Source organism: Haemorhous mexicanus, chromosome 4, assembly GCF_027477595.1.
Source record: "Haemorhous mexicanus isolate bHaeMex1 chromosome 4, bHaeMex1.pri, whole genome shotgun sequence".
Classification (NCBI taxonomy): domain Eukaryota; kingdom Metazoa; phylum Chordata; class Aves; order Passeriformes; family Fringillidae; genus Haemorhous; species Haemorhous mexicanus.
The window spans coordinates 29,434,686-29,506,774 of record NC_082344.1 but is presented as its reverse complement, the minus strand read 5'-3'; the positions used below and the strand labels follow the sequence as shown (position 1 = coordinate 29,506,774).

General features: G+C 39.9%; 1 protein-coding gene across 1 annotated transcript; it reads left to right on the top strand.

The window, feature by feature from the left end:
• Nucleotides 1–28,635: 28,635 nt before the first annotated feature.
• DKK2 (dickkopf WNT signaling pathway inhibitor 2) lies at nt 28,636–67,783 on the top strand. The gene is made up of 4 exons (XM_059844230.1): nt 28,636–29,439; nt 63,888–64,038; nt 64,691–64,840; nt 65,371–67,783. The coding sequence occupies exons 1-4, from the start codon at nt 29,182–29,184 to the stop codon at nt 65,619–65,621; spliced, it is 810 nt and encodes a 269-aa protein (XP_059700213.1). The 5' UTR covers nt 28,636–29,181; the 3' UTR covers nt 65,622–67,783.
• The last annotated feature ends 4,306 nt before the right edge of the window (nt 67,784–72,089 follow it).

The window sequence follows — 72,089 nt, the reverse complement described above, 5'->3', positions numbered from 1 at the left end:
CATGAAAAAGGAGGATTTTTTTAACTAAGTGCAAATTTTATCTGCAACTAGTTTTGAATACTTTGGGAATATGTTGCTTCAGAGATCACCTCATTCTTTTGGTGGAGTGACTGTGTTTTTTAGGTATGCCTGAAAAGACCAAAAGCCCTTTTGGATGTAGAGAGCAGGAGTGCAGAGATCATCACACCCATCAGCACCAGGTTCTTCTTGTTTTATGTTACAGCTATGTAATGTTAAAATAAAAATAAATTAAGTGTTAAGTAGAAAGTCTTCCTGCCCTAGTGTGAATAACAACATACTCCTGGCATGACAATATAGCAGTTGTTAGCTCTGTGCTGGAGATGATCTCATAGTTGGTTTAATCAAAAATCTAATCTATGCTGTTGAGAGGGCCGTAGCTTTGGAAATTCAATCTTTTATCGTTTTGCCAAGAACTTTCCTTGGTGTCCTTTGGGTCACATTGGAAGGCTCATTTTGTTGTGCTAAGGTTTTCAGAGTGAGAAATCACACAGAGTTTTTGTTGTGGGGCCTCAGAAGGCTTTTCTCACATAGGCTAGGATGCATTAGGGAAATGAGTAAACTAGTGTCATATCATACATGCCTACTCTATCCACTGCTGTCTGTGTTTTGATAGATGAGATGAAAATTGTATTTATTTGCATTGAATACTATTAGTTTTCTTTTAAGAGTTAACAGATTTTTTTAAAATAATAGTAAACCACTTAGGAATCCACAAAGTCAAAAACTTGCTTGTAAAAATTTCTGGTTCCTTAACTCGAGTGCTTGTAAGTTGCAAATGCTGTTGTTTTTAGAACAACTGCTGTTAATGAGCAGGCTTTTCCAATCAGTTTTGAATGGAATATTGAAACATGAAAGATAAACTGTAGTTATGTCAGTTTTATTATTCTTATAATTTTCTGTTCCCTGTGTTTTTTAAGAGGCAGATTATAGTCTGTTAAGAAAAGGCTGTTAGTTCAGTCTAGAAGAAACCCCTTTTAGATGAGCAGGGAAAGATGCCTGAGGTGTTTGGTGTGGGAACTTCTGTCATACTGTTGTTATCTGGAAACAAGGATGGAAAGTCACTGAGATTCAGCAGTTACTACCAAAGAAACTAGAGAGGCAGGAAAGGAAGAATCCTGACCACTGCCAGATGCAGTCTTGGGTGTCGTAGAAAATCCCCTCATTTGAATCCAAATCCTATTTGCATTGTGTTCAATAGCAAAATTCCAACATAACAACAGATTTGGAAGGGACCTTATCAGAGCCTTATTTTGTAGGCTGTGATGATGAATCATCTTCCTTAAACCAGTTTTCATGCATTTCTGTATGACCTCAAACCTTCTCATATAACTATGAAACAGCAAAGAGATATTTATTGTGCAAAGGCTAATGCGAGGCAACTGTAAAAGTAATCTGCCTGAAATGTTTTATTTTGGTGGGCTGTGGAGCTCAGTTTAGTGTTTCAAGAGTCACACAGCAATTCTGCAGATTCATGGCTTCCCTGAGAGCTGTGATGGCAAACCCTTGCACTGCTCTGCTCTCATTGCAGTGGCTGGGCCTGTGTCAAATACTTGATAAGCAAGTTATCCCACAGAGTGATACAAAGCTCCTTTTGATTTAATGCAAGAGGACATTCTTCTGTCAGTCAGTAGAAGTTAAAGGTCCACAGGTTCTGGATCCAAGCAGACACTTAGGGGTTCTTTTATCTCTGAGCATGCAGCCTGGGCAAGTCACAGACTCTCACAGCCCCATTGACATCCCCGGGATTCAGCACTGGTGCATATCTCCAAGGTTTATTGGTGCTTTCAGGAGGTGTAAATTAAAACCAGCCATTCAAACAAGATATTCTCAATTCCACTTTCATGAGCCACACCTTGTCTTTATCACCTGTGAGTGTTTCTTCCTGTCTGTTGCGATGAACTGTAATTCACTTTGAGAGAGTTGGGAGTATGATTTCATCTCTTGGGCATACAATTTCCCCTGAATGCCATGCTAGGAATGTATTAATATCTCTTTTATATGCTAGAGGAATGTGGAATATGCATACTGGCAGTGTGTTTGGAGGCTAAGGGAGGGCAAGTGAGGAGAGAGGCTGGGCTGATGGAAACGCTGTTCCCTGCGGGTGGTAGGAGTGGTGGAATTTGCTGTGCCACTTTCATACTGAGCCTCTTCTCTGTTTTGCCAGTGGCATCCCTACACAATGTTATATCAGCTGTTTCCAGCCCTTCACTGACACCACCCTCTTTTGTGTGACCTTGGGTCACCCCTGGGCTAAATACAAGGAACTGGATGATGCAGTTTCTTCCTGAGCTTACAGGACATACTAGCAAGTGTGAAAACAAGGAGGCAAGAAGGACAGCACAGATCTGTTTCATGTATCTTTCTTTAATTTTAGCTGTCATTTATGCATTCACATTTGTGTTGGTCTGGTATTGCTTGAAGCCCCATGGGTTGTTACAAGTTCTCACTAATTAGGAAGATGATATATTTTCCTGGCAATTTTTTTAAGCTCCGTGTATCTCACTGAGAGTAGACTTTATCAGATGCATGCTCTTTCATGTGCTTTCTATTTCTGCTAATTAAATAAAGCACCTTTTCCACTCTTTGGTCACAACCCTGGATAGATGTTGTTTTTTTTTTTAACAGGAGTATTTCTCAACATTATCAGCATTGTTATGAAAACTAGTTGTTGTCTTCATTGTCCTTGTAGCCCTTTCCACTCACAGCATTTATTTTGTTGTCTTCATTATCCTTGTAGCCCTTTTCCACTCAGAGCATTTATTTAATTCACTTAATAAAGTTATAAATCAAGCCATTAGTAAAAATGCTGGAAATACCAAACTGAGGACAGGTTCCTTGGCTGCATCTGTTCACACACACACACACACACACACACACACACACACACACATACACACATATCATGTGTGTGCATATTTCCAGTCAGTGGGCCACTAACAAGAGCTCCTTGAATACAGTGCTTCCTCTAGTCTGTCTCCCCTGGTGGCTTATGAAAATGTCAAGGAAGGCAGTATTAAAAGACTTGCTCTGCTAAAAACTGTATGACATCTACTGCCTCTCCACTAGGCATGTATCCTGTTACAAGAGAGAAGATTGGTTAATGTAACATGGATTCATGTCTGATAAATCTATATCTGCATTTGCATTTAGTAGGATTGCATCCTTCCTTTTTGGAGCTTAAGCCTTCTGCTTCAAACTTCCTGTCTCATAGCAGTTCTCAGTGCTAGCTTTTCATTCCTGTTCAAGTATTGTGATGAGGTAATACCTTTCATGTTTCTGGGTTGTGGTGTTTGTTTGTTTGTTAATTTGTTTTGGTAGGAATTGGATTTGTCATGTTAAATTTAAAGCTATACTTGTGATAACTTGATCTTGCTGGAGAGTATCCCTGTTATTTTTTGAGTGTTTTTATCAGTAATAATCAGTAATAATTCAGAGGCTGAATCCTATGATAACAAAGGCATAATCCCACTGGGGTCCTTGGGAATTTTCTCTTCAAAAATGACCATGCAATTACTGTCAGGATTTCTGTCTTCAGACAGTAGCTGAATGGGCATTTGGACAGAGTACTATTCCGGTTGCCAATCCCAAGTTCTCTCCCCACCCAAGTCAGAGAACTGTGTGCAATTACTGCTCCATAAAGGGCTTAGCCAGCTGTGGGATGCTGAACACTCAAAAATCCCATTAATTTGAGAGGGAATTGTTGATCTTGCCCTTTCTCTGGATGGGGCTGTATATGTTTCTAGCTGGATTGCTCCAGAGACCTGGCAGTGAGTCTGGAGGGCATTTTCCTAGGCTGTTACTCAAATATCTGCTTGCAAATATGCAAAATATTCCCAAAGGACAAAGTGTTGTTGGTAACATGACACACCCTCCCACCACCCCAGAGAATAATGTCTATTAAACCCTTTTTAATTAGTTGTGGTATTATAGATCCTGAGCAGTGCATATTCACAAAACAGTTGTGAAGCCACTGTCCTGTCCCATTTCTCCCTAAGAGGCCTTTGATGCTCTTGGTCCTATTCCGTGGCTCACCAGTGCTATTCAAGTCATTATTTAGGCTTTTCAAAACCTGCCCTCAGGCTCTCAGCTTCTTTGAACATGCCTCAGCTTTTCCAGTCTCTGAGTCCTTTCTTCATGCTCTGTAGCATGGAAGATTGTTGTGAAACACATTTTCTGCATTCTTACCCCTTCGAGGGCTTCCATATTGAAATGTTCTCCAAACCACTGTATTTGAGGATAAAGCTCCAAAGTTCTGAAAGCTCTGATTTTATAGACTTGAGGGGAAAACCGAGTAGGACCTTAAAGGGGATCATCTGTAGAGTTTTTGAACAGCAGGCTTATGGAATGGTTTTGTAAAAAATAAGGTTTTCAGTTCAATATTTGTTTTAAATGAAGAGTAGGCCTCTTGCAACAATTGCAATAACTCAGTGACAAATAGTCTGTTTCCATTGTCATCTTATTTTGGGCTTTTAGAAAAATACATTGAAGTTATTTTTTTTTCTGGAAGACTGACATTCTGAACAGCTTCTACTTACTTGATTAGCCCCAGTATTGAGGTGTTGGCAAGAGTTGGAAGAGGAGAGTGGCATTTTAGAGATGAAAAAGGTTGGATAGCTGAACCTTTTGTTATCATTTTAGTGGGAAAGGAGTTGAGGCAATGGATGGTTAGAAGGAAGAGCTTGCAGTTTGGCTTGTGTCAGCCACAGAAGGTCGAAATGTGAGGGGGCTGTCTTCAACTGGAATGCTTGTTAGAAAGACAAGGATTTAGCTTAATTCGAACAAAGAATTGAGGACTGAGTTAGCTCTTCAGCAGTAAAATTAAAGTACGTTTTATGTGTGTATTTAGTGTTTATTTTCTTCTTGACATTCCCCTCCCTTCACAAAATGAAATTCAATACAGTGGATGAAAGCAGAATTTACCTTAAGGTTTGATTTGATGGATTTTTCTGAATGAAAAGCATTTAGGTTGCTGCTCCCTTCCTCTACATATGTAGCAGTACAGAATGCATGAGTATAAATGTCAGACAGCTGGGAGCTGTTTGTTTTTGGAGAACTGGAAGCTCTTTGAAAACTGCAGGAGTAGATATGTTTCTGAAGTTTTATTTCATTGTTTAGCTTTCTGTCATCCAGAAGTGCAGTGTTTACTTAAACGTTATACAAGCTCAGTGTTGTAAATTAACAAGTACTGTTGTAAATTAGGAGTCTTGGCTTTAAACTGCTGGACTCAATGTTATAATTGAAAACATCTCTACAAACACTCAGCTGTTGAGTCCTAACTTTATAGAAATACCTTGATTTCAGAATATGATATTCACAAGCAGGTCTGAAAATGTTATGCTGAACTAAACCTGAGGTGTACCTGAGGTGTACATTTGAATTTTTAATCAAGTGAAATCTGCCATGCAAATCTGAGAAACCCATGCAATCTAGAGTTTGATTCCCTCTTCCTGTGACAGAGCTCCTGTACAGCTCCTGTGTGTTTTATTGATAAACGTGTACACAGCCCCAAGCATTAGATTTTAATTTATGTGGTTTAAAGACTGTCTTTTTTTTCTGAAGGAAAGTTTGTCACATTGGCATTCATGTTTCATGTCAATTTCTCCATCATGCTGCATGTAAACACAGTCACATTGAGAGACGGAGATGGAAGCTCAGAGCAAGACAGAGGAAAATGTTGGAGGTAAGGTAGCTCTAGCCCTAAATAAGAGTTAACTGATCCCAGAGAGGTGTGTTTTGCAGTAGAAATGTGATGGAATAGAAAGAGCACAGACAAGTCAGGACATTAACATTGTTTCAAAGAGTACAACTGCAGGAAGAATCAAATAGGTAACAAAAGACAAAGCAAAGCTGGGAATGTCTTAATAAGTAGAAAAAACTTCAGTGTGCGCTCTTCATACTGTGATCTCTGTTCTGACTTCCCTTTAAAAAAGAATGTATACATTTTATCCATATATGATGGAACTATTTGTTTAAGAGGGTAGCAGAGTGTGAACAATGGGAGTGGAAATGATTGAGCAGTAACAGGATAAACATTTACCTTACTGAGAGGTCTTACTTCCAAATAGGCTGTGTGCTTTCTGTAAAAGAAAAAAGAGAGATTTCACACAATCACAGAATTTTTACGAAGGGACCTCTGAATATCATCTAGTCTAACCCCTGCCAATGCAGGGCCATCTAGAGCAGGTGGCACAGGAACATGACCAGGTGAGTTTTGAATGTCTCCAGAGAGGGACTGCACAACCTCCCAGTTGTGCAGTCCCTCTGCAGTGCTCTGCCATCCTGAATGTAAAGGAGTTTGTCCTCACATTCAGGTGAATTTCCTTGCCTTTTAGTTTATGGCCATTTCTCTTTGTCCTTTCAATGTGAACCACTGAAAAGAGTCTGGCAGCATCCTCTTGGCTCCTGCCTTTTATAAGCATTGATGAGATCCCCTCTCAATCTTCTCCAGACCACAAATCTGAGTCCCAAAAAAGGCCCAGCTCCCACAGTCTCTCCTCATAAGAGAGATGCTCCAGAGCCCAAATCCCTTTGTGGCCGTCCACTGGATGTGCTCAAGGATCTCCTTACCTCTCTTGTACTCAGGAGCCCAGAGCTGGACACAGCATTCCAGATGTGCCTCTCCAGGGCTGAGTAAAGGAGAAGGATCACCTCCCTTGACCTGCTGGCCACACTCTTCCTGATGCACCCCAGGATACCATCAGCCCTTCTGGCCACAAGGACACTGCTGGCTCATTTCAAGTGAGAGATGTAAGTGAGAGGTTTCTTTAAATGATGCTGCTTCAGTAATGGTTTTCCTTGTCTCAGGTATTAAACATGAGGTATCACTTGAAACCTAGGATGTTTCAGAGAGTAAAAACCAGTCTTGTTTCCCTCTCCATGATGATAAAGTAACTGAGTTTTGGGAAGTGATTGTAGGAAGGGAACATGTCATGTGTTGCTTTGTTTGGTTAAAATGATGGCTCAGGCATTTTACCTCCAGTTCCTCAAGGGATGAGCTCCCACAGCTGTGTATATCTCTGCATAAGCTCTGGGCAAAATTGCTGGTATTGCAAGTGTTGCAATTTCTCAAATCATGGGACAAATACTCAGTTTTGGTTGCTTTTCTGATATTTGAAATTACAGAGGCAGCTGCTGCCCTGTTTTTCTGTTTGTGTGTTAAAACCCCTCTAGTTTACCTACATGCAGGCTGGAACATGCCACGTGGTGTCCCTGCTGGTATTGTTCCTCGCTGTGAGAAAAGATGGTTTGTTCTCCAGCTGTCTCCTGCTTCCCTCCCTACAAGAGCACTCAGCTTCCCTCCTATACCTTGGAGCAGGATGTGGCTGAGGCCAAAACCACCAAGGGTGATTTTGCAGCTTGGAATTTCCCTGTGGCTGTTGTGTCCATCTTCTAAGTATAGCAGCAGAAAAACATTCAATTCAGCAATTGCTTTTGTTAAGAGTTGCTGTGAACTCAGCTTCGTGTCATTGCGATGATGTACCATGATTTGGTTGAGCACCAGGCCCGTCAGAGGTCACAAAGCATTTGGGGAAGCATGTCATGATTTTTGGGGCTGTGCTGTGCAGTGTTGGACTCTATGATCCTTGTGGGTCCCCTTCAACTCAGGAAATTCTGTGATTCTGTGATAACTGCTCATTTTGTTGGCTTTTGCGAGAGGATTTTTGCGTCTCATGTATCTTCAGGAGACTAAAACACTCTATGTGAACTGCCATACGCTATTTTTCAGTTTTTCATGGCAAATAAAATGCTTGTTAGACCTTAAGTGCCTCTGTTAGGATGAAGTTACATGTGAAGTTACTAGGCAGTATTTACATGACTTCCTCGCGTGAATGAATGTGTTGGTAACTTTATTCCAATAACAAATAAAGTCAAGACCTCTCAAGTGTTAGTCATAAACATAGAAACCAGACTCTTTTGAAAGAGGTTGCAGAGGTGTCAGAATTAAATTCTTGCAATTCAAAGGGAAAAGATTTTAAACAATATTAAAATAAACCTGAAGCATTTTTTCAAGCCTCTGCTTAAGTATGCTTCTTACTAAAAGAGGTTATATAATTCTTGGCCTCATTAGAAATCCAGTTAAGCAATATTAATTTAGTAGCCAAGTGAAAAAAAAATCAGTGTGCTTTCTGTTGGCAAATTGTAGCACTCAGGTATGGTCAGTTCTGGCAGTTCTAGTCTAACACACCTTAAGAAATGCATTTAAACCTTTTTTCCTGCCACTTTTTTTTTTTTTTTTTCTTTTTTTTTTTTCCTTTGTATATCCAGCTCTAGATGGCAGCTGACATAGCAAAGCATGTAATCAGGTGTAGTCAAAAATTGCTGCCAGGGTGAGGAACCATCATCTCCCAAAGCTAGAACTATGGATTTTCATCCTGAGGTTTTCCTTAGCAGTACTAAACATCTTCTCAGCACTCCCAGCTCAGCTTCCAGTGGTATTCATGGGACTTGATTTATCAATGGTAACAAGCATTAATCTGCCTGAGAGCCTGTGATCACAGCCAGCCTTCCCTGTACCACCCGTTGTTTGGCCTTCTGACTCCAGCAGTTTCTTCTACTCCCATGCTGTCCCCAGTACTTCTGATGGTGCTGTCATGCGGCAGGGCAGATGACATCACTGGCTGGCCCTGGCCTAAAATAGCCCTTTTTCTACTTTCATTTGTGTAAGATGAATTTTGTAAACGTTTGTGTTTGTGTAAAATTATTTTCTTTTCCTGGTTTTTCATATGGCCCTATGGAAAGCTGAACCAGCTCAGCTGGAAGATGGCATGGGAAGAAGGGAGAATGAGGAAGGAGTTGCCTGAACTGGCCCTGATGCTAAAAATTGAAAAGCTGTGACTGAAGCTTCAGTGTATAGGTCTATAGCATGGTGGCTTAGCTGGCAAATCCAGTTTCCTTGTTCCTTCTGTGCCCCGCCAGCATTCAGAGACTCACCCTATCTCACGTGCCACCCTATTTTCCTGGAGTTAGTAATTACCTTGCTACTGTGCTTGTGGACTTGAATACAGAGCATATAAAAACATGAAATTGGTCTGCTTTCCTATGAGTCTTTATGTGTGAATTCTTTGTCTTAAATGAGAATTTTCTAAGTATTGGTATTGAAGGGGAGAAGTACTAGAGCTCTCTGGATGTTATGTGTCTTGTGATCATCCTTCTAGCTTTGTTTATTTTACATATCAGTGATTTTATGTAAGAAACTACAAAACAAATGCATGCTTTGTGTGCACTGAGGAGAGCAGCAGACTGGACCTCAGCTATTGCTGCATGGAGCCCTCTGGGAACTCATTTACCCTGCAATGCAAATTTGCACATTTTTGCCTGCAGCCTGTCCTTTGCTTGTACTACAGGACTGAATATTGACTTTCTTAATTTCCTCTCTTTGTCACACTTTGTTTATGGCTCAGAAGCAGCACACGGAGGGTGGAGAAGCATGCGTTTTTTCCTGTTTGTATTAGCCATTGGGTCTAGATCAAGAAATATGTGATCAACGTTTATTGAACATGATCAATTGCAGACAAGTAAGTTCACGTCACTTCCACTAACATTTTCCCATTTAAACTCTTAATTCTCCCTCTTGTGACCTCAAAATGGGAATTTATCACAATCTGCTAGCATTTGGACATTTCTGATGTTATAGACAGAGATTTGTGGGTGTCCAGGGCCTAGAGGATCTCAAGCCAGACCGGCAGTTTGCAGATCTGTTAATGTAAACTTTGGGGACTGTTTTTTACAAAAAGAAACACTTATTTCAATGAAAGCTGACTCTATTTTCAGGGTTACAGGCTGAAATGTGTGCCTGTACTGAGCTGTGTAACAAGCAGAGCATGTGGAAACTTCCATTGAATAAGCCAGAGCAAAGGACCGGGGAGACTTCTCCTCCAGTGCTTTGATTGTTTTTTAAGAACCTGAATCATATTATGCCTGGTGATTTGTTAAATTTGCATTCAAATTTAAGTTCAAAGCTGAAACTGTGGCCAGCCTAAAGTCACCTGGAGTTTTGCCTTTGACTTCAAAGGGCCACACTTTTTATCCAGTTCTACAGTTGCTGAGTGATTTGAAGGAACTCTTTTACAGCTCCTCTGCACAGACAGGTCTATTTGATGTACAGCTCTCCACCATGGCAGCAAAATCCTTTCTCCATGAGGTTTCTGTGCTCCTCTCACTTATGCCTTCTCTTGAAGTTATAAATCTCTCTTTAGGGCACCAAAATCCTTCTCTGCAACAGCTGGTACTGATTTCAAGGATGCTTCAGGTAAAGAAAAAACATCAGCAGAGCAGTATAATTCCTGTTGGCAGGCATCTTCCCCTAGATATTAAAAAAAGAGAAATGGATCTTTTCTCTCTGTCGTGCTAGTTTGTTAGAAGAAAAAGCATGCAAGAAATATCACCTGCACCCCCAATGCAGTGACCAGAGACACTTGCCATCATCCTCCCTCCCGTCTCTCTGAGAAATGTAGGAAAGATAGGAGAACTGCAGAAAATGGTGGTGGGAAGGGATGCAGGACTTCCCTAAGGAGTGATAGGGTAGGTCCCTTTTCATGTGGGTTTTAAAAGTCACCTACAGTAACTTAGAACAATGCTGTCCCACTGCAGTCCTCATGGCTGAAATACCTAACTATGCAAATAGGCAGGATACTTAATAATCTTCCTTCTTCCTTCCTCCCCTCCCCAAAACTGTTACAAAGGCCCTGGCTGTTCTCTTAGCTCAAATAATGTTTGACAGTTCAGAAACAAGACAAAAGACAACCTTCTTTTTTTTTCTTTTTTTAAATCCAGATAATTTAATACAATAAAGAAGCAAAGACATCAAAGCAAGGAAACCGTATACATTGTACAAAGCGTTGGGAATCTGTTCTCTTTTCAAAATTTTGACATGTGCTATGTACTGTGGTTACAGCTATTAAGAAAATACAGACATCTTTCCGTGCAGTCCTCTTGCCATTTAAAACAATAATGTGAAATCTGTTTTGATGCTGCACAGAGACACACACACAGAGCTTTATTGCTGGCTTTAGTGAAGGTGGGTACAATACGTTGGCCTTGTGCTTCATTAGAGCAAGAGTGTGGCAGTTCATGAGAGGAATGAGAGACATGCATTAGATTTATGACACAGTGCAAGTTCTGTGTATGCAGACTGCTTTCTTGTCTTCAGAGCTCTGCTTAACTTCTTTTGAAGCACGTTTCATTATCCTTTATTGCCTGGGAGGGTGTTTTCAGAGATTTTCCTGCCCTACACTATAAGACTTAGGCAGGAATGCTATTGGGATGTAACAAGGAAATGCACAGGATCTGCTCTTATGATCTCTCCTGTCTAGAGGGCACCATGTAAGCCTGTGCCAGCATCATCTCTAATCAGGTCAACAGTTCTGAAACAGTTGGTGGAGGCAAGAAATGTTCTAACATTGCTCACAATTTTTCAGAAAATGTCTCTTTTATGGACCAGGTGATGTCCATAAGACCCCCAAGCTCCTTTTTACCTTAATGCAGTTAAATTATGTACACACTTGAACACAGGGAGTAACATAATTTAGTCCTCTTGGGAGGAGAGGATGAGCTGTAATTTGTGTCTTCTACTGGGATTCCAAATACAACTGCCTGGCTGGTTTATTTCAGAAGTTGAGACAGAGTTATCTCAGTTACCAAGTTGATTATGCTTAATAGGCTCAGGTTGTTTTAATTATCATCCCCATAAGTGTTTTACAACTGTGGGGAGATGGTTCTAGAAGATAACTAAATATTGAAATAATGAGAAGGGCTGGGATACAAGGTTTCAGATGGGGAGGGATGAATGGTAGTTGTTGGGCTGTATTATTTAGCAGTTTATAAATTAAATATTTTGCCATATTATGTTGCCTGTCTGCAGGTTTAGGTGAAATTTTAAGTGTGAAAATAACATTTTCACACAAATTTAATAGGCAGGCAGTGTCAAATTCCAAAATCCTGCTTCTTGCTTAGGTAGCAAGGTGAGATGATAAAACGGATATTAAAAATAAAAAGGTATTTGTGAAAATTATGTGTGAAAACACCAGGTCGGGGCTGTCTTGAGAAGATTTCCAAGTCCCTGGGTTATCTCAAGATCATGAACTTTCTAGTTTAGTAGTGATATATGGTAGATAGGAAAATTTAATAGACCATTTTAAATACAGGAGAGAAGCTTTTCTCTCCTATCAGGTGTAAGCATAGTTGTACTTTCCCCTGAACATATTCTAATCTCTGCTTCTGGGTGAAAGCTTTGGAAATAAACACTCATCTCTTCTGAAGGCTTCTAATATGAACAGTAAAACTTTGTGGGTTTTTATCCCTTTGGTTATGAACCATGATGGGCTACAAAAAGAAAGTAGACCATATTTGGTAAGGATCAGACTTTGTTGCTAGCAAATTTATTTATATAAATAATGTGTCTTATTGCTATAAAGTATTGGCTAAAGAGACAGGCTAGACATTGACTAAAGAGATAGGCATCCATCAACAACAAAACTGTGAACGAGACCAAGGGAATATAAGCAAAGGAATGGGGTTGTTTTCATCTTGAATCTTTAGATGGATTCCTGAGATTATTTAGTGCTCTTTTAGTTGCTTAAGTTCCCATTGAACTTGGATTTGTCTTGATCTAGTCCATTCCAGACATTGTTACTTAATCTTTTACATATCCCAAGATGTCACTTGGATTACTAACCAGACTTTTTTATGCTGTCAGCCATAATTTCCCCTGGAATAACTGCCTTGCTGCATCCAGATAAACATCTTCATATGAAGAACATTTATTGTTGCCCAACATGGAGAAATTCCAGCTCCTACTCCAGTTGGGATGACAAGATTTTCAGACAGCAGTAGTAACTTATAAGTAAACTCTTACATAAAGGATATAGAGGATATAGACTCATATTAAAATCATATTTATAATCTGCAGAAATTCCCTGTGGAAAGGGGATTTTAGGACTGATGCATCTCTGTGGGTTGGTGAGCCCATAATGTCAGGCTGAAATACATTCAAGCCACCTGCTAAGTGCACAGCTGAACCTAACACAGCTGAAGGAGGGCTTGGGGTAAATGTATGGGTCACAAGCTAATAGCTGGAAAATATGCCAAAGTCTAACAACTGGAAAAGGCATTTGCTATGCTGCTTTTTAGTATGAGGCTGGTAAAATGGCAAAGGAGGGAGTGACAGTTACTTGTGTTGCATAACTGGATGCAACAGTTCCTCATTTGTCACATGAAAAATTAAATTAACATTTCAAAAAGGCATTTTATACTTTTCAGATGAGACTGGGATTCCAAATGTCATATACAATCTATAAGCCAGAAGTTCATTTTTATGATATATTATGTCATTTTTGAGCATATCTAGAGAAATAGGATTAATTTGAAATTTCCCTCTATCTTTTTATTTGTTGTTGCTTTTGGTATAACTGCACTGCTTTTTTTTCTTAATTATGGAGAATGATGATCATTAAACAGGAATCCCATGTTCCATGCATCTCTAATTTGTATCATGGGAATAGGATACTCCATTATTACCATTGGCAGTAGCAACAGCAAGTCTTATTCTCTTTATATGAATCAGACTATATTAGAATCATGCCAAATATTATGAATAATGACAGAGTAAAACTCTTTAAGCATGTGGGTAATTGCAGGGGTACAAATTACAAGCAAAAAAGAAACTGCAGTAAACTTTGGGTAACCCTGTGTTTTAATGCAATCCTGTAAAATTTCCAGCACATCTTAAACTTTGCTCATGTTAGTGATGCAGCTGATGGCTAAAAGCTGAATTATCTATCTAGAACAAGAGCATGTCTTTAAGGGGGAACTGCCAGTCTGTGGCATAGGAGGCACATGTGACCTGTGAAACATCTCCACATATCTGAGAGCCCCCTGAAGAAGGTGACTGAGTATTCTCTGGCCAAGTGTTAGCATGGGACAAACATGCTTGCTGTAAGCACCATTTCCTCAACACCAGCAGGGCTCCATTTTCAAATGGCTACTGCCTAAAAGGGAACAGATGAGCCCTCCTAGAAGGACATGATACAGAAGATCCTTTCCCATGTCCTCATGTTGTAAAATATTCAGAGATGTGCCTCCATCCACTTCACTCAGTGGTGTGTAAGGAGGAGAGATTCTTTCCAAAACAGGGAAGAGCACGGCCAAGCCATGATGGTACTGTGTATATTAGTACATTTCTTGCAGCTTCTGGGCATTTATTTATTAGGTTAGAAATCTTTTTTTTTTCCCCCCCAAAGAAATCTGAAAACACTTAGGAAAATGTTCTTGATACACCGAGCCTTTGATACTTAGCTGAAGCAACAGGCTTTAGTAGTTTCCAAGTCTAGCTTTGCTTTAAATGCAGCTCACTGGACTACGTATTTCTGTTCCCTAATTCAGAATATTTCCTTTCCTGGACTCAAAAAAGGAACTCTCAGAAGGTGCAGAAGACTTAAGCATAAAGCACAAGACAGCATAAAACATAAGCATAAAACAAATTTCCTCACCTTTGTGAAGAAAAGAGCACATGGTAGTGTAAAGAAGCATCTATTAAACGAGGTGACCACTCTCCACCTACCGAGATGCAGTTGTTGTGTAGCTCACTAGAGGGCATGTGGCTGTGCTTTATAATCCTGAAGATAAAGAAATTCTTATTAAATGGGGTGGGGTGGGGGGGGGGGGGGGGGGGGGAATGTATGAACCAGATATTGCTTCATTGAAAGCAGAAAATGTTAAGAATTGAACTCATTTCAATTGCTCATTCGAGTCCATTGTTTGGAAAAGAAGTTTAGATTAGTCTTGCAGTATGCATACAATGGCTTTTCTTTACCAGGGAACGGAAGCAGAGGTATGTGCTGTAATTTACTCTGAATTCATTTTATCCTATTCTTTTTCCTTGCTGTTTTTTCCTGCTGTTTCTCTGGGAGAAAAAAATGTAGATACCATAATGATCCCTTCTTATGGAAGCTGCCAGAACAAGCAACTCAGATATTCACCATAAATATTTCAGAATATCTAGCATTTCTATTTGTAACCACTTAATCTTGTACACATGTTAAAGGAAATAAATTTTTAAAAACAATTATTTTAGATTTAAGTTTTCTTTAGGCAATAGAAACTAGAGGACCTGGTTATTTTTAATATGTCCCTACCTTGAGCTTTAAAATTTAGAGGCATTTGGGTCAGTTGTTTTCATTTGCTGTATAAACCACCCCTAAATCTCCCAAATTTCCTAAGTATTTCCAGTTGTTTTCAGTTTTGGGGGTAAAAAAAGGTATAATCCAAATAAGTCTAGCAAAACCAGTTTCCCCCTCATTTTTCTGTTGTGTCTCAAAGAGTGCAAAGCTCTTTGTCCTTTGCAAGGGTGGTGAGTTTGCATTTGCTGAAGTAAGAGGACACAGGTATAGCACCAATCAGTTAAGTATGGATGCAGAATGAAATATGGCAGAGGACATTGCTATGGGACCCTTGGGCCAAATTCTGGACTACTTCACTTAGCTTTTGTTTTAGCTCAAACTCTTACTAGTACAAACAGAATTTCATTGAGCAGTGGCCTGTGTTTTGCCAAAACATTGCTCCTCATCATCTCCCAACTCTTAAGACCTGGATCTAGAAAGGAACAAACAAAGAAAAAAAAGAAGTCCAGACATTCTATAGGACTAGGCAGTGAAGAGAGACTCTATTGTTTGCTGAGGTTTTTGTTGCATCTCCCATCCATGTATAAAGAGGCAAGTGGTGAAATGTTTGTGTGGTCCAGGAGTGGCCACTGGAACCTGTCAGCTCCCCTCTGAAATGCAGTTCAGTTGAAACAGAGCTGCTAATTTTTTCTCATTGACCCATGTCACTATCATGGCACTTCTCTCAGTTTTTTTCTGTGCTCTGGGTACCAGTGTCTGGTTAGCATCCAGCCCCACCTAAGCTTCCAAAGCTCTTTAATTTGCCTTCCACCCTGATGTATATGCTGTTATTTTTCTGAGCTCACTCCTCTGCTCAGCCACTGCGTCAACCCAGATCTGCCCTTGCAAAGCTCACATGGCTTTTGTCTCCTGCACTGTTAGTGTAGTCTTTGTGAAGTGATAGCTCTGAATTTCATGGGGGAAAACCATAGTGCATCTGAACAGAGAATGATAAAAGCAGAAGGGAGAGAAAAAACTAAAAATTAGAATGCCTTACCCTTCCTAATCATTTCTCAAGGTTCTCTATTTCAGCAGTGCCTACAGAAAACTCCCAAAAGATGCCATGGCTGAGTCAGAGGAGAGTACATCACACTGTGGCTTTAATTGTAGCATAAAAGGTGTAAAGCACAAACATATGAAAACCAAATATCAGTGGCTATATACTGTTCTTATACCCTTCATTTTGAATGGCCTCCTATTTGGGCCACAACCTGTGGTGGCCTTTGGACTGTAGGCTGGTGGATTTGAAAAAGCAAGGGTAAGGGTCACACTGGTGCTGCTGGCAACCAAGGTGGGGCTGCTGTTGGGGCAGGTCCCCCTGCTTTCTGCTGCAGCCAGCCTGCACACAAATAGCTCTTGTTGGTTAATGAGACATTGCCCTGTGCTCTCCTTGTCACATCTGCCACCTGGAGAAGGGATGTGAAGCTGGCGGGTGGCTTGGCAACAGCAATGTCCGATAAAAATCTGCTCTGGGAGATGGGACAGTGGTGGCAGAGCCTCTGCAGAGCATATTTGTCATGTAACAGAAGTCCCAGGGTATATTCTACATCTCCTCTGCATTAAGACAGAAAACAGCTGGGGTTAAGCTGAGGCACTTCAAAATTGTATATAAAATCGGCTAGTTACACTAATGAAGGGCTGGTACCAACCATCTCCCAACATTACCTTACAGTCTGACTCTGAGAACGCAACAAACCTGATGCTGTTCAGCCATAATTAAGAAAAAAGAGTAAACAAAAGCAGTCTCACTGCTGAAGAAAATTAATTTGATGTATCAAAGTAGCAACAAAACTTTTTTCCCCTCCTATATTGTTTCCCTTACTAAAGAACCCATTCTGCATCTGCCATGAAGATTTGGATGGTGGGTTGAGATCACACTGAAAGTCAGGGTGGCCTACATCAGAAAAGTTGCATTTCACAGAACATTTGCTATTGATATGTTGGGAAAGTGTCAGACTTGTGGGAGGACTGGAGAGTATTTGCATGATACATTAATAGGAAACAGTTTAGTTTTCTAGATTACTAAAGCATGGTTAATTTTGAAGCCAAAGCCCACACATTCTTAACTTTGTTTCCCAGCTGAAGAGCCAGTGTGCTCTCATGTATTGTACAGAAACTGGAGTGTTGTTCTTTGAAAGCAAACTCAGTGTTTAGAAAATGCAAAACTGAGCTAACAGCTCAGCATATAGGCATCACACAGGATGTTATTTTAAGCTGTAATGGAGAAATATAAGTACAGTCAGTAACTGTATTTGAAGCACGTGTGTTTTGAAAAAGTAGGTTACATACATTCTTGCTTTAGAAGTCTTGTGAAACTGAGATAGTTTCATTTGTCTTGGGAAGTTCAGTATCTGACGGGCTGATGGGAGGTCTGCTCAACAGTTCCTAGAGGCTTTAACATGCCAGTTTTGATGGGGAGCTGCTTTTTGAGACTGCATTCCTCCTCCCAGGATCATTTTGAAACAAATTTTCTGGATTTCAGAAATTAACTTTCTTTAACCAAGTTTGCTGCACCACATCCTCAGCTACTGTACTTGTCTTCTGGAAGCAGTACTCATCTTTCCCACCTTGAGAAAAGCACTGGGCCTATGGGAATATATGTTTTCTATTTGGTATTAAAATGTAGTCCTATTTCCTATGATCATATGAAGAATTAGAACTAGAGCAGATTAAGTTTCTTCTCATTTTAATCAATGCAATCAAAAAATAATACAACCTTTGAGTCAAAACTGGGGTGGCATTGTTGCTGGAGAATGAAAAAGCTATCAAAAGCTGCTGTGATTAGCTGGTCACCTGTAAATTCAGTGTTTAGGAGCTGAGAGGTAATAATGTTAAAGTCAGAGAGATGTTGCATGTGAGTAAGTTTTAATCATCTTGATTGATTTTTTTATTATTATTTTTTGAGAGGGATTTTTCTCTCTTTGATAATGAATGGATGGTAACTGTGGCTTTTATTGAAGCAGCAGAGTTCCACCCCCCAGATGCTTTGTGCTGAGCTTGTGCCTTACAGTTAATGTCACTGTTGCTCTTGAGTTGTAAATGGTGTCCCCTCAAAAGTGCCTCAATTCTCACTCCTTTAGTTTGTTAGATTTTTTACATTCCTGTCTGAAAAATACCTAACTCTGGGAATAACCATCTGGACTGCTTTGATGGTTTGTTGCTGACCATGTGTGTGTGGGTTGTGTGTGGTAGCAAATAAGAAAAATCAGTCTTTTAGGCACTAATTAATAAATAGTACCATGCAATTTGGAAGGGTATTTTTTTCCACAGAGAAGCTCCCAGCTCCTGCCCCAGAGATACTGAGTTGATGATCATCTATAAACTGGTGGGGACAGAGATAACAAAAAACCTCACATAATAAAACCATGTGAATATTAAAAAAACCTAATAAAACAGGTTCATCAGTTGAACCAAATTATTTTTTCTTTGATTATGCACAGAATCACTGTGAAGAACCTTCTCTTGTTCAGTTTTAGATAAAGTGGTTTTATCACAATAGTGTTCTTTTGATGTATGGAGGCATGGATGTAAAAGATTTTTTCAGTAAACATATACAGAATTTAAAAGTTTATGTCAGCTTTGCTTTAATAAGAACTATAAGTAGAAGTTAGCACTTTATTTTTTTTATTCATCGTTCCCCTTGTTTCTATGTTGTGGACTACTTACTGTTGTTTTGTGAAAAATTCCTAACCAAGGAAGACTTAGATTTAGCATGTCTCAGTACCATGTTGTTTTTCATTTGGTATTTAAAGTTGGGAAGACTGCATAGCCTGGACATAGAGTATGGGGTAGAAGTGAGACATTCTTTCTCACTAGCATTCAGAGCCAAGTCTAGGCAGACACATAGAAATAAAAAAATGGAGGTTTGGAAAATATAAGTTAAATGTCCAAAGTTGATCAGACTGGTGAAGAAAACCAGACTCAATGTATTCAGCTGCAGGTTTGAAACCTTGGGGACACCACCTGCAGTGCTGTGTCCATCTCTGGGGTCCCCACCACAGGAAGGACATAGACCTGTTGGAGCAAGTCCAAAGGAGGGGCCACCAAGTTCATTGGAGGGATGGAGCACCTCTCATATGAGAAAAGGATGAGGGAATTGGGATTGCTCAGCTCAAACCAGTCTGTGATTCTGTGATTCTATTTAAACTCTTCTCACCCCCCATAAGTCATACCTAGATTATTATCTGGTTCACTTTTTATGTTAAATCTCTTATGTTAAATCTCTGTTTCTTAGATTTTTCTCTCTTCATAATAATTTGAATTCCACTGTTTTAATAATGAATTTTTTCTCTACTGATACTTTATGCAAAATTGAGATGGCTAGTAGCACCTTTTGTTACAATCTTTTCATGGGGATTCCAAATCTACTATTATTACTATTATTATTATTACTATCATTATTATTATTATTATTATTACTACTACTACTAGCAGTAGTATGTGATATGAGTGATTTTAGTACCTTGTGTCAGGACACAAGTTTATATTTTAGACTGTGAACTAATGCTTCAAACCTCTAGGGAAGAATAAAGGATCAAGTGTGGGCTAAAAGAATCAGAAACTTGAAATGAGAATCATTCTAAAACTTAACATTTCCATGTTTCCACTAATTCGTTATGTTATGCTCTGAAGAAAAGGAAAGTCAAATTCAAAGGCCAAAGTCCACATAGTTTTCTACACACAAACTAGCATTTCATCTAGATTATACATGTAAATAAAGTTGCAGCTTGCTCCTAAGACATAAAAAGCAAAGGTCAGATGATGGAAATAAAGGGAAAAACATGTAAGTCTGTTTGTGCTGCATTTCTTGGCAGCTAATATATTCAGTATTCTGGTACTTGTTATGTAGAAAAATAGAGCTGCCTATTGTGGATAACAGCAAATAAGGCAAAGGACCAGTTTTGTTCCTCTTGTAACTCCATCAGTGTCAATGCACTTAAACCAGGAATTCATTTAGCAGGGGTCTCTGAGTCACCAGCTGAGGTTCAAGTGCTAACTTCTTCTAAGACCTAGAGAAGTTAAGCTGAGTAAGGCTGTCTAAAAGGTTCAATTAACCCTTTCAGCTGGAAAACTCTAGGACAGAGCAGGCTCTGGAGGACAGTGATAGATGGAGCCAAGCCTTGGGAAGGAGGCTGAGGCTGAGGTTTACATAGTCATTGTCTTTGAATTACCAAAGGCCAGAGTGAGGCTGGCTTACCAAATGCCAGAATGGAAGTAAATTTAGATGCTCCCAGGATTATTTGTGCTTTGAGCAGTGAAACAAGCTCCCTCCTCACTAGCAAACTGGGCTGCACACCAAAGAGGAGAGCCTTCCTTTTCTTCCCCTTCTCACCTTTATTTGTCATTTTCTTACACTGAGAGAAAAATGGGAAAATATCTACAGCCAGGGGGCTGAGTATAAATATACACTAGCAAGAGGAAATCTGCAGCACATTGTTCTGACATGTAACCATTGAGCTTCACAGTTGCTCTCCATCACCTGTGCATTAAGCCAGGAATGAAGCCTGCACAGTTCACTAAATGACTATCCCGATTTTACCTTCTTCAAAGATTTTAGGGAGTAAAATGTACCATAATCCTGCATTTTGCTCCTACTTATTTAGCAGCTATGTAGACAATGTCTTTAAAACAATATGGACTGAACTCCTTATTTTATTGCTGTCCACTTTCAGTGACAGATAGATCAAAGAGCTATGGTATCTTCAGTGCTGCCTTGAGGTTCTTTTTTCTCTGCTATGCAAGCTGAAAAATCAAATACAATTGTATTAACCTATTAGTAGGACAGATTTTCAATCTGTTTAATGAACTAATCATTAAGCATAAATTTTTATATTGTGGACAAGGAATTTTTGCCCTGCCATATTATCTCCTGATTCTAAAGTATGTTTTAAATATACTTGTGCTACAAAACGTAGGGGGGAGGGTGTGAGGGAGGTGTAAAGAAGTTTATTTTAAAATATTATCTCTTTATTTTTTAGGTATTTTTTAAAATAAAGACAGGGCAAAAATTGAACAGTCATACAGAGAAGGAAGCAACCTCAATTATTTTCAAAGCAGAAGGTCTGCTGTTACTCTGAAAGTGGGATATTTATTACAGCCTATATACACCATCCTAGCTCCAAAACCATATACAAGGTAGGTTTGAAACCCAAAGCGTATGAATGAAGGTATTTTTAGTTTTGGTCTTTTATACAGTCTTCAGTTGTGACTGCTGAAGTAAAACATGAAATCTGTTTATCAGACAACATGAAATAAATCAGTTTTTTCAGTCCTTATTATAGCTAAGGTTGCACAACGGTTTCCATTCTAACCCTTTTTAACCTCATAATTTTCTACTGCTTTCATTTCAGAGAAGGGAATTTTCCTTATGGTTATTTTTCTTTGGAAAGTTTGAGTAATTTGGCTCAATATTGCTAAAAATATTGCAAAGAAATTGCTAATTATAGATATTTGTCTTGTTTTAACAACTCTTCAACATATGCAGCTGGGGGAGGGAGAGAGGCTGAAATTTCAGCTATTTCCATATCAAGCCAGCCACTTTTCTGAGCTACCGCGAATTCATGTTTTGGTTTGTGAGTTGTGGTCCTCTGGAAAACCACGTGCTGAGCGTTCCCAGTGTCACTCACAGACATCCTCCCCTTGGCTCTGGGTGCTGGGGACAGCCCTGGTGGGGCCAGCAGCATTCCTGCTCACACATACACGGCAGGAACATGGGGAATACTGCCTGGCCATTGCTCTGCACATGTGGCTGGCCCCCAGGGAAATTGTGGGGGAGACTGAGGGGTTTAGCTTGTGATCTCCCAGGGGTGAGACCTGCCCCTTCATTGTGTTTGGCTGAAACTTTCCTTTTGGAAAGAACTTCTTTGTCTGATCTGTGCTAAAATATATGTGGCTTTGGAAGTGTGGTAAGGTGGCGTTTAGTTCACTGACATGGTGAAGGTGTTTCAGAGAAGAAAAATGAAATGGTTTGAAATAATTTAAGATTACCTATTATTGCATTGGCTTTTGAAGCAATGTTTATCAGTGGTTATTAATTTTGATGGGCTGGGAGTGCTTTGTCATCCTTCCAAGAAGTTGGTTATTCCTGCTCCAAAGGGTTAATTGTTGTCAGAGAGGCTGATTGAAATCCTGGACTGTGAGCAACCAAGCTAGTCACACTGTGTTGTGAATTAACTCTGACACCATCCTGGACTGTTTTAATCAGGAAAAGAAATAATTTATGAGGAAGAACTGTAACATTCAGTACTCATCTTTTTCAAAAAATATCAGCGGGAGAAAAAGTATAAATAAGAATTTCAAAACAGTTTTATTGCCTCATTTGCCTTCCTGCTCACGAGGAGCATGGTGTTAGGAATTAGACCCAAAAATATAGAAATCAAAGGACGTGATATTTCTCCTCTTTCCGTGCCCGGGGTTGCACGCTGTGAGCCTGCCTCTCTCCAGGCTGCGGTCGTGCCTCCTGCTCGGGCTGCAGCTGGAGCCTCCCGTCGCGACTCAGCCGGGTCAGGCGGCAATTACACCAGTGGCTGTGCTTGCTGACAGTTTTGGGGCGAGGGGAACCTTTGGAGAGGAAGAGGTGAGCTGGGGCTGCTTGATGTGGCCAGGCACGACGTCAGCGGGGGGATGCTCGCAGCCGGCATCGAGCTCCCGCCAGGGCTGGCAATGCCACCGCTGCCGGCACCTCCCTGCGCCACCCTGCAGGGCACCGACAGCGTGTCCCACCGCACTGAGTCTTAAAGGGATGAAGGCAGAGGAGGAGGAGTTTTACTCCTCTGGCCGTCTGTCCCAGCATCCGCAGCAGGGTCTCCGTGGCACTCTTGGCTCGCAGGGTTACGGCTGTGGCTTTCACACACCATCTGTCAAGAGGGAAAGAGGAGGAGGAGCAGGGCACAGTTCCTGGGGCAGGAGTCCCACCTATGGACTTCAGTGCAACGTGGCATAAGCTCTAATGAGGGGTTTCCTGGGTGGTAATATAGAAATGTTGCCCATGGAGAAGGGGTTTGTGGTGGCCATGGGTTGCATTACTGTGGATTTCTGGACACCCATGTCATGGCTTCAGGCCCCAGCTTTTCCTCCGGGGGCTTTGCTGTGGGGCCACAGTCCCAGGCCACGAGATATTGGCTGGAAGTGCTGGAGTGGGGGCATCCTGTTGCCCTTGGTCCCCATTCCATCGGCAGTGCCTGCACACTCTTTCCTGTCTACTGCTGTGCAAAGCCTTTTCTATTGAGAGGGTTTGGTTGTGAGCTAAATATAGAAATGGTGAAAAAAAGAAGAAGGAGATCCTTAAATATACTTTTTAAAAAAATAATATTGTTGAGGTATAGCCTTAGCAAAAGCCAGTTATTGTTTGATGGTCCTGATTGAATTTTTTAGTCAGAAATTGTATAAAAGACAGAGTAGGCCCCAGGAGCAGAGCTAGGAGAGATTTGGCCATATCCAAATTGTTAGAGTTTATGTGAAGGGCAATGGAAATTCAGTGCAGCTGGTAAACCTAAAAAATAATAACAAAAAACAATACACCTCTATGTAATAGAATGTCTTTTGTATGACAAGTATTCCTAAATGCTTTATATAGAATTAAAAACAGATTTAATTTGAAGAACAGGTAATTTTGTTTGTTTAAGGGAAAGAAAAACATAGGACATTAGAGTTAACTAAAGCTGGTGTAAATCAAATAGTCACATGGCCTAAAATATAGATGCTGTAAAATATACAGGATTGTAATCAGGCCCATAATATTTTACATTTACAGTGTGTAATTTTGCCCCTTTGGAGGAGGTCAGGTAAAGGATCTCTTCATGACATCCTATTTCTCTTTTGTCTTTAAATTTGGTTTATCAATTTCTTTCGTTCCTTCATTTCTTGCTTTTGTCTTGACTTCTGCTAGATTCTGCCCTTTCCAAATATTTCATCTTTTAAAACTTTCCGAGTCAAAGGAAGGGGAAGAGGACAAAAGGTTGCTTTTCTTTTCCATGTCTCTTCTGACATCAAATTCCCCCCACCAAATACTATTCTCCTCCCAAGAAAAATGAAAAAAGGCCTACAATTAACTTAATGGAACTCCCTGGCAAAGAAAAGCAATGAGACAGTAGAAAAGGAATTAAAATATTTATATCTGTGAATTAAAATACCCCAAATTTAAATAAATTTTATGGGTTTTTTTGTCAAGAGTAAGTTGTATAACTGGAAAAATTCTACAAACCTTCTGTTTGCTTAAGGCCACTCAATTTTCTCATTAAATTTATAAACAAGTTTAATTAAAAGAAGCACCAAAGCATTTGTGAAATAGAAGTAGGTGTTTGAACCATTTAAACCTCCAACATTTGTTCAGGGAATGAATACTGGGTTTAAAAATAAAGAGAATCTCTGTGGTGTGTCTCCTCTCCATGGGTGCAAGTGAGACAAATGAAAAACTATGTTTCTTACAGAAAGCATGCTAGTTTAGCTCCAAGGAGATACAAATGCAGACTTCTGTATTGCAATAAATAGGGTTTTTATAATAAAAGGAGAGCTGAACACTTGTGGCCTGCTGATGTAGTTCTCAGTGTTTGCACTGGAGGTCTCACTGGCATTTAATGAGCGTGGCCCTCTTGGCTGTCAGGCTCCTGTGCCTGGGTTGTAACCAGCTCAGCCTCTCTCTCCTTCTGCCTACTGGAATTCTTCAGGAAGAAAAAGCAGTTAATGTGGAACATACCCTGAGTCAAGTGATAAGTCCAACCTCTGGAGGATCGCAGGAAGATTTGTGATTTATATGCAATGGTGAGGAGAAGAGTCAGTCCCTGCAGGATGGCACTTGGTGAGAGATTTCTTGTGACCTTCCCACGTGTGATGTGGGATTTGCCATTCACTCTGGTTTTTTGGGGGGGTAGTGCTGCTTCCATTATTCTGTATGCTTACTTGCAAAGTTTCCTTTTGAGCAATATTGAATTGCTCTGGGTGGTGTGACTAACCACACACAAAGTATGTGGGCTTTAGCTTCTCCAGAATAGGCATCAAACTTAGAGGAGAACTTAGAGGTAGACTGTGTTTCTGCATGATCTGTAGTATGACACCTCTGCTTAGTGCACTCCATGCACTTGGTTCTCTGGTAGAGGAGCCCCATGGCAAAACACAATGTACCCTGTGGCATTTTAATGTTTTAGAAGTTCTCGATGTTTCTCAAAACGTAAGTTGCAGTGGCATAGAAATAAATCTGAAAAGCAGAGATGCTTCTTGATATTTTTGCCTCCATACTGTCTTATTTAAGTAGATATTGTGAAATCAGTCTGTGTACAGACTTTGCGGTGCATCAGGGCTGCTGAAGTGAGGAGCACAGGTAATTTACACGTCACTTTGGAAGTCTGTATTTGACCGGTTTGAAGTAGAAAAGTCATGGGTTGAATGCCAGTTAAAATTGGGGGGAAAAACAAAACAAAAAACTCCTCATCAAAGTACCCAATAGCTAGTTTCTCTACAAGTATTTCTCTACAAGTACAAGCTTTTGTAAAGGGGAGAAAAACAGAGGCTCCTCCCTTACACAGATTTAGTGTCCTGCCCATCTACTTCTGCTTTCTGTGGTCTTGAGCATCCTTTTGGCCTGGCAGCAGCTGCCCTGCAGTGAAGCTGCCCTGCAGTTGCTTCCTCTGGAGTGAAATGTCTGTCAGGCTAATAAAGCAATACCTGTTCCCAGTTCCTCAGAGATGCTGCAAAATATCTTCCCTTCAGAGCAGTGAGTCACAAGATAGGTCTTGTCCTGTTGTAAAGTTACCCCTTTCTGTTCCCACTAAATTTAAATTAATGTCTGGAAACTTAGTTGAATACAGCTGACTGATGAACTTCATACTTCAGTGAATCCAGACTGATTGTCAAAATTAGTTTGGGGCACCTGTTCTGAGATAGCTGAAAAGCTTTGATCATTCCTTCCCAGTTTTCTTCAAATTTCTAAGTGTTGTGGATATACAAGGACTTTGTTATTTGCTTCTAAAGACTTGTAATGTGACTTGAGTTTTCCATTTATTAATGTAAGTAAAAATTTTAATAAAGTATTAATAGGCATACATTTAATTAATTTAGAGTCTGTTTACTATCTGATCCTTTACGTGCTGTGTACCTTTTTTAATACCACCCATGTCCATTTATTTCAAGAAGAGCTGTATGATATTTGCATGAGGTCATTGTATTGTGTTTTTAATGGTGTGAATTCTCTTTGCATGTCTCATCAAATTATTTTGTTCTCTTTATATTCCAAGAAACTCTGGTGGCTAATACTCTACCACCGACTTAAAAATTTGTGTTCCTTCCAGGGTAAGAGAAACACAGGTGAGATAAGAATTTTCCACGTCATTACCTATTAGAGCTTTTCCTGTGGGAATGGATGACTGTTTGCTTCTGGGTTTGGGAGAGCTGAAGTGCCACGAGGCCTGGGTGACAAAAGCAAAGTCAAAAACAATCAAAAAAGACTGACTTATATCTGTTCCCTGTGAAGTAGCAAATTCCTTTCTGATTTTTCAGAAACATTTCCTTAAAAATGTCTCCAAGCATTACCAAGGATTAAGTCAGAAAAGTAATTTTAGTTTATTTGAAGCAGCACAAAGATAGAAAAAAAGGAAATGCTATGAAGAAGACAAACTGACAAACTTGAGGGTTTTTTTTTCATTCTTTGCTCTTTGCCAAACTGAGTACAAAAAAATTATTAAATTTTAATTTTGAACCTAAGTTTTTGAAATTAAGTGCAATAAAATTTCTTTCAGTTTCAAACCCAGTATACACAAACTCATCTAAAGCCTGAGTCAGAGCAAGTGCCATACTCTGTAGGAGAGTTTAAAACTCAGTCTTGACACTGACCTGTCATTTCAGTTGGTCCTTAAAGAAAAAAAAAAAAAAAAAATAGTAATCCCCTGAAGAGATCATTTGGTAAAGAAGATAAAATATCCAAAAACTGCCCCAGGAGAGGAATTTAAATTCTCTCAAAACAATTCTAATGTTTGAGCTGTGGATAAAGACACAAATTACTCCATTCTTCACAAGGTGCTCAATTTAATATAACACAGTCCATGATGTTAGGACACATTGCTAGCAGTCACATGATGCTAGCTAGACGACATTTGACAAACCTTATCCAAGGTGGTGTGGTTCCTGGGGCATTCCTACAGAGACCTCCCAAGTCCCCAGGAGAGCTTCTGTTCACTGCAAGGGAACAGCAGCACTGGAGGCCAAAATAGTGCCTGGCTCCTTTCTGGTTAATTTAGAATAAATGAAATTTCAAAGTGCACATTTCTTGTTCCCCCCCCTTCTGCTATGTAAAGGGCTAGAGTAAGAGGAAATAATTGATTAGAGGAGGGGCCCTCCAGAAGAGGAGAAAAGCATGAAAATTCTCTCCACTGTTCCCAGACAAGGTAATGTTCATACAAGAACATGTGGGACAGCAAGAACGCTGTGCCCCTCTCTATCTTTTGTTCCCTCCACCCCCTTTCACATGTCCAGGGGAAGGACGAGGGCTTGTAGTTGCTCCATGGCAGTAACTGAGTGCCTCACGGTGATGTTCTCTGCTTTGTTCTAGAGCCTTTACAGGGAAAAGTTAAGAGCTGTACCGTTCTGCTGATTTTATGCTCTGTGTCCCTGTATACCTTCTGTTTCTGAAGCGTGCCGTTTTGGTGCTGCAGCGAGGTGATGCGTTGGATGGTGTGGATGTACTTCGTAGCATTGGGAGTTTTATTACAATCGGATGGGTGACTGTTTGCTCGTGCCAAGGAAATGGGGAAGGTGGATACGAAGAAAGTGTCTTGGATTGATATTGACACTGTGGTATGAGAAGGGGCAGGTGTGGAAGAGTGCAGATCAGCCTTCTCGGCTGGACGTGCCCTTAGCTTGGACATCGCTGGCTCGGGCAGCAGGTTCGGCAGGATTCGCTTGCCGGCCCCGCGCCCTCCCCAGTTCTGCGGCTGTGACGGGCTTTGCGCGTCCGAGAGTTTCGGGGAGCCGGGACACCTCCCCACGCGTCCCAGTGCGGCAGCCCGGTGTCGGGGAGGGGGCTCGGCCCCGCCGAGCCCCCGAGCAGGGCTGGGCACGGCAGGAGCCGCAGCCGGGAGCGGAGCACGCCCGGCCCGGGCTGACCCCGCCGCAGAGAGGGGGAACCCGCCGTGCTGGGGGAAGGGGGGACGGAAGGCGCTGCGCGGCGTGTCCCCCCGGGGATGGGGATTGCGGGCTGCGGAGGGGCCAGCGAGAGACTTCGAGACCACCGAGTGCGAGGGGCAGCGGCGAAGGAAGCCCGACGGGGACTCTGCCTCCCCTGCCGGGTCCCGGCGCTCCCGCCGCCAGTGGGGCCGGTGCCGGGGCTGCCCCGCCGCCGGATGCCCAGAACCCCTCGCCCCGCACCGGCTGGGCTGCAGGAGGAGGAGAAGGAGGAGGAGGAGGAGGAGGAAGAGTAGGAGGAGACCGGGCGCTTTCACTCCTGCTGACTGCTGAGGCAAAAGGCAGAAAAAGGAGGAGGGGAATAAAAAGCAAAGAGGGGGGAGAGAGTGAGTGAAAGAAAACTAAGCCCAGCTTTTGCCGGTGCTGCTTGGATTGGATCTGGTTTGAGTTTCCTCTCTGCTGGCTTGAGCAGCAAGAGAAGGAGGAGTGGGGGGAAGTCGCTCACTCTTCCTCTGAAGCTTTAGCAAACGTGCTGGTGCCTGTGCTGGCGGGGAGCTGCCCGGGTGCAGTTCCTTCGCAGCATATTGCTGTCACTGCCTGGACTTCCCGAGGACCTGGAGGAAAAAGACATCACAGACCTGACAGTTGCTCACTGCCTATAGACTTGTCACTTTTTTTTTTTTTTTTTTTTCCTAGGGGATTCTTTTTTAAAATTATTTTTCTCCCGGGTATCAGAACAGCAGTTTCTTGAGTGGCTTTGAAATCAATTGCTTCCTTATCAACTTCGGGAGATATTTTAAAAAACTTTTCCCCCCCCTCTTCTGTTTTCATAGCCAAAAAAAAAAAAAAAAAGAAAAAAAGGATAAAAAAAGATAATCCTTTTGGGGGAGGGGAGATGATCGTGCTGATGTGGAATAAGTGCTCCTGCTGTCTCCTCTTACTAGCCGCGGTCCTGATCGTGGAGAGCTCCCAGCTAGACAGCTCCAGCTCCAAGGTGAACTCCATCAAGTCCACCCTGATGGGGGAGGCTCCAACTCAGGCAACCAACAGATCTGCAGGCATCCACCAGGGACTGATGCTTGCTAGCAGTAAGAAGGGCAAAATGCTAGAGCAGATGGGAAAACCTCCCAAGCACTATCACCGGCAAGGAGAGGTAGGACATGGTTTCATTGCTTGAGTGTCTGTCCGTGTGCTGTATGTAAATAATTGCTAGTCTTCCCCCTCATATTGTTTTCATAGCTTTAATATGCTAAATTGATTAATTTACTTCACTGGGCTTGCCTGGGACAATATAATCTTGTAATAGGTGTTAAGAACTGTGCAAGTGGGAGGTTTAAACCATTCATTTTTCTCTGTAGGGTTAATAACTGATGGAAGAAAAAACTATCATCTTCAGCATTTCTTTTTTTGACTCCTTCAAAAGGCTGCCAGAAGCTAAGGAAGAAATTTCTTGTTAACTGTCAAGACAGTAAATGATTTGATTTTGAATAGGTGAGGAAAATTTGAACGTGATGTAAAAAATTCACAGCAGTGTAACAAACTTGGTTTTAGAAATCACACCTGGCAAGTTGATCTCTGGTATCTTTATCCTTGGTGAGAATAAAAAAGCATGGTATCCCTGTGGTATACTTTAAGGTACAGTCCTTTGTTTAATAAGACAGAAAACAAATTCTATGTTCCTTTTCCAGAATATGCTCCAATGATTGTGGAAGTTTTGTTTGGTTATGAGAGTTTGAATGTAAAGAAGATAGAAAAGGTTATAGGTAAAGAAAAAGAAGGTTAAGAGGAAAAAAACCCAACACCCTGACTCACTTGTGCAGTCTTCTTTCCTCTCTACCCTGCCTGGAAACTTGCAAGTCTGATAGAAAATAATCTTCATTCAACTATCTTTGCGCTAAACCACAAAGCAGCACTTTAAGTCATCAGTCCTGTTCTTCCCTTTCAAGTCTTAACTTGGATGGTACAAATGTTTGTGTTGTGATGTTAAAAGGGGTAGACTTCTTCAGAAAATGTAGATTTTATTGGGTATTAATAGTATCTCTAAATACAGCTGCTTTTCATAAGCAACATTGTAGCAGCAAGAGAGTGTGCCAACATTCAGCACTAAAAAGGCAAAATACTCAATGCCTGAAGGGTCTGTACTTGCTTAAGTTTTCTTTATAGCAGCAGAGAAGCTGAAAATTCAAGTAATCCACTGAATTTGCTAAAGTGTTTCACATCAGCTTCCTAATAATTGAATGTTATAATTTGGTTTTGTGTGCAAGCATAGTAACAGTAGTGGTAGTTCTGGTTTTTGTGTGTGAGAAATTTCCAAACTTTTTTTCCCTAGCCACTCAACTGCTTTATAATTTACCCAGGATTTGGTTGCCTCTCCTTACCTCTAAGCAAAGTTTAGCAAGAGATGCTGTGATGAAGTTTCATATTACTAAAGTACTGTGCTCTTCTCTAGTTCACATTTTACTAATTACAGTTACATTGCTATGTTGAATCACCTTGAGGAGATAGAGGTGCCCAATGCACCTTCTTATATGTTCTCCTTGGATTTCCTTTTGTTTTCAACGTATTCACAAAATGTCCTAATACAGATCCTATTTTCCCACTGAGTGTTAGCAGTCTCATGAGTTTTTTGAGTCTGTGCTGCCCAGCTTTTGCCTTTTGGAGAAGTCTTGCCACCTTCCCCCATCTTCAGTGCTTCACTGTGTGTTCAGCGCAATGTTGAGAATAATTGATTATAATTCACCCAGTTCCTGAAAAACAATTTGTGCTACCCACTGGTTGTATTTGCAAGATTTGCCCCTAACTTGCCAGCCTGGACTGGGATTTCTGGGTGCTTCTAGTTCCTGGCATGAACTCACAAGGCAATCTTTAAATGAGAGACCGCACTGCAAATATCTGTGATGGTAGAGGAGGTGTCATGCATGTTAAGATTTCATGTTTGTAGCATAAGCAAAGACCCCCAGAGAATTGGTGGCTATGACTCCCAGGGAGTGAAGCCTGACCTCCCATCAAAGGCTGTCAGCACTGAATTTACCCTCTCTCTCTGAGATTCTGTCCCCAGATCCGGCATGGCCTCACACAGATGTATGTGAAAATGACACAGATTTGCTCCCAATAATTCTAGATGCTACTTTTGGCCACCTGCCTGAAGCTACAAAGTTAATAGAGAATTGCAATAGAAAGAGGAAAAAAAGGGAAAAGGCAAGGAAAAGAAAATGAAAGAGAGGAAAGAAAAAAAGAAAAAGAAAAAAGTAAAGAAAAAATAAAAAAGAGAAGAGAGAAAGAGTATCTTTTCTGAAAAGGTTTTCTCTTTGGTGATACTTTCAGCTGTAGGGCTGGTAAGCCGCTGCATTTTTTTAGCAGCAGGGTCACGCATATCAACCAATTAAGACATGATATTTTCATAATCTTTTTTGAAGTACTCTCTTATTAGGTTAGTATTTAATTTGTTTAGATTATGGGATTTTGCACTGAAGTTTACCATGCCACTTGAAAATGAGCAGGCCTATGCATTTCTTTCTAAAACAATCTGTTGAATTAGTGGAATTTGTAATGTCTCAAAAGTAAAAGTATCTTTTATATCTTGGCAACATTAGATGGTGAGTTGAGTGTCTTGTTTACAACTAGGAAATGGTTTAATAAGGACCAAGGATATGCATGTTAAAGATAAATTAATAGAATTTTGCTATTATGAAGTCTTTGAGCTGTGCTTTCAGGTCTGGACTTACACGTGGTGGAAATCACCAAAACTGATGAAAGGACCATCAGCCTACAACCTATTTGCTTTTCAATTATGTTAATTCTCAGGACTAGGAGCAACTTGGGAGTGTTTAATCAGCAATAAATCAACTGATACAATAGTTGATGGCTTATCTGGAGTGTTGATGTTTTTCAGCTGGTAGTTACAGTGCTTCTGCCCAGAAAGGGAAGATCCAGCGCTCTTTTGTCAGGCAAAGTTCCAGTTTAAATTAATGAAAATACTCACATGAGCAAAGCAAGTTGATCCAGCTTGCAGAGAGACTGGCGGGGCAAATGTGGATTTTAGTAAGACTTAACATTTTTATGTCTTTCTGAGGAATATTATTTATTTTCTGGTCTTACTCCCTTTGCTGCCTTGGATCAGCAGAGAATAAGAAGTACTGATGTGCTAATCGGTGAGATTTCATTCTCTTCACAGTTCTTTACTGTCACTGCTGCCTTTCCTTTTCTACAAACTGTTAATGTTTCCCCAATTTCACAGAGAGTCAGAAAGTGTCTACAGCATTTGCACAAGGGAAATTTTTGCTCAAAGCCTGTATTGTACAGTGCATGCTAATCTAGGTTACTTTGGGGGAGTCGGGATTATATACTGTCAGCTATTTATTTCCTTTCAAAACTTGATTTAGAGAAATGCTTCTAGTGATATCCAACACCTCAGTTCTGTGACCTGTCTGTGAAAGTGTTCTGGATATATCCCCTCTCTAGGAAAATATGATACAGTGAACAGGGTCATAATTGACAGTGAAGATAGATTAATTTTTCTGTGTGTTAGCTATAGCTTCCGCTGTGTTTGGGCAAGGTCTCCCACGTGAGTGATCTAGCTCAATTATAGAGATGCAACCTGAAAGGAAAAATAGTACATACTGTATGTTGCTTGAAAGGCATAGCCATTCCACAGATTCCTGGTTGATGACTTTGTAGCCTCTTTAATTCACTTCACCATCTTTTAGACTTCTTGCCTCTGGGTTTTAGTCCCCTCTCTCCTCTGAGACGTGTCCCCTCTGTCAATGCTGGGGTTTGCATGCCTTCACACTCAATTGCCTTTAATGATCTGGTAGGCTGTGACGTACCAAGCTTTATTTCCAGCTATTTTCCTTCTTTAATCTATGGGTGCTATTATCTTCTTCCCTTCCCACCTCCTGGCCACAAGCTGTCGCTTCAGTTCATTCCCACACGAGATGTGTCTCTCATTCCCTTTGTCCCTTTGCTGCTGCATAGCTGTTTGGGTTTGTGCTTCCCCTTGAGACTTTCCCTTCCCCATGAACATGATGGAAGCAGTAACAATGAAGGGAAGAACTGGGACATCCAGTAGAGGGAATTGACACATCTGTGGGGCTGACTGAGAGGTAATGAGGTCTGGAAAAGGGAGAGAGAAGTGAAAAGCTGGGACAAGTTTTGGTGCTGCAGGGGCGCAACAGACAGCTATCAGATAAGCCTTAGTATTCCAAATGCACTGGGTTTAATGTTAAAATGTGTTTATTTTTTTTTAATTATATTGCAGCTTGAGCTAAGAGGTTCGAGACCACAGAAGCCAAACCAAAGAGGCATTTATTCAAATGACTAATTTGATACTGATCTCATACCTATTAACGCATGGACATACATGTGTTTCTTGGACAGGACATAGTTACCCACAAGGACTTGCTAGAAAATGTTTGGATGATGCTTTGTAGCAAGAAAAACAGCATGAGATGTAGTAATTGAATGCAGTGCCCTGACAACGTTACAATAAAATGTACCAAAGACACCAAAAATGTAACCACAATATCTTAAATAGCTAGCAACCAAGACAGTAAAAATTATTTCTTCATGGGATTAAAAATAAATTAATTAAAATAGCTAGAAATTGCATCCAGCAATAGCTGCCTATTTTTTTAATTAAAAAAAATACAGAATTGCTAAATCTGCAGAGGCCACCAGAGGATTTGCTCTTGCTGTTTGCTGTTAGAAATCTGGGTGACATACTGGTTTACTGGCAGCAGGCTTGCTAAATAACCTACTAGCTTCCCTCTTAACTGCAAAAAATGGGGTGCATTATCTCCTTCCTGGGCCATGCTTGGTGTCCCCTTCAAATTGTTATTATTAACTGATGTCATAGTATAGAGCAAAAGCTCCTATAAAGTAGCTTTACTGGCAGTATTTCATATTAGCTTTGCAACATTGCCTAGAAAATTTCTAGAACTCTGATGTGCTGCTGGGTGTGCAAGTACTTAGGAAGAGTCAGTTTCTGTATGGAAAGTCTGTCAGTGCTTAATGACAACACAGAAGATGATGAAGCATGATTACATTTTCCCCTCAGAAAAGTGAGTCTGATTAACTCATTATGTTTGATTAACTGATACTTTGCAGATGCAAATATAGCAGAAGTTTAATTTTGATCTTAATTATCTCAACACTGGATGTATCTTGCAAGCACTTCGTATCTCATGGCTTGTCAATAGAGCCTTTGGTCCTTTTACACTTGTTCTTACAAATGCCTCACCCTGGAAATGTTGTTCAGGAGGAATTTAGCTCTTCAAAGGAGGAGCCCCATGAAGCTTCTGCTTCTGTTTGGTTTTCCAGCATGGCTTTCCTCTCCAGGTTTTGTATATCCGCTTATTTTTTTAAGTATATCCAAACAAATTTTAGATATATGTAAAAATGTTAATTTGGAGAACACCTTGAAAACAGGGAGCTTCCCCTCCTGCATGTGCTTGCCAAGGTCCCTACCAAGTCCATGCTACTGCCTGCATGTACACACGGGCTGTGGCTGGCAGGAATCAGGGTGTGGTGGGACACACCCGGAGCCAGCAGCCTCTGCTTGGCCCATCATTGCCATCATTGTAGGCTTGTCACCATGTCCTGTGGAGCTTTGTGTTGGTTTTGGCACTGCAGTCATAAAATGTTTAAGATGGATTTAAGGAGCTGGAGTTTGTGTGACACCATAGACATGGTGGAGAAAGCTAGAAGCCATCATTCTGCTCTTCCTGCACTGGTAAAATTCCAAGTGTATTAAGAATTTTATATGTATTCTTTTTTTCAGTGAACTGAAGATAATCCTTTTGAAGTCCTTGTCTTTTACTGCTGTGTTCTAGGTGGTGTTTCTCGGTACTTTTAGGTTGAAACCTCTAGGAAGCTTCTATGAACTTAATATCCATGGATGTGAGAGGCCAATACAAAAGCCAAGAAGATCAGAAGGTCTGCTTTGCTAATGAATTTTGCCTGAAAAAGTTTTTATTTTCATTAGAGACCATGAACTTCGTCTCATTTTTTTTTCACCAAGTGTAGGATGTGCATTGGCAGTGTGTGTCCCCAAACCATCACTTTTCTTCAGGGTAGCTTTTTCCCTTTTTGGTTGAAGGTCAGATTTATTCTAATGGAAATTGTAATGAACATTAAGCAATTTTCAAATTGTAATGACATGCGGAAAGAGATGATTTATGGTATTTCCAAGCTAATTGCAGAATCCTTTGCTCCAGAGTGGGCTACAGAATGTAGTGTTAGAGAGTGAGCGAGATGGCTTAAAAGGATACATATGTTCATACTAAGGGACAGCATAATACTAAATCACAGCAATCTTCAAATAAAATACGGAGTTTTGTTCATCTGTGTTACAGTTTTTTGGGGATAGGCCTTAAATCCATCTATGATTTATACATTTGTGTTCACACAAACAGAACTAGAGTTATGAAAATAAATGGAATACAAACACACAGCGGGAACACGGAGTTCACTCATTCAGCAGCTATTTTGTTCTTACTAACGGAAAGAGCAGAGCAATGCTACAAAAAAGAAAAAAAAAACTTAAAAGTTGTTGGGTTCCCCCCCTCAAAGCACATAAGCACACGGTTCAGCCCCTTGGGACTTTCTTAAAGCTAAGCTTTGATATGATTGAATTTTCATATGCATAGTAATGAATCTTTGAGACATGCATATTGCACATGTGTAGTGCAAATGGCACTGGTTTAGCATTTTTAGCAGTAAGCAAAGGCAGACTGCTCTGCACATGCTTGGGAATGAGGTGTTGCTTCACTCTGCAAGCCCTCTGCCTCATTCTCTGTGCATCATGTAAGTGTGAACCAGGCTGTGCATGCTTTTAAAAGCATATTTATCGGTCCAGTGAATGAGAGGACAGGGTTCAGTTCTACGTGTTTTGGCAGCTTGCCTTAAGTAAAGCAATGACTTGCTGTCAGCATGATCTCCTCTCTGCAATCTGAAATGACTACAGCGGAGATCTCTTAAAGGAACTGCGAACACAATGCATTGGTGTTGCAGCAGGAAACTTCTATTCTTGGAATCTCATTCGTAACTGGAACAGTGTCAGGGAAAGTAGTGCATCTGGTGGGGGAAGATCTCCTTTACTTTTCCTTTGGCATAGAGCAAGGTAGCTTCCCAAGTTGGGTTAGTTTTTGGGGTTTTTTTGTTATATGTTCCTACAGAAAATGGTACACCTCTTCTTGGCAGTCTGAAAAGATACTAAACTGGACATTCTGCTGTGGCCTGACCTGTCAGGATTAGTATATACAACTTGCCATATTTCTTTTTTTTTTTCTTTTGGCTTGAAAATGAGAGCACAGAGCCCTCCCACCCAGTTTGCTGTGGACTCAGGATGCTGTTTTCTACCTCAAAAAAAATAAAAGTTTGTGTTTATTTCTGTCTTCTGGGGTTTTAGGTTGCCCACACAGAGACTGAGCTGAGTCTTTTACTCTCCCTTTGGTAGGAGTATTGGGTGCGTACTTCCTTTCTTTCTTTTTCAAACATCATCTCCCTGTCATTCTTCAGGAGGGAGGGAAGACAGGACATATCAAATGGTCATGTTTTACCAGACCTGCCATTCTTAAATTTCAGTTTATCATCCACTGCGATAGCAATAATGACACCATCTGACTCACATAACCAACCACTCTGTGTGAACTGAATGCTATAGGGTTGCCCAGTGAGACTGAAAGTTGTTCTTTCAGACCTGTTCAGTTGCTGTTACTCCCAACAAAACTAAATTTCCATTTGTATATTATTCATAACCAATACCTGTAGGGTGAGAGTGTGTGGATGTAGGTTAGAATTCAGGAATGGAAATTTTGGGAACCAAGGAAAGACCATGAAAACAGGAGGTTGCCATCCTCTCTCCACACTTTCTTCATATGGAGCCAAATGTTGATGTTGCCTTATGTCATCTTACAGGTAAAGAGAAAAACTGCCTAGGCTTAGAAGTCTACTTTATAGTTTGGTGGTTAGTACTAAACTGCTTAGCTGCATACAATGTTTTTGTAATTGTTTAAATAAATAGAGAGTTCTTAAAATGCTCTTTAGGAATGCTTGTAAACTTCTGTGCTTGGATTTGTCCCCATTGCTATCTTCCAGACATCCCACTCCTTGCCAGGAAAATGGCTTTTTAACAAGAAGAATACTCTGGAAATTACTTTCTGAGAGGGTCCTGGCCACAGCAGCTGTAACAAATTGCCACTGAACTTCAGTCCCAGTTGTTTTTTATTGCTAAAAGGATAAGTGACCAAGTGAATACTCGTATTATAGCTTCACGACAGTTTATTAAGTATCGAATTGTAGTGTGTGATCTTGTCTAACCAGAAGATTAAGGTTAGACAAGAAACCTCTGCGGAGAAAAATTTCCCTCAGACTTTGTACTGATGCTTAAGCTGGAAGAGGGTGAGAAAGTCCTGCCAGTCCCAAACTGTTCTGTGGTTAGGCTGGCTTAGGGTTTTCCTCTGCTGGGGCTGGTTGGTGATGTCAGCACAAGCAGAGCTATAACAGTGTGAGGCAGCTGAGAAGTCAAGGCACCGCAATCCATTGCGTGTTGGTCCACCTCCTGCTGAGGAAACAAGTCCATGGGGGGCATTTCCTGAGCAAGAGGGTTTTGAGTGGTGACACAGCTTCGGCATAGCTCAGGAAGCATTGCTAACTGGGAAGCATTTTTGGCATGATTTTCCAAATAAGCAATACAGAGCCCAGGAAGGTCAATGAAGGATGGAGCAAAACCTTGAGATGGTAAAGGAGGCATGCTTGTGTCCTTGAGGAGGATTTGCCACCTGGAAAGAACATGCAAGTGTGCCTGCCCTCCTCTCAGCCTCTCTGTCTAACTTTGAGGATCTCTCCTTCCCCAGACATGCTGGCCTTGCTGTCACTGCTGTAGCTTTGGGGCTTGGGTTTGGTTTTGTCCAATGCATTTAAAAGGATGATGCCTTTTCTTAAGCACTATCCTCTCAAGTTATCAGTGAAGAATAGATAAGAGAATCTTTATTTCAGGCACACATGTGCACTCCAGGTGTGAAGGGAACTCTTAAACTGTTTATGAGCGCACAAAGCCCCATGAACAAAGAGGGCAGAAAAAAATGTTGTCATTTTAAGGAAAAATATGTTTTAAGGCCCTGTTAAAAAATAAAGCCAAAACAGAGCTGCAAATGGGCTGCAGATTGTCTATGTAAGAGAGATTAGCACTCTGAAAATCTCTGAATAGGCTTGTGCCAGAGACAGTCCCAGGTAGCCAAGATGCCATTTGACAATGGAGGGTGTATCCACTGTCAGGTTCTTGTCTTGGAGATCTACCCACAAAATTCTCTTCCAATAGGCATACACAGGTAAGCAGGATAGCACTGCCTTAACTGTCTTTTAATGGTTTTAGATGACTAGAAGTCAATGGAGACCTTGTGTGAAAGGGATGATAGTGGGGTGTGAGTTCCAGATCTGGGTGCCCTCGTCACTTTTAAGTTTGGTGGGGTTGAAGTCTATTTTACTGTTAAAAGGTCAGAACGGTCAAGGATGGCTAAAATGAGAGAAATCACATTACTTTAATAGTCATGTGAGGATATCTTAATTTGTTCGGAACAGCTTTCAGGTACACTGAGGGTAGCATCCATAATGGTGGTGACAATTCAAACACACAAAAGTGATGTAACTCACTCCCCTCCTGCACTGTTTTCCAGCTGATGCTCCAAAAAAATTTGGCCATAGACACAAATTCATGCTGCCAGAAATGCTACACTTCAGTTCTTTGCTCTGCAAAATATGCTGCTTTATTGCCCTTCTTATCCGAGAAGTGCCACACACTTCTGCACAGAAAGCCATCTCAAAGGTTTGGCTCTGTTTACTGATAGGATGAGTCTGAAATGTACTTATGTACCTAACTCCCTGAATGTTTTCAGTGGGAATTAGGTTCTTCATGCATTTAGGGAGTGTAGTCCTGGTCTTCTCATGCACAAGAGAAATTCAGAGGAAGTTGTCTATCTGAGACTTGGTGCAAGGCATGCTCAGGAACAAGGACCTCTCTTCTTCATCACCTATGTAAGGTAGTCCGAGTTTGGTCATCAGAATAATTTGTTATTATTACAGAAAAGTTTAATCAGAACAATTAATGCTGTTCCCTCAATTATGAAATATTTATCTAAAAAATCAGTTATAGGTCGTATCTAATATAGCAGACACGGTTATACTGGCCCTTCTCTCTGGGTTACAATCTTTATTAAGAGTAACTTTTTTCTTAAATCAGCAAATTTTTTTATTTTTTTTTTTCCCTGTAAAACTGGACATGGATGCAGAGATGTTGCAAGGAGAGCTGTAGTGCTTGTCTTTAATGAGCCTCTTCCTGACCCACCCTGTGTAAAGCAGTTGACACATCATGTGTTGTGCAGCTGGGACGGCTACCCTGGCACATATCTCTGATACGTTTTGACTTTGGCCTTTTGGAAGCACTGGTCCCATGCTGTTCTCCAGAGTCGTGTTTAAGTAATTTCCCAGATACTGTGGATATAGGGCCGGTAGGAGAAAAGCTGCAGTGGAATTCACGAGTACAGATTAAGCTGATTCCGTGAAAACAAATTGCACAACACAAACTGACAATTTCTGGATTTGATTTTCTCTTTTTCCTTGGTTTGACCTCCAGTGCTTCTTCTGTCAACCGGTCAGTATTCGGTTCTGAAGTGTAGAGTTTGTGTGTTGTGTGTGTATGCGTGAATGGTGGCTTTTTTTTTTTTTTTTTTGTTTCAGTTTTTTTGTGGGGTTGTTGTTTTAATTTTGCAATATAGCCCTTTAAATTTGAATATTACCCCTTGATCAAAAGGCAGGCCAGTTTCTGTGAGGCAGCAGGTGGACGGCTTGAAGAGTGCTGAGGTGGTGCAGGGGTGAAATTCAGGCAGGGGGATCCACACTGCTGAACAGTCTGAGCAGACAAGAGCAGCCATGGACAAAGTTCATGCCCTGTCAGTGGAACAGTGCGCATCTCTGTCTCTGTAGTACAGGGAGCTTGGCTCTCCTGATGCTCTTGACTCTACTGGAAGTGTTGGTTCTTGTATGCTTTGACCATTTGTTAGTGAAATGGTCACTGCTTTTACTTTTGATCTCCTTCTGCCCTAAATGACCCTATTTTCAGGAAATCAATTTAAAGGGTAGCTACTACAGGACATTTTGTGAACATTTGGTCAAAATCAAATTACCCCATCTTTGCTCTTCAAATACTTGTGCCAATGGAGCTATAGCTCAAGTACAAAAAACTTTAAAGAAACAGAATTGCTGAGGTATAACCCATTTAGTAACTGATTAGAATAACTGGTAATTGATCAAAAATAAGCAGGATTAAACTGCCACATTTCACTACACAGGGAGGCTATGAGCAAAGCTTCACATAACTTTTCAGGACTGATGCTGTTCAACTTATTGGCAAATTTTCTGGAAAATGGACAAAGAAATTTTGGCCAAAATTTATTCACAACAGTAAAAAGTGAACTGCAGAATTGCAGTAAATGCCAGTATACTGATCACCCGAGAGATAAATCCCATGGGTAAAATTCCATTTCTAATAGTGTAAAGCAATACAGTATGGCACAATGTGATGGCAATTTGGCACATAAGTGATAACCTGTAATTTAGAGTAAATTTAGCTATCTTTCATGGTGAAGCAGCAGCAGAGAGACAAAAATTAAATACTAAGAACATATTAAAAAAATCCAAGTCGAATATCAGGAAGCGAAAAAAAACCAGAGGGCATTTTTAAACTAGTTCTAATCTCACGATCCTTAGCAACTGTTAAAAGATATAAAAGCAGTCAGGATTAAATGGAGAAGGGATGATCATAACACCAGAACTGCTTAAACACAGGAGAAAGTAAATAGAATGCAAAAACTCAGTTTGGAAAAGGGATGCCCATGGGAGAACAGGACAGAGAGAAATAAAAAACTGAAGAGTCAGAAGAAGGTGAGTGGGGAGCAATTGCTCCATGTTCGCTATAGAAGAAGAGCCAAGAGCAGACAGTGTGAAATTATCAGACAGCCAGGAACTACCTTTTCATGTTGTGGAGCTCATTGCCACATGATGCTGTGAGAGCCATGTGTGGAAACTGCTCACAGGGAGAGGAGACAGACATAGAGAAAAGAGATGGCACTGGTAGGTACTGAACATCCAGCCTCAGATGTGTCTAAGCGGCAGTTGGCTGAAGCTGGGAGAATGCAACTGGGAGAAGTCCTTCTGTGCTTGCCTATAACCTTATTCCTCTGAGTATTTGCATCTAGCTGGATGCTGGCCTGGCCACTTTTCTCTGATAGGTTATAGCAACTTTTGTGTACTTATGCAGGTAATAATTTTTATCAACCTAAAGATCAATTTTTTTTTTTTTATCAATATCGTAAGTAGCCCAGCTTGTTTCCTTAATTTATCAGGAAACTTAAGCATATCTAGTTAAGCACTTGTGTTTTGTGTACTTCTGTTATGATGTGCATATACAAATATTATGCAAAAACTGAACAACTGAGCTGAACCCAATGGGTATGTGGGCACTGATTTTCTTATCCTCTCTAATGCCCATGGACATCTGATTTTTATGGTAGTGGGCACTGATTTTCTTATCCTCTCTAATGCCCATGGACATCTGTGTTAACACTCCCATGAATGCCAGTGTTGCTTTGTTATCCACACTTCTAGTCAGAATGTTAAATAGTCCAAAGAGATTGCTGCAGCAAATGGAAAACATGACTGCAATGAAAAGGAAATGGAAAAAAGAAGCAAGAGGCAAAGAGGCTTAGAACAGATTTACAAAGCATGTAGGATACACAAGTCAAGGGAGACTTTTCAAAGATTTTTGCTAAAATTTAATCAGCTACAGAAGTAAATACTTTCTAAAAAGAGTAAGATTTTCAACTCATTCATTATTTAGAATAAAGATTTTTGGGGTTTGTGGGGGGGAGGGGATGTCTTTTTTCTTTTCTTTCTAATTTCCTCGAGAATTTTGCTAATGAGTGAATCCTTCCATTGCAAATTATCATTATACACAGGGCTGAGTATCTTCAAATTTTTAAAAAGTCTGATGTTTCCAAAGTTGTTACAGTTTTGATGGAAACTACTCTGATGCCAGGGAAGTACAGGGTTGGTTGGCTCTGTCTACAAATAGATAAAAAAAGCTGAGGACAAAGAACAGCTCAGGATTACAGTCAAACTCCAACAATCTCCTGTTTTCTCTTTAAAGTCAATTTGACCAGAGATTTTAGGAGCCTAAATAGAATTCACAGTGTTGTAAGTGCTGGTATGTGTATGCCTGTGTGCATGTCTTTCCCTGCTTTCACCAGATCCTTCTCTGCATCAGGCAAAAGTTGGAGTTCACAAAATATTGTGTTCCCTCTGTTGTTTACCCCTTGCAGCAGTCTCTGGTCCCCATCTCTGACTTAATGAGTATTGATAGTATTAAAAAATTGATTTTTAAACCCTCCTTTGATCTTCTCTTCTACCTGCAAACTCCAAAAGAGTTAAAAGCTGTGGTTAACACACATGTTTAAATACTTTGGCATTCAAACTTGGATTCCAACCATGCAGGTTCAGTAAAAAACTTGGCAGGACTGCTGCCCCTCCATTGTGCTTGACAGCAAGGTGTGACATCTTGTGACCAGTTGATTGATGTGAAGATACCTGGCGCATTTATGGCTAATGCAGTACATGAATTTTGGTAGATGAGACCAAGTCCAGTCTGCTCCCTTCTCTAAAGCACACGTGGAAAGGAACGTGCTATCCTGAGCTTGTCTGCTTGCTAAAATCTCTGACACCTTTTTTGCTGGTGAAAAAAAATCCCAGCTAATTCTGCTGGTTTTGTGCATATGGTGTGTTAGCTATCTGAGCAGAGTGTTTTCAATGGCTCTGTGAAATGGTATTTTATAGGACCACAAATACTATAGTATTTTATAGTATTATATGGGGCCACAAATGCTTTGTTTGTTGGACTTCAAGCATAATACTTGGTTGGCTCAGTCATCAGTTATGCTAAATTTCTATGGCATTGATTCAAAAAACCTGTCAGTGTATGCCATCTGAATTTCCCCATCAGTAAAATGCTCCTCTGTGAAACAAATATATGATATGTTAAGGAACTAAAAGCACTTGGAAGATGATAACATAGATAACCAATCCAAACATTTACACAATGGGGAGTATTTTTAGAGAAGAGAATCACAGAAGTTAAATGTCATAAAGTTTAATAAGAAGTGCACAGGTTGAATATGTTCCTGCTTAAGTCAATATGCTTTTAAACAGTAGTTTTTCTAAACATGCCTTGGAATATTTTTATTTTTAAATATGCATACCTAACATAAAAATTCTTGTAATAAAAATAATGTGGTTTTTTCTGTTTAGTTGTTCAATGTAAAAAAAAAAAGTGCAGTTTTCACAATTGGTACAGATTCTAAGCAGAACAATATCATAATTTATTGCAGAAAGGAAAAATATTTGTTTTGAGAACCTGCATTTGCTCTTGAATCAGCAGGTTATGGTGCATTCATTTCATATCCTTCTCAGCTTTCATGCTCTCTCATCCATCTCTTTCTGATATTATATTAAACTCTTGAGTGCATAGAAATTTAGGTTCCCAGGACTCTGAGTTAGACTGGAACTCAAATCATCTGACAGACTTTGGAAACTGGGACTTTAATTCCCAGTTCATTTGGATCCTTAATGATCATTCAATCTTCTGTCTGTGTTTCTACTTGCTCACTCACTTTTTACACAGTAGGAGTCAGTCAGTCTTCAGATCAGAAGCATATGGTACCCCTCCAGCAGACAAACATTTTCCACCAACATTTTGAAGAGAATGAAAATCTAAATAAATAACCCCCTAGGCTGAAAGCAGCCTATTCACCAAACAGCAATTCCACAGGAAAAATAAATGTTCAGCAAAGCGATCTTTCATTTGAAAATTGGATCCAGACTCCACAAACCGAGAAGGGTGAGCAACTCTGTCATATGTGGTGCAATGCAGTTTGTCTGCAAAGTGTGCTGCCACAAGGTACTGATGGTCTGCCTATGGGAAAAAGCAAACTGGGCAAAAGTTAAACAGTTTGTTTGTCAGCAAACTGTTGAAATCATGGTACCATGAATATTATCCCTCATGAATTATAAATGGTTAATGCGTATGGACCATCCACCAGCTAGTTCAGAATGATGCAATTCAGAACAGATTCATCTTTCAACACTTTGTTTTGAAAAGTGTCGATTTTTGTTCTTTGAAGAAAGATGGTAAAATCTGAAAGGCAAACAAAAATTTGTCTTTTAGGAAGGTCAGACACATAGTTCCATGTTTATCTTTTGGTCTAATATTGTAGTGTCTTGGTAAATTAATCATTGTTGCCTTGGGTTTTTTTTTGCAAGGAATTCACTACTTCCATGGAGCTAACTTCAGCAGTAGGAGTAATAGTAGTAGTAGTATCTTATTGAGGACGGAGGGAGGAAAAAGGCCAGTTATCCTGTCAAAATGCAATGTTATAACTCAGCTGCCTTTTCAAGCAGCCATGTGAATTTGAAATCTAAGGGTTCTTTTCTGAAAAGAAAAATCACTGTAAGTATTATAACTTAGAAAATACCATTTTTCCTCAGTTGCACTGATTTTTTTTCCACCTGTGCAAGTCATCTGAATTGAAAGGAAATTTCAACAATACAATAATTATAAGTTTGGGATACTTATAAGAGCTAAATCTAGTATCTTTGTGCTTCAGGCTAAGGTGAATTTGTGCTTAAATTGATTTAGCAAGTGATCAGTCATAAAAAAGATTTTAGGAAGGTAACTAAAGGATTTCTACCTTAAAATACTTACAAAATTTTAGCCAAGGACATAATTTTTGGGGTGGTATAGTAAAGACATAATCTATCATTTTCCCTCTGTAATAGCATATGCTAATTTGATATTTTTATATTATATATTACTTATATATCTGTACATATGTGCCTATATACTAAGACCATTTAACATATGTGGATTAAGCAGGAAGTTTAAAGTTTACTTTCTGGGGTTTTTGCTGATACTATGTTGTTATTAGAACTGCTTTTGCAATCTCTAGTAACAGGAAAAAGAATAACACCAGAAAAGAAGTTCAAGAAGTATTGATAAAAACACAAAACCTTCAGTTCTTGTTAGGGGAAAAAAACCCTTAAAGAAATTTGGTCTTTTGAAAACTAAACTATTCATGATTTAAAAATTAATTATTCAGTCTTACTAAATGCTCAAAGCATAGCAAATTTCCTTTTCTAAAAAGTTTTGAAGGTAAGGTTGGAGTCTGGAAATAAAGTAAAATTATAAAACAGGTTGCTTTAAAAATGGCGTAATGTGCTTTCATATGTATTGCTTTCTAAAGTTTAAATTTAGTCAGTTCACAAAGGGGATGAGAATTATTCTATCTCTTAGAGATTAAACCTTTCCTGAGATCAGGCTGTGCACTTTTTCTGGTTCACTAATTACCAATAATAATTTGTGATCGCTTTTTGGTCAAGAACTTTGCTGTTTATGCACATGCTAGAGGAGATTACTGTCTGGATTCAGGTTAATAGGTGTGATAAATGAGGGGAAATATTTAGTGTGTTAAGGAAATTCAGAAAACAACTGATTTTAGATGGATCTGGTGGCACAATTTAACATTATCCCTTACTTCAGCAACCTGATTTCACGTGGAAAGAATAATTAGGACATTTGTAGCACAAAGCTAGTGTTTCTTTAGTTAAAGAAGCATTGTTGAATCATAAACTAATTTCTACTTGAAGGGACTGCTTTGACTAGGGTACCCCCCAAAAAATAACCACAGTAGTAATAAATGTAAGATTGGTCTCATATAGATGTGCAAGAAATGTGAATTGTTAACTACAATCTGATTCCTTGGTACTACTTGTCATATTCCTGTGGAAATTAGTGGGAATTACAAATTTCTACCAGCAGCAAATCTGGCTCTGTTAAACACTCTATATTCTTTTAATTCCTATTGTTTTAAACCACAATGGCACAAAAAAAGCCTGCATTGATTCTTTCCTCTTATAAGTATGCATCTTGGCATATCTGACTTCTAGCAGTAGTTAGGAATGCCACCCAGCCTTCCATGTCTGTTTTTATAAAGTTGTATGTCAGTTGAAACTGCCCTACAAATATGTGTTGTCTTTGTCCTACCCCTCAGCTTCAGAGCCACGTTTTAAAACATGGCTATAATGCTTTTTTGCTTGTATAGATAGATCGGTTAGCTGGTGTTTCTGTGTTGTGTTTATCATGAAAACTTGTTGGAAAACTCGGTTATATCCAATTATTTCTAAACCACTTCCTACTTGGTAAGGTAAGGATGGGATTGATAAAACAAAGTGTTCATTGGATGTGTGGTTTTGTGACTCACTGGGTAAAACTATTTATGCTGTGTGACTCCAGTAGGTTTTCAAACAACATCAAGGAGATATTTATTGGCACCGCTGTTTTGTGGCACTGAGAAAAGAATAAATAAGTGTAAAGGAACAGCTGTTTGAAGTTCTTCTAGGAGAATTTAAATCCCATATTTTCCAACAATGTGAATGAGTCTGCATTTGAATGCTAAACCAGAAAGGTTTATAGTGCATATGGTACCTATTTGAATTTTTTAAATGTCTAATTTCTGCTGTGGAAATGGAGGCCAGCTTGAGTTATTTATTGTGGGATGCAGAAGGAAATCACGACCCTTTGCAGGGACACGTTAGAATCCCTGCACCATTCAGCCAGTTTTCTCCTGTCACACCTACTTAAATTTTCAAAAAGAAGCTTTAATGTATTGAGTGTGCTCTGGATCTTACTAGTTCCGAGCACTTATGACAGCTTTCAGAGATTGCTGGTGGCTCCCAGTAGATTGTAATTCTAGAAACAGGAGCCTGATGCTAAGCATCACCACCTGTTCCCCATTATTTTCCTTCAGAAGAAAACAATGCAAGTATAAGATTACATACTAATGGAACTCATTTTCACTAAATAGGTACATTTGGTCACATGTTATTTGGTGGCCCATAAAAGAAAAAGAGGAAAGTAGTATTCTGTTTTCAAAAGGGAGAAGCAAATAAAACTTAAATTCAGAGTTTCCTAACTAGGATAGCTAAACCAAATTCTTCCACGGCAGGTATACCAATATGCAACATGTAAGTACATACAGATTGCTTGTTGGAATAGCTGTGTTTTCAATTTGATTTGTTGTCATATCCTAAAAGGCTTTGGACTTCATTCATCTCTTTGTAAATTCCCTTTAGAGCTAGATTTGAACCTTTTTGGCATTTGCACTGAATTCCTATTTCTGCTTTGCTTAAAACAATGCAGGTCTCATCTCTAACCAAGGTTTCTCTACTGCCCCTCAGTAGAAAAAATTATAAGCAGATATAGCACAGTTATAATGATACTTGCAAGTTAAGTAGATGTCTGTTATATTCTGTTATCACTCGCCATACACCAGCGTGGTCCCATGTTAAATCTCAGCTATATAGTCATGTGACATATATCTAGGTAATGAAGGAATGTTTAAAATGAACTCATCACTGCTTTTCTCATAGCTGTTAGTATGCACATGTAGGCAGTGCATTTTTCAAGCATGGAAGCATGTGTATGTCTCCCTTCCTTGGAATCCTGAACACATCAGCATTCATGTAGAACCTGTGAGAGCCTGGACTGCTTGGGGTGCTCACCAGTCCTGCTTTTGGGTGCAGACTAGCCTCTAAATTGTATCTATATATCTACTTCCTAGCACTTCCTGTTGCTGTTTTTCCTTTTGCTGATATCTTATTCCCAATTCTGAAAAAAAAAAGCTTTTTTTTTTTTTTTAGACTTTTTCCTGCTTGTGTTGCTTGGTGATTCTTCTCTGACAATCCATGTCAGACTGTTGGTAGCCTTTCTTCTTAGTCTTGTTGTTAGTCTCCTTTCTAACCTTAGTCTTGCTTCTTGCAAACTCTTCAGTGGAAAGTGGTGGGTTTTTTGAGATAGCATACTTTTTGAGGCGTGATATTTCCTGATTTTTGCAAGCAAGGTTCAGCGGTTCATTGAATGGCAGCAAATTAAGGGTGACTTTACCCATTTCTTGCACCTTTGGGGACATGAGGTGTTATTAGCAGTGTTTCTTTGCTGTGTTCGTGCGGTAGTATGTGTGGGACACTGTAGCTACTAAAAGTAATTTTCTGGCATATGTTTTGTCTGTATGAGGTAGCCTAAATGGAAGTACTGTCTCAGCCATAATTACCAATGGAAAAGACTCAGGATCAAGCCTTTGATCTGGTTTATTCTCTCTGCAGTATTGGACTGGATTCTTAACTCTGAAACTGGGGTTTTGCACAGAGGAAGCAGAAATAGATTCATGGAGTGCTCTATATCTGCTTTTTCTGAATGAAGTACTTTAATGACATATATTCAGGGACCAGGTTTGTCTGCAAATCAGATTATTTAAGTTTTTAAGAGTTTTATTTCAGATGTACAAAATGGATTTTGGTGGACATTGTCAGACCATGACATTACTCAGTACATAGACGAGTGGATGTGGTGTTTCTGAAAAATTGACGGACATGGTCTTAGCTTTTCTGTGATCAAAACAAAGCATTTCTATGCCTCTTTTCAAAAGTGTGTCCCAGTTGCTTTAAAATAACTGAAAGTGAATGCTTCCAACCAGCAGAAAATTTACATTTCATAATTTTTTTTTCTGTCATGTATTGATGACCAGCTCTTCAAATCTTTTGTCATGAGCTAAGTCTGTAATGAATGAAGCTCAGTAAAACCATGGGATCACTGTGAGGACTCTCACATTAGGGAGAAATTACAAGAAAATTACTTTTTAGCCTTTTGATTTACCAGATAACTTTAAAACTTCATTCTGATTTTGGCTGGGAAAGCCCCTTTGTTGTCCAAACACAAAATTTTCATTTGTTTACATCAGTTTTTTTTCTCACAGAGCAGATAGCAGCAGTGCTGGATTCAACATCTAAAAGCGCTCTCTGGCAGGATGGGTGCCTACACCCAGCCTGGTAAGCACTGTAGCTTTACTGTTATTCCTGTAGCTTGCTAATAAAAACAGTGATCTGGGAGAGTCATGAGCAGAGTTCTGCCTAATGGAGTCTCATTTAAACTTGGGGCTTGCTGCTTTTCTTTTGAACTTCTCAAAAGTCTTGCGTTACACTCGATAGGAATGATAAGGGTACTGCTGCACGTTCCTCAGCAAATCTGTAACACACAGGGTGTTTTTCCACTTGGATGTGTGTGTAATTACATGGAAGTTGGGCCTAAGACACAGTCTTGTTTCCAGAGCAGATGTACTTTAACTTGAAGGCTCTAAGATCATGAACTTTGATTTTTGGTGCCTTGTAAACAGCTGTGGCTTAGGCATTGGTAAAAAGCAGCTGACCCTGAAAAGAAACGATGAAAGAAAGTCAGCAAACGTTTGTACACATAGCTGAAAGAGGTGCTGGGGAGGATCCAGGCAGGATCCAGGATCCTCCAGGATTTGTATTTTGCTCTTAGCATGCACTCTCTACTGGCTGTCACTCTACAAAGAGCTGGGTCTTAGTGGTGTGACAAATTATTTCACTGCTGCTAATGCTGATATTTGTCAGTGCCTTCTATCTTGCTTTACTGAGTTTTATAATGAAGACTTAAAACTTTAGCAGAGGAATAGGTCAGTGATTGCAAGGGGGTGTGTGTAGACCGATTTTTGTCCTCTGTTTAAAGAAAAATGGACTAACTGCACCAGGATGTGCTTCTTCCTGTTTTTTTGGTTTTTTTCCCCAGGTCTCGTGATCAAGCGTCGTAAGTCTCATTAATACAAGATAAGGAAAAATAAAAAAATATTTGGAAAGGGATGTTTTGGAGCAGAATAATTATGTTCTTTCAGAATGTGTTAGAAAAACATCAAAATAGCAATGTAGTTGTATTTTATGTTCAAGAAATATTCTGAAGTATGCACAGGTCTAACTGATAGACAGTACACTTATTACATATTTTACTTAATATCCATGCTCATGCTATTTCACACAGTCTGCCTGTAGGCTTCAGCGTGACTGCATTGAGTTAACTGAGAAAAAAATCTCTTTTATTGAATAAACCCAGATAAATACACTTACATTAGATTAAACTGTTGAAAGTACACTATGTGCTATCTAAGCCTTGAGCTAAGTATTGAGTAATTAATATACCCTATTGTTGCAAGTGAAGATAGCCTGACACCCTCGAACCAAGAATTTTGACTGATCATTTATTTATACTGACCAAGTTTACCCCTCTAAAATATATTATCTCTTGACTGTTAACCCTTTAAGATAAGCACTGACTTGCCTTTGGGCCAAGACTTGAAGTGACATGCTTAAGTGAGGTGCTTTTGATTAAAATGAGAATAGTGCACCAAAATGACCAGTTATGGGTTTTCAGGCAGAAAGTAGCACAAGGCTGTACACCAGTGCCTCAGTTTAGAGAGATCCTCTGAGTAGGCAAAGTGCTGAATGCTCCCATCTCATATGAACCTTTGAGTTGGTTTCAAGGAAAATCCACCAGATTTAGGAAAAACTCTAATTTTTGAACAGTGGTACTTATGGGCTTATTTACTTTATGGGCTGATTTTCCTACTTGGGAGAAACTTATTAGGACAATAGGAATTGTGCCTGTTTTGAGAATGAGTGGTCTGTTGAAAAGGGATAATTTTCTGTTTTGGTTTGGGTTTTTTTTTTCCCCCTGTGATTTTTCACAAAATATGCAAACACTCAGGTGGATTTAGTCACTTGGCTATGCCAAGAACTGCCTAGTGGGTTTTGCAGCTCTTCCAGCTAGAGCAGGTGTGTAACCACCACTGATGTAAGAGTTGGTGTAGTGCAGGTGGAGGGAGATTCTCAGGGCCAATTGCTCATCAGAGCTGAAGGCATGGCCCAAAGGGAAATGTGCTGTCTCGTTTAGTTCCAGTGTATTCTGAGCAATCTGTCTCCTGGAGATTTAGAAGAGCAGGAAACTGAAAGGGAATTGCTTGACTTGGGAAATACCCTTCTCATGACTAAGGAAAACCACCTAGTGTTCATTACTTTTAATTCATGTCAGCCTGGTCTGTTTTTCTCCCTCCTTGTCATGAGGAAAATAATCTGTTGCCCAATAGGTGAATCACACTTTGTGTACAGTAAACTATTACAAATGTACATATATTATCAGACATATAAATATCTAAATAACATCAAGGATCTGAATAACATCACTAGTGCTAGTTGAACTACCCAAGACTTAATTATAAATAGTTTTATCTGTCTAACTAAAATAATTTTTTTTTCCTGGAGTGTCATGTGAAGTATAGGGAAACAGTAAGTCATATCTTCATATCTGCCATATCTTCCAGCAAACACTGTAGCAAAAAGTAAGAAAGGAAATCTTCTCTTGTCATAATTGCATAGCCATGGCCAATGTTTAATTTCAGTCTGAAATTCAAGGAGAACTCTGCACATTTCCATGCTCTAAAACATTTTTGCCAGTTGTTAAATAGGCTGAGTTTGTCTGTAAAATATGCTTTTAAAAATCAAGTTATTTCTCTAAAATATGCTTCCATGGCTATCAGTCAAAAGTAGGATACATTTTTTCCCATTTGGCTAGTTAAATGTGGCCATCTTGATTTGTGTTTGTGTCTTTCTGTAAAAGGAGATAACTGTTACAGTCACTATCGCTTATATTTAGCACATCTGAAAAGAAGGGTACAAAATCAAAAAAAAAAAAAAGAAACAATCATACAGTTAAATGAATTCTTTCTGTTCTGTGTACTTCGTATGAGGCCTTGGCACAGCAAGCCATTTATACCCCACTACTTTGGGTTCATCTGCTTAAAGGAAATAAGAAAGAAAAAAGAAAAGGCAGACAAAACCAATGAAGTAAAGCACTTGAAATCTTTTCTGCCCTGGTTGGTTTTGCTGTGTAGGCTATCTAGCAGGTAAAGAACTGATCATGTACAATTTTAAGAAAGCACAGCACCTAGACAGCACAGCACCTAGAGGCTGCCTCTGGGCGAGGTTACAATGCCAGCAAGAGGAGGCCAGATACAGGATGACTCTGTTTGCAATCCAGGGCGTATAAATGTGAAAAATGCCTGCTAACGAAGCGTGCAGTACCCTGGGGAATGCAGCTCATGCAGAATAGAAATTGTCAAGAAGGTGGTGCAATATTACCATGGTTCCTGCTTCTTTGCCTTTCCTAACAAGAATCAGATATACACGGAAGTTTTCACTACAATAAAGTTGCAAGAACTAAAAAGTAGTATCAGGTTGCTGCATCTGGCTTAGCTTTAGAAGTGGAAATATAGTAATGGGATAAATGAAAGGGCCACCCACTATAAAGTGTGGGTGACCAGTATAAGGAAAAAGCACCCCCCCCCTTTAATGCTTATTTATTCCAAAGGCTGTTACAAAGAAATTGCTCTCAGTCTGATGTAGTGCCAAACACAGGGGATTAAACTTTTTAATGACTTTTTGTTGACCAACATCCAAGACATCGAGGAAAAAAAGAGATTCTGTAACTCCACATAAAGAATATTATTTTCAGACAAGAAGAGAGTGCTTGAAAACATAAGTTCAGAAGATAGGATAAAAGGTAGCAGGAAAGAGGATAAATGCATGTCTCAGCAGCAGAACAGTTTATTTTGAGGGTGGAGAACAGATTTAGAGCTAATTCCATGTTAAATGCCAGAATTCTAGGTAATTGCTTGCTAACAATGACTAGAATAGGACAATGTCTGTTTTGGCTGGATTCAGAAACTGTAGGATTATTCTTCTTTCTTTCCCCTCTCTTTTTTCTTTCATTTCTCTCAGATTAGGTGGGGTTTTTTTCCCTCCAAATTAGATATTTTCTGAAATCCTACTGTTCTGTCTCTTTTGTGTTATGGTCCCTAGCACTGAAGGAAGCCTTGCTTGAAAATGAAAAAGGGGCCCATAAGATTGAGAAGAGGGTGTAGTCGGAGTACAGAGTCTGGAATGAAAGATGGTCCCCCAGTGACTATTGCAGACTGAAACTAAGAGCAGTCTCTATTAACTCAGGGGCTGCAGACATAAATGTAGTCTGAAGCCACCCTGTTCTTGCCTCCTGGACTGCATGTGCTCTCTCTCTCTTCTGAGAATTGGGGTCTGGGTTTGTTTGAATTAATAGTGAAGTCATTACACTATGTAAATATGTTAGTCTTCATCTGGTTTTACTCACAAGCTATTCTTGCCTTGCTGTGCTGTTCCTGTTTTCTTGTTTGTGCAAAATTAACCAGGAGCATTTTAAAAGAAAAGGGGGTAAAAGGGTGAATAGTGTTGAAACCTTGATTGCTACGTTATTTACCACAGGCTGAACTTTGGTGGGCAGTTCCAATTTAATCATATAATAAGAGTACAATGGCATTTTTAATGGAGCTTTTAGGAATCCTTTCCCTTTGTCATCTTTGGCCTTCTTTGAGTAAACTGTGATAATTTGCCTTAATAGCCTAGAATTACAATTTTTCATTTTACTCTTACTGAGGAGTCAGCTGAGCAGCAGTATGAGTCTAAGCACTTTACAGAAGTTGCCTGTGCCCTCAGGGGGCTGTGACCAAATGTTTTCCCAGGACAGCTGGTTTTCTGCAGGTAGTCTCACTGTATAAGCACTGCTGGCTCCTCATCCAAGCACAATTGCTCCTAGAATGAGTCAGGATGAGGAGCTACGCTCTGATACGGTAATTCTTCCTGTTGTTATGAAAAGGAAAGCCCCAAGCTGCATTATTGACTTGTCCTGTTTCTCAGTCTCACTCATGCAGACCAATTGTAAAAACTGAAGAAATACTAACTTTTTTTGTTTCTTTCTTTTTCTTTAAAACACATGGACTTCTGTGGCAGTGCCTCTGAATCATCTGTGGTACAAGAGATTGGAAAGTGGGAGCTGGTGCAGGTACCCCAGAGTTGGTTGGTTGTTCTGACTTTAAAGCTGGACTGATGGAATTTTGATGTCTGATTTCATTCTCTGTAGGTGCTTTGACATTCTCAGCTCCCCCTGCAATGGAGCAGTCACAGCCATCATGTTGCAGAGGGGCTTACATAGAACAGGAAAAGTGGGGAAGGTGTTTGGAATATCAGATGTCAGTGGTGGTTTCTGATGCATGCAGAAAGAACTGGGTGTTGGAAGAGGCATATGAGTCAGGTGTTCCCACACAGATGACCATCAGGGTAGGAGACAATAATGCTGACATTCAGTAATGATGTTAGACTGTGGTCAGCAGTCTGCTGAGGTGGAGACTGCAGTTCATCCTTCTCAGACATATGGCATCTGGCTGTCTCTCCAGCTGCCACAAACTCATGTTTTCAGGGCTGTCCTTTTAAATATGAGAAGCAGAGAAAGCACATTTTGAAAAATGGTGTCTTAAATGCTTTGTGTTCTGCAATGCAAAGTGTATTCTGTAAGGACTACCAAAGTCATTTCCAGGGTGAGGATTACAGATGCGGCACAAATGTTTATAACCTGAAAGCACTCTCTCTTCAGGCAGCGTAGCAGACAAAGGAGAGTTTTTGCACTGACTGCAATAAGTTGGTTTTCCCCCTTGTTTTTCTAGAATTTGTGAGTGTTTGAAAGCAAAGGCAGTTTACTTGCTTAGTAGGAATACTACAGAAGGTAAAGCTGTCATCTCATTTTTCTTGCTCTGTATACATGCTTGCAGACATGGCTCCCAATAAAAGCTCCACCATGACAGTGTGCCATGATTTGTAGATGTTCAAATCCAGTTGTTAAGCAGTAACTCACTACCAGTTTTCAGGAGTGTTATTCTACACTAAACCACATCATCTGGGTATTTCCCTCTGTTTTCATGCCTGGTACTTTAGGAGCCATAGGGTTTTCATCTGGATAGTATTCTTAGTACTCCAACTGCTAGCTGTTTTCATCTGGATAGTATTCTTAGTACTCCAACTGCTCATCCATTGCAGTAAACATGTTGATCAAAATGCCAAAAGACTCTCATGCTGGAACGGGTGATAAATAGCCAATTAGAGACAAAACTAAAAAGGACAACCTTCAGAAAAGGAGAGGGGAAAAGGCAGAGATAAAAGGGCAAGAACAGTCTTCTGAAAAGACTGGACATAGAACAAAGCATGTGTTAACAAACCTTCATTCTTTAAGCAGCCTTTGGTGATGCATTTGAACATGACATAAAATCAAGACTTGGAGGCTTCCTGTCATAATGATTTAGAACTACACTGTTGACTTTAACGAGTACCTAACATTGTTTTGATGCTCTGTTGTGATGCTGCTGCTGGTAGTTCACCAAACAACATGAATCAGACACATTGAGACAGAGCCTGTAAGATTTGGGGTCAAACTGAATGTTGCCCAAATTTTTGTACCTTCTTTAATCATCTCTTCTGTAAGGTTCCAGTTCTACAGAGCAGGAAGCCACCTTCAAAATCAAGCAGAGTAGGTGGCTTGTGATCTCTCCAAATATTGAGGAGCAAACATGCTATTTCACTGCTATGAAATATCATGGTCGCAATATCAGGTAGGCTGGGAAAAGCTGAACACCTCTGTATACACCCTGTGCATGGGGCAGGAAACATAATTGCTTCCTTTGAGAAGCAGAGTGATGCCAGTATGGACCTAAGGGTGACAATTTGTCTTAAAGATGGGATAGAACTGGAAAACTTGTAGCTGTGCTCCCTCAGAGACAACAATGTATTTGCTGTATTCTGGAGCAAGTTTGATGCTGTTCTGTGATAAGCAATGTACATCTGTGCATATTTTGGGCATACAGTGCTGCCCTTTAAGTTACTTGGAAGTGTAACTAATTTCTGGCTTTACCTGTTTTTTCTGAGGTCAGCTTCCACCTCCTTCACAGTCATTATTTTAAAATTTATAGAAGTATGATGAGGAATTGAAGGTGAATTAAATTCAATAAAATTTTAATGTGGATTGTCCTAAATGTGGTAAACATTTATGTTTATACTTTCGTGCCACATGTAAAATGCACTAAGTTAAGGCAGGTTTAGCTGAGATAATAGTATCCTCCTGGAAATTTTACTGATCCACTTGCATTCTTTCAGATTACCTTCATCCCTATGTCTTTCTGAAGCCAAGGCCAGCTTTAAACAGACACTACTTTCTCCCAGCAGGGCACAAAATGTAGGTAGTTCTGTAAGAGAAGGTGTAGATTTATAAGATGTAGAATAGGTTGGAGTGATCTAGATAGTCTAGACCTAAAATGCTTGTTGAAATTCTTTATGTGGGCTGAGAGACCCATAGGGTCATATTGAGTGAGCTATCATTAAGGAAAATCCTTGGAGGCTTTTTCTTCTCTGCGCTGGGAGAGTCACCACTAATACTGACTAGTGCTGTGTGAAATAGGGCAGCCCAGCTCCCCTGTTTATTTGGAGGTGTTTGACTCTCTTTCCACCAGGTGCAGCTACACACTCCCCCCAAGCACAGCTCCCTCCATAACTGCCTAGTGCTTGCAGAACAGGATGTTGTTTTCCATGGCATTATTGTTTGGACAAAGAAAATTTATGAGAGGACCCCTGTGAGTCTTGCCTCAGTTGATTCAGAGGGACCTCAGTGAGGTTTGTTTTCTGGTTGTTAAGATCTGAGTTTTCTTTGGCTCTAGCAAATCATGAGAGCTGGACTACTGCAGGTCATAGAAATGTTCTTTCCCTGGTGGTCTAGCAGTGGATTGAGAATTCCTTTGAAAAATTAATATTTATTGTTTAATAATGCAGGCTTCTGGGACCATTATCCACATAGTTTGAAGGAGTGATCTTTGGAAGCTGCAGTATATGTATCCATGATGTAGTACTCTGTGAATCAGACCTCATGTAACAGCAGTGTTGTGTTAAATTGAAGAGTTAAAAATACATTATCTCTAGAAGAAAGTGCTTGTACTGAATCTAGAAGCTGAATATGGCAATTTTCTCTTTAGGTCTGAGAGAGAAATGGGTCAGAGTTATATTATTTTAACAAAAACACGGTTTGGTGAGAAAAATTGAATCATTGAGCTTGCTATGGCAACTGAAAGAAGTAAAACTGTTTCATTGCAACTACTGTTAAGTTTTTCTTTTAGGAAGGATCTGTGCCACAGCAGTCACTGAGAGTTGAGAGTTTCTGGTTTCTCAGTCTGAGACAGGATCTATGTCTGGAGCTGTCTGAGAGCACAGCATGATTTCCTCTGTGGGATAAATTAACCATGGCTTTGTGCTTGCACACAGTGAGATCCCTCGCTATCATCTATGCCTATGCTGAGCTAAGAATAGAAAAAAGCAACATCAGCAGTGCTGTGGGAAAAATACATCACTCCAGATGGCTGCTGATAAACACTTTTCTTGTTTGGGATTAATAATATAATAGTAAATAATGGTAATTTCTCATCCACATTTTAACCTACATGTCTGCTTAGCAGCTAGGAGAAAGTTAGGCCGAAGTCTGTCGAAGGTGGATTTTTCTGGATACACCTGAGAAGCTATCAGTAAGTAGTTTAGTTGCCTTGCAGGGAAAAAGACAACCCACAAAGAGCTGGGAGTTTGCTTTGTTTGTTCGTTATTAAAAGGCTTTGAATTCCCCTCTTACCCCCTCCATTCTGCTTTATCACATTCATGTGGTGCTGAATAAAGAGCTGTTATTTCCATTGTTACTAAGGTTTGTATCCTGTGAGATCATGTTAGGATTTCTCTCAGACTTCTGAGAGAATCTTCACTCGGTCTCCAAAGAGGCGAGTGGGTCGAATCCCACATGTGATGTATTCATTTAGCTCTACAGGCCACATGTTGCATACAACTGTCCCACCAATGTTGATCTGTTAAAAGCCAAAACAAATTTGAGACCCAACTCAGAATCAGGTCCAACTGGGGAGCCAAACAATGACTTGCATTCTTTGTAGTTAGTCTTGACAGCAGGCTACTTGGTTAAAGCATATGTTTGCATTTCCTAATTTATTGGCATGCTTTTAATTTGGATTACTAATTCTTCAGAGTAAGAGAAAAGAAAAAGAAAACATGGCACCCCTGTGGCTATTTCATATGTTTGCTCCATGGGGATCAAGTCCTTGCTCTGAAAGATAGTTCTGTCCTGTCCAAAGCAGGATGGGAAGGAGAGACTCTCACCATGGTTGAGCCGGTTGGTTGCTTCATTGTGCCTGATGGCTTTGGAATATTAAGCAATATGCCCAAGACTAAAGGCAAACAAGCTCTTTTGTTCATCTCTCAAGTGGAGGTTGGAAACTCTGTCCTCTTGCCTGTAGTTCAGGACAGTTTTGATCATCTAGCCAGCATATTGGCTACAAAGAGATCAGCTTCCACCTCCTTCACAGTCATTATTTTAAAATTTACAGAAGCACGATTAATTGAAATAGAGAAAATATAACTTTTTTTCCTTAACTAACAAGTGAGTAATAAACTGAGTTGCAGTACCAATTAATTTGTGGTGACCTATCTCACAGACATTGTATGAGTATAAAAGATTGTGTAGATGTAATATAGAAGAGATTTTTACAGCAGCAGAAGTCTGTAGTATGTGGTAGCACAGCCTAGTGACACAGGTATTTGCACAGGATATTAGTAAATAGGGGTAGTATGTACAAGACTGAGTAAAAGCCTAAGTTAGATTTCTGACATATGGTTACCTAGGAAGCAAGGCCCTTCCTGGGTTAATGTATGTGTCCATTTCCTTGAGTCCCTTGTCTCACCTTTGCAATATAGCTACTGCCTCTTTGCCAAGTGAGAGAGGATGATGGACTGACCTGGTAGCTCTGGAGAGCTCTCACTTCCTGACTGTACAACTGGTTGGAGCTTTTCTCCTCTTCTGCTCAGTCCCCACTATCATCAGGAGATGATTGTATGGACCAAATCTGGCAGAATATGCAGAATAATAAGTGCAGTGTTACTGTCGTTTCTGTGGTACATGAAATTCATCTGTCTTACTGAGTGCTGCTTGGCATCTGCAGTAAAAGGCTAATGGATAACCTCCATGCTGTTTCTTCTGCTGGGAGGGGTAGTAGCCATGATTTTCTGCCAGGACTGACTCTGCACTTGGATTTTATGATGTGCTTTAAAAAAAAGTTAATTGCTTCTGAGGGAATCACTACTGATATCTGTTCCATCAAAACACCTATTTGGGCACAGTTCCTGTCAGTGTTGAAGGTGGGTCTGAAGCCAGCAGTGTCTCAACTGCTTGTGCTGGACAAGTGATGACACAGTCTAGGCAAAAATGCCAGTGGCTCTTCCTGCCTTTCACTGACTTGTGATTACCTAGTACGGTGTGGAGTACTTCAGCATAAAAACAAACGAGACATCCTAATACGAGCAGATGAGAGCCTGGCGACTTAAGACACTGGCTGGGAATATTGTCTTCAAATATTTGCTGGAGGCCATGCTGAAATTCAAGACCTTATGTCCCAAAGCTCAATAAAGTATGTTTGCCATCAGTCTTCTCACCCTTCAGCACATTACAGCGTCTGTCTTACTCTCCCCCTGGAGTGCTTCTCCATTACGTTTCATAGTGTGAGACAGAGAGACTCAAACTCTTTGGCTTCTTAGCACTACAGTCTCACCACTTAATATTGCTACAACTTGCAGTGAAACTCTGTGGTGCCTGAAAAATATGTGTGATAGAAAATGACTCCAGCAAAAATATCAAGAAAGTGTCATTGCACTGAGAAAAGGGGCTAAGAGCTCCTCTGTCAAAAGGGGAAAACAAAGATAAGCATAAACCTCACTGCTGCATGATTCTCAAATCATGGGAATGGCATTACCCACTTAGCTGCAAAATGTAGGCAGTCAGTTCCTTATGCAGCCTTCCTGGGAAGTTAATATAAAAAGGAAGATCTAAGTGCTTGGAACAATTTGTTCAACTATAAAAATCCCCAACTTTTGTCCTCTATCCTCTGCATAATTTTCCTTGAGTATTTCTATCATGCATTCATGAAATTTTGAATATAAATTCAGAAGGGAAGGAATATTCTCTCTCCCCAAGAGAGAAGTCTAACATCTCTGTGTTGTTGTGACCTGACTGGTAAGGGCTAGTCTTGGTGGACTGATGCAGGTGACATTTTGGTGCAGCAGAAGCAACATCCATTTCAACATCTAGCCTGAATCCTCCAACAGTACAAAAATCCCTTTGCTGTAGAGTTTTGGACAAGTAATCAACAGTATCTTTTATACAAGGATACAGAACTAATTGGAATGGCTGAGGAAAAACCGTGTCAGTAAACAATGCTCTTAATCAGACACCGCATTCTGAAAATGTGACTCATTATCACAGGCACATCTAGTTCATGTCATGCTACGGGTGACTTGATTGCCTGCAAGAGGAATAAAAAAATAAGATTGTTTAAATGCAGCTTCAGAGAGTGCTCCGTATTTTATCTCGGTTTCATCTGGTTTCCCATGCTGTCAAAGCTGTGTTTAGTGAATGGGGATTTACAACCAGAAAATGATATGTGTAGCTGAAGAATGTGAAGGGATGATGTGCCTTACAGAATTAGTTATCATTGCTGGGGAAGTAGAGCTGGTTTCCAGCTTGCTTCTTCCCTCTCCATCTGGGACTGATCTGTGTCTTTGTGTTGTATATAGGAAATGTTCTCCACAATTCTCTGAACGTAAAGACTCTGTTCCAGGCACTGTGGTGCAGGAGATTTTGGAAACCTTGACTTATTCATAGATAATATTTAACATGTACGTTTTTACATGTTTTCTTTACCCTGTATTTTAAAGAAATATACCTTGATTGACTCAACTGACAACAAAGGAATAATTATGGATGCATTTCCCTCCTGCTAACCAAGGCTAAGTAGACAATATGTTATTTTATTTTTCTGTTTCTATAATGAATGCTACACAGCAATAGGAATTACTCTTCTGACAGCAGGAATTATGTCTATTCTAATGAATGTCTAGTGACTAGGAAACAGACACAAGGCTATATAGGCATTTTTGTTTCAAGGTCCCTTGATTGATAGCCAGGCTATAAATGGATAGTGATTTTGGCAGATGAAAATAGTTGGTGGCAGCAGGCATTTGCAAGAGGGTTTCTTGTACGGCTGGCTGGTCGCTGGTCTTTTGAGTGGACCTATTAGTTGTAATCTAAGCTACATGAAATACTTATTTTTTGATGTGCTGCGGTCATTTGCCTTAGGTAGGTCAGTTTTGGCTTATTGTAATTCAGAAGTATCATTTTTATTTAGGAATGGGCTCTAGATTGGGAAGAAAGGCTGGGTTCTCTTGATTTTCCTAGCAATTTTTGAAGTTGTCTTTTGTTATTTTCACCATTCTCAAGAACAGAGGGTAGAGCTGGCAATTAGATGTGTATCTTAAAATATCTTTTCCGTGTCACTCAGCTTAAAAGCCAAAAGTAAAACAATCACTAGATATGGTATGTGAGAGCATTCATTAGCACCATTCAGGATCGGGGAACTCTTTTTTTAAGAAGCTATTTGAGGAACCAAAATAAAACTGCAAGTAGGCTTCTTGCTGACAAGTTGCAGGTGTATGCCACATGCCCATATTGGAAAAAAGATGCGGTTATGAAGGTCTTGATGACAGACAAGGGTCTAAAATGCCTTCATCTCCAGGTTTTAGCCAGTCCATCTGTTTTTTATTTGCATTTCCTCCAGCTAGCAGAGTTAGTATTTTCCAAACTCAATATAACTATGCACAAGTCTATATAAAATCACCTTTTTTTTTGCATTGTAAGATCCATAGGTTAGTAAGGTACAATTTAAATAGAAGTCTTACTTTTATGTTAACTATATAATAAATTTTAAATCAGTTTTATTTATTAGTTTTGGAAAAATGAGGGAAAGGAGTGATAGGATTGAGGAAAGATTACTTTAGCTCCGCTGTGCTAGAATAAGTAGAATCTGCTTATGCCATAAGAGTACCAAAAAGGTATTTCTATTTGTCTCTTATTGATACTTCTAGCTTAAAAGATCTGGCCTTCTTTGATTTCATCCTCTTGAGGAAATGTCCATTCTTAAGGCTAAAAGACATCCACATAGTTCAGATTACTCCAAACAGCTGCACCCTGGAAAAATTCTCAAAGGCACATATTCAGAGGGCAGAAGTAATGAGGCAACAGCACTTGGGAAATACCCAACCAGCACTTTTGGTACTGTAATGTAAATTTTGAAAAACAACTCATGAAGTCACATGAGAAATGGCAGTTTCCCCTCCCACTACTGACATGAGAGAAATTAGGTTTTCTTTGAAGACCTCTTGTTTCTTATGTGATTCACAACAGAATCACATGAAGATAGGTAGACAACAGTCTCTCCACCTAAAGAAACAACTTTCAAAGTGGATTCTTAAAGACCTTGAATTTTTTCTTTTCTGAGAGAAATATATGTCTTGATTTCAAAAATGATTACAAAAAAGTAATCATTCTACCCTGGGAATTAGTCAGTTGAGCTTTTTTTGGGGGGTGGGTGGGGTGAATAATTAATTGCAAAATCATTTTGAAAAGAAAAGCAATAGTTTAATTTATTTGAAATACTGGAGAAAATTAGTTGAGGAAATGTAAACATAATTTTCCAGGAAGTACACAAAATTTATTGTCATATTTTTTTTATTTAAACAATTTCTTCAAGAATAATTTTGAGGAATGAAAAAAATCTGTAATTAATTTTACAGGCAGTAAAATTAGATTCAAACAGATAGCATAGTTGTAGCTGTGTGGGAGTCAGCAGAAAGCATCCTGGAATGTGGCAGTGTGTGTTATTGTGTCTCTTTCAAGAATCTTCTCTTTTCCTTTTGTGGGAACAAAGTTTTCTTTATCTTTATGGGAGAATGCAGTGCTTTTGCTTTTTTCTTTTTCCTTTTTAAAGTCTGTTTTCCTGTGAGGTAATGCTGGTTTTGATGAATAGAGAAGAATTTTTTACCCATGTATCTGCTTGTACAGAATTATATGTGCAAGATATTTTGTGCTCTGTAATACATCCCCTGGTGCATACCATAGGGTGTTGTTTAGCAGGTGGCAAGTATAAGGAGTATACTCCAGAAGTGAATCAAAGGTTATCAAAGTGAAATGCTGATCAGTGACATATGTTCACTTCCAGGGAGTCCCACTGGTGGGCGCTAGGGATGAGTGGTGAAGTTGGACATTTGAATGAGCATGATGCAGATACTCATGGTGACAACACTGAGCTTATTCATAATACACCAGTGTGTTTGACAACTGCCAAAGGAAGAATGCCTACTCAGAGTTTAAGATGAAATCTTACCTATTGGAGGGTGTGTTTCAGTATTGTTACTGGCTTTCATGGCTGTGTTGATTGTTCATTGTGGAGTTTTAAGCTCCTGCCTGTGAATCAGATCCCTGAATCCACAAAAATATGAATTCTCTTGTGTCCATGTACATTTGAAGTAAGGAAGGATGAAACCATGAGCAAGCAGGTTCTATCTCTTATTCTTTAAGCAATGACCAGCAGCTGTGTGAGCTTAAAGATTGCTGTGTGGCTGCAGTGGAGCACCCCTAGTTGCATCTCCTAGCCCCATGAATTGTTACCTCACTATTATTTTGGAGGTTTCAGTGGTAGTTTTTTTCCTTGGTTTTCGTTTGTTTGCTTGTTTTTTTTTTGTTTTTTTAACTGGGCTGCATCTATTCCTTGTGCAAAGGTGTGCCTCACTGCAGACCTTTCTCTTCCCCACCAGGCCTATCCCTGCACTAATGACAAGGAGTGCGAGGTTGGGCGGTACTGCCACAGCCCTCACCAAGCCACGTCCGCGTGCATGATGTGCCGGAGGAAGAAGAAGCGCTGCCACCGGGACGGGATGTGCTGCCCTGGGAACCGCTGCAACAACGGTATGGCTGCCAGCTCTGGGCTTTGCTGCTGAAAGTCAGCCTTCTTGACATCATCTGTTGCTATGAGCATTCCCAGCAACAGTGTTTTTCCCTGGGTGATAGCTCTTCTTTTTCTAAGCCAAGAAAACTTAATAGTCTACTTTGTTCCACTCTGCCTAATTTTCTTTAATAGTATTTCTATGTTTAGGGCTCAGGTATTACCAGTTTTTTCTTATATTTTGTGGTGGAGGAACACAAAAATGCTGCCTAAAATCACAGCTCTACATTCAGTGTGCTTTGATTCACTGGAAGACTGCACAGAAGTCATATTGCAAGGAAGCAAAGGAGACTTACTGAATCCTGAATCTACTCTCCCTGGGGAGGGTTATAACCATACTGTTTGCATTTCCATGGAGACTGGAGAGAGATGTCTGTAAGGAGCTCTCCAGGGGCTCGGACCATAAAGCCAGAGCAACAGAGAGACTGTCTGACAGTGAATGAAGCAGATCTGTGGTGAGGCTAAGTGCCAGGAGCCAGAGGTGAACGTGTGATTAGAGCTGAGTGTCACTGAGGCCAAACCCCAGTGCTTTCATCATTCTGACCTGGTCAGTGCATGTCTCTCAGCTGCTTTTCCTCTTATTCAAATCTTTGAGTGGCTGTCTTTTCCTTGCAGGTATTTGCATACCAGTAACTGAAAGCATCCTTACTCCTCACATCCCTGCTCTAGAAGGGCCACGCAACAAGAAGAATGGTCATTATGCGAGCAAGGATTTGGGATGGCACAACCTGGGGAGGCCCCGATCCAAGCTGTCACACATAAAGGGTAAGATCACATTTGGACCGGACTGCTGTGTTCCTTCATGTCATGAATCATGTTATTGCTGTTAAGATACAGCAGTGGAAACCAGAAATAGGCAGTAATTTCACAGGGAGTGAATGTCTGTTGTGAGAGATCACAGCATGACTGAGAAAGTGATGTAATGTCAACCGACAGTTCCTGTGATTGAAACAGCATCTGCTTTCTTCTCTGTATCAGATGTGGACTGACAATCATGTTATCAGTTGTGCAAGACTGCAGACATCCTCCTCTTGTAGCAGCCATGTAATTGAACACTTGTAATTCCGCTTACAATCCTGCAGCTGAATTTCTCCTTACTAAGTCGTATGGCAGGTCTCATGAATTACCCCCTTGAACCTTCCTAATTAATATTTTCTCTTGCGTTTACATCCTTCAAATAGCCACAGGTGGATAATATCACCTCTCCTTTTCCTCAGTTCCATTTGCATAAGTCTGCACTGATCTGTAGTTTCACATTTTTCCATGAGATAAAGTAATTTGGTTGCTCTTTTTAGGACACGAAGGCGATCCCTGCCTACGGTCATCAGACTGCATTGAGGGACACTGCTGTGCTCGCCACTTCTGGACCAAAATTTGCAAGCCTGTGTTGCATCAGGGGGAGGTGTGCACCAAACAGCGCAAGAAAGGGTCCCATGGACTGGAGATTTTCCAACGATGTGACTGTGCCAAGGGTTTGTCTTGTAAAGTATGGAAAGATGCGACCTCCTCTTCTAAATCAAGACTTCATGTGTGCCAGAAGATCTGAATGAGGATTGGGAAGACAGTATTAAGTGACTCTGGCTTTATGTGTTTAATGCATTATGGCATGGTGGAAAAAGGGGACTGCAAATGAAAGTGGAGTGGCTAAAGTAACAGTTAGAGTAGAAGTCACACCAAATGCGTTTCTTTTTGAGCTGGTGGCAAACACAAGTGTAGCTGGAGTTCACCTACCACATGGTTCTCCTGTAAATAATTCTCCAGTTTGTGGGAAATGCTAGCATGCAAACAAGTAGAGTGGAAATGAATGTCACTTACCTTGCTGTGTTGTCCCATGATGTTTCAGGTGTTCAGTGTTAGGGCTACAGTGGGTCTACAGCGTGGTAAGGATTTTCTACAGAAGTTGTATACATTGTACTCCTATAGGAGGCAGTGCATGCCAGGAAGACTCATCTGTCAACACATTATTGGCCACATTGCAGGTGTGAGAAATGGAAATAAAGTTACTGTGAATGTCCACATGCCCTCATTATTCAGGGCTGACATTCAGCAAGGAAGCACTCCTGCAGGACAAGAGTGCTATGTTTTCCAGGCCCTTACGAAGAAGGTGAAAACTGGCCATCTCAAAATTTCAAGAGAGCAGCAGTTTACCTAAGAGGAGGCATTTAAACAGGGTTTTGTTTCCTGTACATGGGTAAATTGAAATGCTTTATGTAGTTCAATGTCATAGTAAGGCACTTAATTACTTGTATTTTTCTCAGTTTACTGCTAATATGCATTGGGTTGAACAGATGAAGCAAATATGTGTGCATGCAGAATCCAGAATTATATGCAGGCAGTTCCTTATTAGTCCTAAATATGCTTTCCTTGCCTAAGCATTCTTGCATTATAGACATTTCCAAAAGAAATAGCAGAGTGTTGAAGTACTTAACACAAAGAGCTTTGAAGTTGGTTCTCTGTTGCTGTTATAATATAATATATTCAACACTTCAGCATTTGTTGAGGTGTTTTAGGCATAGTGCTACAAACTCAAATTTTTACATCTGATGGCACTTTGCAGCAGTATAATGGATTTGTTCTCCAGACAGCAGAGAAAAAGGAGTTGGGTCTTGTGAGCATCTCCTCTCCTGCAGAAGAGTTTTTAAGAAGATGGCATGACCACAAATGACTTGTTAAACATCATGTGATGTCACAGCATACCAGCCTCCAGCATGTATTCAGCCTGAAACTGATGTCCTCTCACTCTGGAGTGTTTTGCCAGGAATGACAGAAATATAGACTGTGGAAACAGCTGCCAAACCCTACATTGTTTGTGTACTGGTTAAAAAAGGACAGCCTCTCTCCCATGACTTGTCTCCCAGGTCTTTTAAAACTTTTAAAATTTTACTTATTTTCAAATATTACTTTGTGTAAACTTTGGTAAAGAGACTGATATTACTTTAAAGAAGTCTGATTCTATAATTGACCTACTACTAAGTTGTAATTACCCATTTATAATTACCCATTTTCATGTTCTATGATACAAAGATAAAAAGATACTTTTCTGTTTATTCAGTTCTGCACAACATGGGTAGGGCCAGTATGTAGTTTAACTTTGAAGACCACGTTACCATTACCTGACACATTTTTCCACCAGTGGGATTCCTTAAAGCTTTAGCTTAGCTACACTACTTGACTCAGCCTTCCTAATTAGGACACAGACCTCAGCTTCATTGCCCTTATCTTTCATAAGAGTCTAAAGCACAAGAGTATTTCACACACCTCCTTCCTTCTTACTCCAGCATTTTCCGATGTCACTGAAACAGGAATAAGGCTCAGAAATTGCAAAATACTAAAAAAGTTCAGGAACCAATTTTGCAGGTTTTATTTACACTGACACAGTATATACTCAGTTCAGAAGAGGAACTCAAGCACTGTCATTGCTCAAGTGCTCACTACATATAAAAGAAAATGAACGAGGGGGGGTTGCAGAAATGGGGTCCCAGCATTTTTTAGCTCTTCTTATTGGCCTACCCGCCATTTTGCTCTTGCAAAACACAGTTATTTGGGATAATTTATTTACAGGAAATGTTTAATGAGATGTATTTTCTTATAGAGATATTTCTTACACAAAGCTTTGTAGCAAAATATATTTGCAGCCTGTTGAATTTAATGTAGAAAAATGTATAATAAGATTAAATATATTAAATTTCTTTTCACATTCCTCCCCAAGTATCATACCCATATTCTTTTCCTTACCTGCTGCTTAAGGAGAATATTTCTTTACAGAAAGACAGGAAAATCAATTGAAAAAACAATCATGTTTCTTAGCTATGCAAGTAAAAACATCTGATTTTTGTGTCTGTGTACTTGTGTCTGTGTGTAGGCTGAGTTCTGGTAAAGAACATGAAGGTCATCTTAAAATCCCCGTACATCATTTCTACAAAACTGGTTTAAGTGACAACTACCTGTATGCTTCTCTTGGGTTGGTTTAACCCTAAACACTCAAGAATACATTTTGAAAATAATGCACCTGGTTGTGTCATGTAAAATCAACCAAGTTAAGTGGGAAAGGTATCCAGATGCATTTCCTGGATAGTGATACGTACCAGAGGGACTCATGCTGGATAAAGGTGGTATTCAAATTACACAGCATTTTGTTAGAGGCTACAGCATGCAAATGCACTCCTGCAAAATCTATAACTTGCAATTCTGAAATAGCAACTCCCAGCATTCAGCTCTAGTAACAGTAAACAATTCATGTGACACAACTGCAAATACCGTTAATAAAACCAGCCAAGTTTTGATCCCAGGAAAACTCCTGCAGAGCACAATAAATATTGCAAAATAATGCCTGTGGTTATTGAGCAATGGTCTTGATATCCCTGTTAGTTGTTTGCTCCAACAGATGTACATTTGGGGGATGGTCTCCAAATTACACAAGTGATCATATAAAATGAAAAGGTTTAGCTACTGTCATTTGTAATATTTGGTTGGTTGGCCTTTGAAAATTCCAACGCTTTTAACATCAACACAATAAAGTTGTGAGCATTTTCAGAGCCCAATGACTTCAGCAAAGACTGCCAAAGCCTTCAGAGATTTAATATGGGAACAAAAACAATAGGCAGAAGCAGTTCCTTGTGCACCACAAATGCTGAGCCACGTAGCTGAACGGAGTAGCATGCAAGCAGTTTTGAAAGATGGAACTTTGGTTGTTTAGAAGACAGTCAGTCAATGTTTTGTGGAAATATACATCAGTTTGAGAATAAAAGAACAGCTAAATTTTGGGATAATTGCTCTCACTCACTGTGTCACTCATCACAGGAATTAGGAATGAGTTTGGTTCAGTAATGGTTCAGAAATCTGCTGTCATGACACAAGTACACAAGATGTTACTGCTAAACAATTCAAATAATTTTCCTATTAGCCTAGAATAGCCTCAGCAGTGCAGCATCTCTTTGGAAATGCTTACTAACTTTCCTAAAAATAATGGATTTGTACTTTATAACTCCATATATTTGATTTACAGTATAAATGTGGGTGTGTATTTGTTACTGTACTGCTTGCTTTGTCTCATTTTGTTTGCAACCTATAGTATTTATGATTTTAAACATTTTTTAATGAAAACAACTAAAATGATTTATCTGATTTCTATAATAAGACTTTCAACAGCATACATCCAGCATCTGCCACCTAAACCAGAATTCACTGAAATTTAAGCCATCTTCTGCATATTCTGACTTTCCAGCTCATTGTCTCAGCAACAGCAAAAAAGCCCTCACCCAAACACCCTAAAATATCTTGGGCAGAGGCTGAGAAGAGACATTCCTAAACTATTCCTTCCCTCTCTGCTTTTACTTTGGAGCTCTGCTTCATAACTCCCACTAGCAAAAGTAAGTGCTATCAACGAAAATTTGTATTTTTCACCCCTCTGAGTTTGCTTTCCTTCTAGGAAAGCCATTTAAGAAAGAGATCCTGAAGGTCAAATCTGCAGAAACTCATATAACAGAGGCTCTGAGCTCGGGCTTTTAGCAGTTTAGAGATCTATCCTCTAACTTTCGAAAACTTAATTGCTAGGAGAATTATGTAATATCAAAACCACATTTATAAAAAATAAAGAAACTTTGTTCTTGGGGTTGTCAGTTACATGTTCTGAAAATAACTGCCCACAGTGCTGGGGTAAAAACAAACACTTCCTCCTCACCCAGGCAAGCTTACCTGTAGTCCCTGACAAAAGGAAAGCAGTTGTTTTGGATTTCTTTTGCTCTGGGCACAGTGTACACAAAGGAATCATTAATTTTGTTTCATAATAAAGTTACGGTTTCTTACCTTGCTTACCAGTTTGAGGTATGATATCTCTCTTTTGTTGCATGAGACAGGAGTGAAGAAACAGAGTTAGCTTCAAGGTCTCTGCTGCCTCATTTAGATCCTAGTGTTTCACTGAGATAAACAAAGACTTTCAGCTCAAGTGCCTTATCAGCTAATACAGTTTTTCACATGCTCACCACTACCAAAGAATGCTTACAGTACAACACAGACCCTGTACCCATTCTTACCATTTGTTCAACTTTACCTGGTTTCTCTGAGTTACTGAGAAGCCCCAGATGTCTGCTGCAGCCCCCTCTCACTGCTCCGCCAGCTTTTCACAGCCCTGCTTGAAAGAGTAGGTACAGGGGCCAAGCTAGCTCAAAAAGTGGTTAGATGCTATTGCAAGCACTGTGAGCATTGATGGTTTCCCACACAATAATTAAGAGCCGGTAAAGGCAAATGCCCTCTCTTTGTTCCTGAGCCACGACCCCTCTGTACTGACCCAAAGGGGGGAGGCATGTTTTAATGACTCAGGTCCCTCAAAAGCTGAAGTATTGAGCCTATTTCCCCTGGAAGTAGTATGCCTCCCACCTTGGTCCTCTGTGTATCCAAATCCTGGTAATTCCAGAGGCTTTGGATTCAGGCACATTGTTTGGATAACATTGCTATAGCTCAGAGCCTGCCCGTGCAGAAGGATCCCACTGAAAGTCTTGGCAGAAGAAAGGAAAAGGCAAAAGCAGGAGACAACTGCTCTTTAGAGAGCTCCAGCTGGTCCTGGAGCTGTTATTTTGACCACCACTGATGGGACTGACCCAGATGGATATATAGCATTGGGTTGAGCTTGTTGCAAATTTGTTTGTTCTGGCAGCTCCCTGGGTTTTTTTTGGAATTACTTATTGTTATAGCAGGAGTGTCAATTACTTATTTGCAAATGTCTGGTACCAATAAACTCTGCTTTTTGCAGTACCAGCTTGCAGCTTGATTTAGAAGTGGTTTGCTGCCTGCCAACTTCCTGAAGCAGAGGAAATAATCTTTTAGAGGAAACTAAGATTCGAACAAGCACAGGGGTAGATTTTGTTTAAGTTTTTTTCTTTCCTTGTTTGGAAAAAAAATATTTAGAAAAAAAGAAGAAAACACCATTAACACACAAATATTTCTTGACACAAATAATAGTTTTAGGGTCTTTGGTAAAACTCGTATGGAATTCTCCATTGCTGTTATCAAAGTTGGCTGAAGAGCAGTTAACAAATCAGAAATGTCTGCCAGTCTTGTTGCTATCAGATGGTTGTTCCAATTTTCTATTCCTCATGAGCTATTTATTTCTGAGAGTATCTTATTTGGCAATATTTGCTCAAACTTGCAAATTTTTGTTGAAAAAATCAAGTATTAAACATTCAATTATTCAGTCCAATTTTATTTGTAAGGCTCACAAGTATTGTTTCTTTCCTTAGTGAAGGTAATTTTTAATGGAACCATCAACATAAATAGATACATTGAAAATACTGAATGACACAATGAGTTCTGGAAGAAATTTGCCAGGAATTTTGGAATGCAGCTTTCTAATGAATCCAATGACCACCCAAAGCTTTAGAAAAATCCACCTCAAAGTTTTTTGGGCAATGTCCTTTTCCTCAGTATCTGAGCAGTTTTGGATATTGCAACAGTGCTTAAAGGAAAATCTTAATGTATGTGCTCTCGAAGGCAGTTAACTCTTCTGTTTCAAGAAACATCTAATCCTTCTGTGAAGTTCAGAGGAGGGTAATAACTGTCCTTGCCAATGCAGCACACAGATAGCTGGTAATGCTGTACACTTGGAGACCTATTGGAGTAAGTCATAAAGACGTTTTCATTACTTGAAGGCCTGTGCTCTTTGTCCTGGAGCTTGCTGCAAACCTGTGTGGAGATCCATGGTTATGGAGGGAACATTCTGCAGGTGATAGATTAATTTCATTGGATGAATAGGAATAGAAATTTCATTAGAAATTCATCAGGATGGCTGTAAATAACTCTGGAGCTAAGGCCTTCCCTCTGCTACCAGAGCTTCCAGTGAGAACTCAAAATGCATCAAAACCTATGAATTCATCAGATTAAATTTGATTTCTCTGCATCTCTGGATTTTGCATTTTGGCAGAGTCAGATGTGAAAATGCCAATATACAATTCTCCTACTGTCTCCAGCCTGACAGCATTTAGAATCTCACAATAAGATGTGCCATTGCAGAACTTGTTTC

What these genes read in the sequence shown, in the direction of transcription:
- DKK2 (XM_059844230.1), top strand. Translation starts at nt 29,182, where the DNA reads ATGATCGTGCTGATGTGGAATAAGTGCTCCTGCTGTCTCCTCTTACTA. An exon ending in ACTATCACCGGCAAGGAGAG is followed by an intron (nt 29,440 to 63,887) that starts GTAGGACATGGT and finishes CTTCCCCACCAG; the next exon opens with GCCTATCCCTGCACTAATGA. An exon ending in CAAGCTGTCACACATAAAGG is followed by an intron (nt 64,841 to 65,370) that starts GTAAGATCACAT and finishes TGCTCTTTTTAG; the next exon opens with GACACGAAGGCGATCCCTGC.